Source organism: Phallusia mammillata, chromosome 1, assembly GCF_965637545.1.
Source record: "Phallusia mammillata chromosome 1, kaPhaMamm4.hap1.1, whole genome shotgun sequence".
Taxonomy (NCBI): Eukaryota; Metazoa; Chordata; class Ascidiacea; order Phlebobranchia; family Ascidiidae; genus Phallusia; species Phallusia mammillata.
The window spans coordinates 6,451,276-6,520,855 of record NC_137252.1 but is presented as its reverse complement, the minus strand read 5'-3'; the positions used below and the strand labels follow the sequence as shown (position 1 = coordinate 6,520,855).

General features: G+C 36.7%; 8 protein-coding genes and 1 long non-coding RNA gene across 12 annotated transcripts in view; 6 read left to right on the top strand and 3 right to left on the bottom strand.

The window, feature by feature from the left end:
* The window catches only part of LOC145222026 (glutathione S-transferase 1-like), a 1,162-nt gene extending 1,092 nt beyond the window's left edge, over nucleotides 1-70 (top strand). The window contains exon 4 of the mRNA XM_080088080.1: nucleotides 1-70. This exon is cut by the window's left edge and continues 115 nt beyond it. Within this exon, the coding sequence (XP_079944206.1) occupies nucleotides 1-70 (70 nt within the window).
* A 12,289-nt stretch (nucleotides 71-12,359) lies between these two features.
* Nucleotides 12,360-14,340, top strand: LOC145232180 (glutathione S-transferase 1-like). Its single transcript, XM_080096719.1, has 4 exons — nucleotides 12,360-12,643; nucleotides 13,020-13,161; nucleotides 13,706-13,841; nucleotides 13,987-14,340. The coding sequence occupies exons 1-4, from the start codon at nucleotides 12,444-12,446 to the stop codon at nucleotides 14,172-14,174; spliced, it is 666 nt and encodes a 221-aa protein (XP_079952845.1). The 5' UTR covers nucleotides 12,360-12,443; the 3' UTR covers nucleotides 14,175-14,340.
* A 2,937-nt stretch (nucleotides 14,341-17,277) lies between these two features.
* LOC145221865 (glutathione S-transferase D4-like) lies at nucleotides 17,278-19,299 on the top strand. The gene is made up of 5 exons (XM_080088061.1): nucleotides 17,278-17,317; nucleotides 18,315-18,447; nucleotides 18,554-18,695; nucleotides 18,903-19,038; nucleotides 19,112-19,299. Exons 1-5 carry the CDS (start codon nucleotides 17,278-17,280, stop codon nucleotides 19,297-19,299), a joined length of 639 nt encoding a protein of 212 aa, XP_079944187.1.
* A 4,107-nt stretch (nucleotides 19,300-23,406) lies between these two features.
* On the top strand, nucleotides 23,407-24,449 carry LOC145228541 (glutathione S-transferase D7-like). Its single transcript, XM_080093620.1, has 4 exons — nucleotides 23,407-23,606; nucleotides 23,725-23,866; nucleotides 23,978-24,113; nucleotides 24,230-24,449. Exons 1-4 carry the CDS (start codon nucleotides 23,407-23,409, stop codon nucleotides 24,430-24,432), a joined length of 681 nt encoding a protein of 226 aa, XP_079949746.1. The 3' UTR covers nucleotides 24,433-24,449.
* A 383-nt stretch (nucleotides 24,450-24,832) lies between these two features.
* LOC145228531 (BTB/POZ domain-containing protein 7-like) lies at nucleotides 24,833-38,722 on the top strand. Its single transcript, XM_080093609.1, has 16 exons — nucleotides 24,833-25,166; nucleotides 25,699-25,828; nucleotides 26,059-26,229; nucleotides 27,021-27,272; nucleotides 27,621-27,727; nucleotides 28,414-28,539; nucleotides 29,137-29,221; nucleotides 29,787-29,906; nucleotides 30,309-30,453; nucleotides 31,858-31,991; nucleotides 32,333-32,483; nucleotides 33,200-33,390; nucleotides 34,395-34,574; nucleotides 35,329-35,581; nucleotides 36,506-36,689; nucleotides 37,124-38,722. The coding sequence occupies exons 1-16, from the start codon at nucleotides 25,060-25,062 to the stop codon at nucleotides 38,028-38,030; spliced, it is 3,243 nt and encodes a 1,080-aa protein (XP_079949735.1). The 5' UTR covers nucleotides 24,833-25,059; the 3' UTR covers nucleotides 38,031-38,722.
* A 5,797-nt stretch (nucleotides 38,723-44,519) lies between these two features.
* On the top strand, nucleotides 44,520-47,988 carry LOC145217792 (uncharacterized). Its single transcript, XM_080085136.1, has 7 exons — nucleotides 44,520-44,671; nucleotides 44,855-44,927; nucleotides 45,752-45,961; nucleotides 46,227-46,373; nucleotides 46,631-46,774; nucleotides 47,185-47,361; nucleotides 47,759-47,988. The coding sequence occupies exons 2-7, from the start codon at nucleotides 44,870-44,872 to the stop codon at nucleotides 47,839-47,841; spliced, it is 819 nt and encodes a 272-aa protein (XP_079941262.1). The 5' UTR covers nucleotides 44,520-44,671; nucleotides 44,855-44,869; the 3' UTR covers nucleotides 47,842-47,988.
* A 30-nt stretch (nucleotides 47,989-48,018) lies between these two features.
* LOC145217786 (arrestin domain-containing protein 1-like) lies at nucleotides 48,019-52,487 on the bottom strand. The gene is made up of 9 exons (XM_080085131.1): nucleotides 52,307-52,487; nucleotides 51,977-52,093; nucleotides 51,600-51,695; nucleotides 51,053-51,180; nucleotides 50,580-50,756; nucleotides 50,161-50,251; nucleotides 49,722-49,822; nucleotides 49,258-49,351; nucleotides 48,019-48,569 (listed from the first exon to the last, which is right to left on the bottom strand). The coding sequence occupies exons 1-9, from the start codon at nucleotides 52,416-52,418 to the stop codon at nucleotides 48,394-48,396; spliced, it is 1,092 nt and encodes a 363-aa protein (XP_079941257.1). The 5' UTR covers nucleotides 52,419-52,487; the 3' UTR covers nucleotides 48,019-48,393.
* A 3,426-nt stretch (nucleotides 52,488-55,913) lies between these two features.
* LOC145217806 (uncharacterized) lies at nucleotides 55,914-57,478 on the bottom strand. The gene is made up of 3 exons (XR_013857503.1): nucleotides 56,549-57,478; nucleotides 56,293-56,340; nucleotides 55,914-56,217 (listed from the first exon to the last, which is right to left on the bottom strand). It is a non-coding gene; the product is annotated as an uncharacterized LOC145217806 (long non-coding RNA).
* A 2,977-nt stretch (nucleotides 57,479-60,455) lies between these two features.
* On the bottom strand, nucleotides 60,456-68,051 carry LOC145217762 (uncharacterized). Of its 4 annotated transcripts, XR_013857485.1 has the most exons (15): nucleotides 67,884-68,051; nucleotides 66,972-67,076; nucleotides 66,385-66,438; nucleotides 66,110-66,145; nucleotides 65,916-66,020; nucleotides 65,485-65,526; nucleotides 65,281-65,364; nucleotides 65,108-65,191; nucleotides 64,329-64,406; nucleotides 63,631-63,711; nucleotides 63,457-63,564; nucleotides 62,523-63,244; nucleotides 62,242-62,467; nucleotides 61,660-62,129; nucleotides 60,456-61,581 (listed from the first exon to the last, which is right to left on the bottom strand). XR_013857485.1 is itself a non-coding variant. In XM_080085107.1 (14 exons), the coding sequence occupies exons 1-13, from the start codon at nucleotides 67,981-67,983 to the stop codon at nucleotides 62,255-62,257; spliced, it is 1,812 nt and encodes a 603-aa protein (XP_079941233.1). In that variant the 5' UTR covers nucleotides 67,984-68,051; the 3' UTR covers nucleotides 60,456-62,129; nucleotides 62,242-62,254. The 4 variants fall into 4 exon arrangements, 3 of the variants coding, with proteins under 3 accessions (XP_079941233.1, XP_079941242.1, XP_079941250.1); XM_080085107.1 differs by having other exon boundaries at nucleotides 60,456-62,129; XM_080085116.1 differs by having other exon boundaries at nucleotides 60,456-62,129; nucleotides 63,457-63,549.
* Nucleotides 68,052-69,580: the final 1,529 nt, after the last annotated feature.

The following is a 69,580-nucleotide window of genomic DNA, read 5'->3' as shown; positions in this document are numbered from 1 at the left end:
TGAATGCAACGAGATAGGGATCAAAATTTCACGCGACATCTTTATGGAGAAAATGAAACAACATCAATAACCCATTTGCGTTGTGTAATAGCATGATGTCACCACAAATGTAATATCAACATTGCAGCACATACTAATATGAAATATTAATACTATTCTGTCGTTTGTTAATACTATTTCTGTTTTATCCATGATTGTTGGTATGGCAGATATTAGGTTTCTGAATGTATTTGTCTCCAAACAGTCTAATTCAGTACCAACATAATAGTTCTTAAATGCCAGCCGCCATTAAAATATCTGCACTAACAGAACGAATTTAAGTCTTGTAATTTGTACTTGGCCAAGTGTGAATCCACTCCTACGCTTATGGATCTGTGTGTGCTAATTTCAGCTTAAATGAAAGCTAAACTATTTTAGCAGAATAAATGTCTACAACCATTTACTGACCATTATCTAGTTTTAATGTTATGAGCTACGATATAAAACACACATCAATAATGGCAGCTTATCCGATTACATAGTTAGACAACAATACTAAAAATTAACAACATATCATCGATCAGTGGTTCTCAACTCGCTTCAGGCCATGGGCCACCGCCTCAGCAAAAATAATATCGTGGACCATTTTTTTTGAGAAAGATCGAAGTACGCATACAAAACTACTATTTGGGCTTTAAACCTAATTCTTTTAAACCGATTTTCGAGAAGTGAGATACAATTATTAACAGGTAACATGTTGATGCTCTTTCGACGTATAATAAGCAATCATCTTTAATTTGTCACCAAACTTCGAGGACGTCCTGTGGACCACCCAAAAAGTCATCATGGACCACTGGTGATCAATGGAACACCAGAACCACTGTTATAGATAATACAAATCCAGGGCTTCAACAACAAAGGCTTAGCAAGAGTTAGTGCTTGTACAACCAATCCTAACCCTAAACATAAAACATCTGTCACGATGCACCTAAGGCTTATGCATCTCCCTGGCTTGAGGCCAAGGTTTTTTAACTCGGAATAAAATAACGAGATTTACGAGAAAACATACATCAAACATTATTTTTGAAATGCATCGTTTAAGTCTGTTTAACAACGGCAAGCCTAATCGTTTAAGTCGCAATCCGAAAAAAATGAGCCTTGTACAAACAAATAGGGCATCCTGCGCTTTGTTGGCAAAGCATTCACTGTGCATTTGGAACTTGATCCCGTTTAAATGAAAACGGGAATCAGTCTGAGTCTGTCTTGAAATCACACCATGTTTGGAATATGCTTAATACCCATTACCAAAGCATTTCAGGCAATCAGTTTACTTTTTTGGCCTTTTCAACCTAAGCGGTTTTCCGGTTGAATGCTTTGGTAATGTTATACATACATCAGCACAGCATCAGTATATTGCTTGCCATTGTTTGTTGGTCAAGTGTAGTGCTGTGTCAATAGCAAAGCACAACCTACAACTAATGCAAACTTACGAAATCGTTCTTGACTAATCTATATTTGAACAAGAGTCTGCAGAATCAGACTTTTTGTTTGACTTAATGTAATATAAAGTAGCCTCATTGGATTTATACAAGACTGCCTGGGCAACATAGATCAAAAAGGATGTGATATTTCAACCTGCTGGGGTGACAAGGTTGGCTGATCAAGCAAGCTTCAGTTGGTTTGTGTTTATAAAGTATTTCTGAAATAGTCAGGTGTTGATAACGCTTTCAAAGTTGCTAATGACTTTAAGTTTACCACTTTATTTTGACACTGTAACCTTAAACGTCATGTCTGTTAACTATTTGTCACTTCACAGATAAGAATATTATTGAAACAAAAAAGACAATAATCTATTAACGTTTAAGCACCTAATTTCATATTTCAACACAGAACAGAAAAGCGTTTTTGCACTAAACTTTTGTTGACGTTCCGCTTTAACGAGCACCAAGTATTTGGCAACTAAATCACTGACTTCACTTCTGCTTGCAGCTTATAAGTCGTGATGAGTAGTTTTGTAGTAGGAAGCAAATCGTGTCTCAGTCGAGTGGAAATTCACGTTGCAGTTATGATCAGTTTCGGTAATGAGATGATGTCCAACAAATAGTCACTGTAAGAGTGTTTTATGTTTAGCCAGACGCAAAACCAGTAATGCTGTGTTTCCGAAAAAACATAGGGCAGCCTATATGGCGTCGTCTAATTCTGGCGCAACTACAGCCAAGTTCTTATGGCATACAGATGAAATAAAAGCATTAAAGCTTGTAACGACTAAGGGTAACATGTCTGATCAGCGGTAAGTAGGAACAGCTTTGCAAACGTGTTCCGTGGGCACAATAATTTTCTTGCTCGCCCATAACTTCTGCACTTTTTACGCCAAGGTAGGCACAGGAAAGCAGTTGGTAAACTGTGCGTGTTAGCAATTTAAACTCTAACTATTTGCTCTAGGGTTGCTAAATTTTAGTTTGATTTAAATTATGCAAAAATTCAAACTATAACTGTTGATGTGGTGCCAATTATAAAACATTTCTTCCAATACTCAAATTAACTTTCTCACTTGGTAAACAAATTCCGTCACGCACTACTGATTTGCAACAAACTTTGTCACGTGGTTGATCTTGTCTTAACAAACACTATGAAAATGTAGGAATAAACAAGTAAAAACACTAAAATCCGAAACTCTATGCACACTTTGAAACATCAGTTGTGTTAATAATAACCTTTACCAGATCTTTAGAATCCCGTTTGCCACAAATTGTAAGGTAAAATGCCGATAAAGTTTTACCACAGTGTTGGAAGTCCACCCAGTCGAGCTGTTCACATGACATTAAAAGCTCTCGACGTGGAATTTGACCTTGAAAACGTCGACCTTCTAGCTTTAGATCAAAAGAAACCAGAATACATGAAACTGAACCCTTGTGGCCTTGTCCCCGTAATCGTTGATGACGATTTCGTTCTGTCTGAAAGGTATGACGTCACCTTGTTTTTAATGTCACCATTTGTTCAAGAATGGTTGCACTCGTCTTTTATGCTAAATCTATAACAGAACTTATAGTCAGTGGTGGGATTAAGCCGGTTCGCACCGGTTCTATAGAACCGTCTCACGAAATATTATGCGATCAGCGAACCGGTTAGCATTACTATTTACTGTTTATGACTTTTTGTAACAGAACTGGCTAAAAAGTATGACTTTCGTGATTAAACCGGTTGACAAAAAGTTTGAATCCCACCACTGCTTATAGCCATGGCACGAAATGTTTTTACTGTTTAACAAAGCCATGTTAACCGTATAAAATGACATACAACTTTATGTGGTTTGCATCAATGAGATAAAAGTATTGTTTGGGTAGTAAATTCCCCTGCTTTTAGTGACCGCTTCTCACTTAAAAATCTTTGTGTTTCAGCCGAGCAATTACAGCATATCTGTGCAACAAATACGCATCAGGTGACGAGAAATCGTTGTATCCTTCGGCACTAAAAGAAAGAGCGATCGTCGACATGTTGTTATCCAAAGCTGATTGGGTCTACAACATTGTTTATCATTACTTGGTAAAAATGACATTTTCATGGCATGTTGCTTCATTGGCCTGTTCTGTTTTTTTCTTCCCACAATCTGATTTTGGCCCACTTTGTCATGCAAGTAGTACAGTAGTCTGTCGTTAATTTGCCTGCTTACTGAGCTCTTATTCAAACCAACTTTCTAGAGCAGGGTGACTAAAAATATGTTCGAAATGTTAATTTACATTTAGTGGCGTAGTTGCTTGTGAAAATGTATTTTGAAAAATATTCTAATCCATACCGAAACCTTACATTTTATGAAACATTCGGTACAGCAATTATTTTGAAACTATATACCGAACCTCCTGTTTGTTGCTTTATGTCCCCAAAAGGTCCATGTACCCCTGGTTAGAAAACTCGTTTTTAGTGTGTCATTTATAAGAAATTTGGAGTTTAACCAGTTTTAGTGGGACATTTATAAGAAAATTGGAGTGTAGAGATTTCCACATACGAACTTTGGTAGTGTGAGCTAATTTTGCTAATGTGATGAATGAATTTTATCAATGTAACATGAATTATCGTTTTTGTAATTACAGAATTTGCATGATGTTACCTTTCACGGCTCCAACATGCGCAAGGACGAATTACCTAAAGTCGAGCAGGCGCTTCAAGTTATGAATGGATTTTTTGAGAAAGGGGATTTTATGGCGGGAAATTACCTCACAATTGCTGGTAATTTAAATAAAACTACTGATGCTTCCAAAATTAATCACCTTTTTGTTTCAGACTTTTTCGGCATAAATGGGGTTCTCTGTTTGGACCTGTGCGATTTTTCTCGGTACGGAGAATATCCTGGTTTAAACGCGTGGATCAAGCGAATGAAAAGTCTTCCCTACTTCGCCGAATGCAACGAGTTTGCATTAAAAATTTCTCGCGACATCTTTATGGAGAAAATGAAACAACATCAATAACTGATTTGCGTGGTGAAAACTCGTGATGTCGCCACGGATATTATATTCAAAATTGCAACACAAACTGATGTGAAACATACTATTCTGTCGTTTGTGTGTCTGTTTTATCCAAGCATTGCTGTAGACTTGGCAGATTCAAGGCTTGCGAACGTATTTGTTTACTGAACAACCTAATTCAATACTAACACAATAGTTCTTTAATGTCAACCGCCATTAAAATATCTGCACTTACGGAAAGAAAATTGATCAAAATTAAACAACGTTTCGAAGAATATTTATAAAACTGCTTATTTGAACTCATACATTGCAACGTTTCTAGTTAGCCCATCAACCTAGACTATATCTATATGTATAATTACAGACTATCCGATTACACACATAGTTAGACAACAATCCTAAATAGTAACAACACATTATAGATAATACAAATCCTGGGCTTTAACAAAGGCATAACAAGATGTTAATCTTAATACAACCAATCCACACCCTAAATAAAAAATGGTGTATGTGTCTTACCGGGTTGCGCCCTAAGTTTCTTTTATGGACTTAAAATAGAATACTTGCGAAAAAAAGTTACGAGATTTCGACAAAAACTACATCAATCATTATTTTTGAATGCCATCGTTTAAGTTTGTTTCACAAAGGCAAGCCTAAATGTTTAGGTCGCAATCTGAACTGTGGGCAAAAGAACAGGGCATCCTGTGTTTTGTTGGCAAACTATTCAGTGTGCATTTTGAAACTTGATCCCTTTACAAAGAAAACGAAAATCAGTCTGACATACCCATCATTAAACATTTAAGGTATTCAGATTCCTTTTTAGCCTTGCTAAACTTAACCGCTGGATGCTTTGCAAATGTTATACGTCAGCACAGTTTATAGCTTGACACGTTTTATTGGTCAAGTGCAGTACTGTGTCAATAGCAAAGTACAACCTACAACTGCTGATGCAAACTTACGAAATCGTTTTTGACTAATCTATATTTGAACAAGAGTCTGCAGAATCAGACTTTTGATTTATACAAGACAGTCTGGGCAATACAGACTATAGAGGACGTGTTATTTCAACTTGCTGGTGCGACAAGGTTGGCTGAGCAAGCTTGATTGCGTTTATGCAGTACTAATAGTCGGGTATTAATAACTATGCTTTCAAGTTTACGTTCGGTTGCCTATGACTTCAAGTTTAAGATTTTATTTCAGCAGACATTGCAACCTTTCACGTCATGTCTGTTAACTATATGTCACATTGCATATAAGAATATTATTGTTCTACATTGGTATTTTTTAGTGATTTTCAAGTTAAATAAGACAAAAATGTTAAATGTAAACTAAAGTTGGTCCGTCTGGTCTCAAGAATTACACTTATTTTTCTTTCTATGTGAGTGCGTGATGCCAAATTTAAATGGCGTGGCTACTGCACCTAATTTGCATTTGTTGAACTGTTTTGTTCCAATCAAGTGTTCCTTTCTTTAATCTTGGTATGTTTTGCCGTTTGATCGAAACTCATTTTGCAAATTCTGCAACCGTGTTTTTTATAATACCAAAACTTGCAAATAAACATACCATGTAATAACAATTAGAATGTTGTCACTTAAATGTTTTGCTTTCAAACTAAATTGTTCAGACTGACTACAAAAAACAATACATAACTATAATGTTATTAGCAGTGATATTTTTCCAATTTTGAATAATTTACACAAACACAAAAAGTACAGGTCCTTTGAATATGACGATCAAATTATATTATCACGAATTAAGTCCTCCCAGTTGCAGCGTTTTGATGGTCCTCAAAGCGCTTGATCTCAAATGTGATGTTGAGGTTGTGAATTTGCTTGCCGGAGAACAGTTCTCCCCAAAGTATTTAGAGATTCATCCTCGAGGAAAGGTTCCAGCTTTAACCGACGGAGATTTTACTCTAATTGAAAGGTATGTCCTGTAGTGACAAGTTTTAATGGAAAAAATGCCACACGTCACTGGGTTGCCATCGCATTCCGTTTGACAGGAAAAGCAAATTTTTGATTTATTTTGAACATTGTCGTTAGCACCGATGCCGACAAAGTGAGTTTTGACATATTAAGTTCTCTTATTGAATGAAATAGCACTTTAAGTTATGAATGGAATTGTTTTAAGTTTGCGTTTTATGCCGGGAAAATAGCTTACACTCTCTAGTAGTTTAAATAAAAGTTTCCGATGCATTCAAAAGTAGTTAACTTTTATACAGTGTTTTTCGGCATAAATGGAGGCCTTTTATTCAAATCAAAACGCCACTAAGATAATTTGTTTAATACAAAATACTACATGATTTCAGTCGTGCCATTGCTGCCTATCTGTGCAACAAATACGGTAAAGTCGATGAAACATTGTATCCCAGTGACCCTGAAAAACGTGCAAAGGTTGACATGATGCTATATGTTGGGGAATGGGTGTACGAGGAAATTACAACATACCTGGCAAGCAAACATACCCCTAACGTTTGTTTACTTCCGGAAATGTGTGATCATGCACTTCGACATGCAATTTTTTTTTTTCTTTGTTTGAACTTTAAGCTTTACAAACAAGGCCTAATTTCTACGTTAGTTGTGAGTTATGTCATTTGTTGACAAGTAATTTCCAAGCTATTTTTGATTATTTTAGTTAAAATATTAAAATACAAGTTTATGCCAACATCAATTAAGTCTTTAACTTATGCTTGGTCATGTGTCAATTTACTCTTACAAGTCATTGTCAAGCCATTTTTGATTATTTTACTTCACAGTAAATAGTTGCTTACAATGAATGATGAGTCCGTGTAGGCTCATTCAAAGAAACTTGTATCGTCGAAAGCCGGAGCTAAACGTTTATTTTACAAAGTTTGATCAAGTTAAACCCTTGAAAATCATAACTTGGCCTCATGGTCACTTACGATCCAAAGAATTGTGGCATTATTGAGGGTGCATGAATTTCATATCTAACTGCGCCACCATATCGGGGCAAGTTATACTAGACGAGTAAAATCCAATACCACAAGCATAACTGGTCTTGGAACAGATGTAACTGAGTTTATATTTTTACATGCAGAATGTTCGCAATGTTGTGTTGGAGGGCGAAAATATTCGGGACCAATATCTTCCGAAGGTGCACGAAGCTCTAAAACAGCTTGAAAACTATTTGAATAAAGAGAAGTTTATGGCCGGTCCTAATATCACTATAGCTGGTAAGTGAAAAAAAGGTTGAACTTTGTATAAATTAAATTATTTTTGTTCTCATTAAAATAATGATGGTTTGTCCCAAGATTTATTTACTTTTGCAGATTTTTTTGGTGCCAATTCCGTTTCGTTTCTTGACGTTATTGGTTTTAAAGATTATGGGACATATCCTAAAGTTGTCGAGTGGGTGAAGGAAATTGAAAAACTGCCATATTTCAAAGAATGTAACGAATCTGGCATGGTTAACATGAAAGAAATATTTCATGATAAACTTCAAAAATATGCATAAGTGACGAATAGTTTTGAACTATTGCTACAAACCTTTGTATAACATGTTGTCCACAAAAGTAAAAACAAAATAAAAATACGATTGGTCGTAAAACTAGGTAGGAAAAGTATTTTCCTGGTAACGAAAACTAACTTGAATATCTTGGAATATATATATATATTGCCTAATAGCATTTTCAGATCCTATAAAACCACAGGACAAAACATCAGTATAAAGAAATAAAAGTAAACAAACACAACAAACAAAGTGAGACGGAAACACTCAATAAAAAAGGCGATAAGCCGCTATACGCTCCAGCGCCAAATGCGATCCAAATGTAGTTCGTAAGAATGTTGCCATGCGTGATTGGTTTTTTTGAAGACCATTTTGGCCTGCGGCAATCTTTACACAGCATACATATGGCATGTGCGTCGCCATATGTATGCTTTGTAACTGTGCTTAGTGCCCAAAGCTTTGGCGTGCGCGCCTGACGAATATAAGACGTGACTCGATGTTGTGTTGCTTGTCAAGCGTTGCTTGTTAAACCAGTTTAAAAGCAGTAGTGCTAACCATATCTCTAAAGTTGTTGTTTTTATCACTGTTTTTGTCTAACTTTGTTTGTTGTGTTTTTTACTTGTGCACTTGTAAAAACTTGATTTACAAATTTTACTTCAATATTGAATTTTGTCACGAACTTGTTTCACGCGCATTGGATCTAATTAGAAACTGTTAGTTTGTTCGTGATCTGCTTTTAACAATGTGCAAAGATTGTGCCATTTAACACCATATCTGGTCTTGCACAGTTGATTATTTGTAACACCACGAATAAATGTAACTATCAGGAAAGCGCAGAATGGGTTTAAGATTGAAACTGTGCAAAGTCAGGCCTGAATTCGTTTATAAAGTTACAAACCAGAATAATGTAAAGTCAACTACTTAAAACAAGTTCATTTTGCTCGGTGAACGGAAACATAGCTACACAATGGCGCTAAAAGCAAGCACAAAGCCGGAAATAGCTAGCGGAAACAATTGGGCAAGAATGTTCAACGTACAGCGGCTGTACTGTTGTCATAGCTTTGCTATTACACTTGTTGTAAAAAATTTAAGCAACAGTTTATCATTCGGAAACTATGTGTATACACGCATTTCAGTTAAGCTTAAATTGTTAGATACAAAACATTTTTTGTTAGCCCGGAGTGCATTTATTTGCAGCTTAAATTTTAGAATCATTATAGCTGACTCGAACGCAGCAAAAATCCCAGATATGGCGATGAAACTTTATCACAGCGACATAAGTCCGCCAAGTCGCAGTGTTTTGATGGTCGTAAAAGCGCTTGATCTTCAATGTGATGTAGAGGTTTTAAACTTGCTTGCCGGAGAACAGTTGTCCCAAAAGTATTTAGAGATTCACCCAAGAGGAAAAGTTCCAGCATTAGTTGACGGAGACTTTATTCTAACTGAGAGGTAACGAGTCTTCTAAGTTATGTCCTGTACTGACCTTGCTTCTATAAAAGCATTAAGTCCTAATATAACAGGAACATAATAACCGTAAAATTCGTTTTGCTTGTAAAAATGAACAGCGTATGTTTGCAGCCGTACCATTGCTGCTTATCTGTGCAACAAGTACGGTAAAGTCGAGGAAACATTGTACCCCAGTGATCCGGAGAAACGTGCAAGGGTTGATATGATGCTTTATGTTGAAGAATTGATTTCCCTAGAGATTGCAGAGTACCTTGTAAGCAAACCAGGCGAAATTGCAGACTAGCACTGTAACATGTTTTCGTCGCATCTTACTTTTACTTTAATTGAATAACTATGCAATGTCAGTTAATGTTACAAGTTTCTTTGATGAGATGACTTGAATAGACACAGTTTCTCTAAAGACTTTACTTGCTGTGTCTCGGACATCGTTAAGTACACATGTTTTGTTGATTTTACAAACTGGCAGTTACTTATAGTAATCACGCTAAACAAATGTCTAATTTTGCGATTAAGGCTGGTTAGTCAATTTTTTTTTACAAATCGTTCGTTGTTCAATAAAGTTTTATTTTTTGTTAACTTAAGTCAAGTAAAGACCCACAAATTCGTAAGTCAACTTTGCTCGAATTTAGTCATCACAATATTACTCGGTTGCTATCAAACGTTTGTCAAAAGGTCTTTAGGTTTTAAATTGATTTTCTATCGGAAAAAACGTATTTGGTACGGTATGGAAAATATACACATAAGAACTAACAAACAACTTTGATATTTGCACTCTTTGCACATGTATTTTACAGGCTTGATTAAATATCTTGTATTATTTGCTTGCAGAATGTAAGCAATATTTTGGTCAACGGTTGACAAACCCGCAGCGAAAATCTTCCCAAGGTGCACGAGGCTTTAAAACAGCTTGAAAACTATCTGAAAAAAGACAAGTTTATGGCTGGTCCCAATATCACCATTGCTGGTGTGCGAACAAATACAATAATTACAGTCTTGTGTTAAAATTTTGTAGCCTTTTTATAGCGTTTCACCCAAAACATCATATTTTTCAGATTTTTTTGGAGTAACTTTATTTCAATATCTTGACATTATTGATTCTGGCATCATTGGGGGGAAATACCCTATGGTGGTCGCTTGGATGAAGGAAATGAAAAATCTGCCATGTTTTGTGGAATTAAATACGTCTGAGATGGAAAACTATGGAAAATACTTTTCAAGAAAAACTTCTACAAAATGCCCATGGATAAATGGTTTAAAAATCGATTTTGGCAATACACCATTGCAGCGTGGTAAACGATATGGTATCGGTAAAAAGCTATACAAATATACAAACTGCAATGTATCACATTTTTTTTTCTCGGATTCAGTAAATTTGACGATATTGTGAAAAGCCCTGAGCCTCAGGGCCTGAGGAGCTCAAAATAAAGAAACTCCCATGAGCCAGTGTGCCTGATGTGTCCAACCTCAGGGAAGCCTTAGGATTATTGTGTTGTGAATTGTGACGCGCTTCATTGAATCAAAATGATACAATGCATAAGCTCCTGTAAACTGATGTTTCATGATAAAAAGGTAGTCTTTAAAAGGAATATGATTATAAAATGTAGAAACAAAAAAAACGCAACAATTTTTAATGAGTTGATATTAAATGTTTCGAACAATATACGTTCAAATACGCAAAATGTGGCGCAATTAGTATTTAAATGTTGAACACAGTGCTTCTTACGGGAAAGACTAATCAAAGAGAAAGTTAGTGTAACCGATTTATTAACCCCACTGCGTAACTAACTGCAGTCCGCAAGAACTGTGATGCCATATAACGTCTTGCATAGTTAAGCATTAGTTACCGAACAAGTAAATGTGTAAGAAAGTGCAGACTCAATATGAGATTAAAAAACGTTACAAAGCTCATAATTAAGTGGTGTTATGTAGTTGTTGCATTATGAGCCATGTCTGTGACTTAAGTTCTGATGGTTTGGCATCACTTGTTATGAGGCTGGATAAATTGCCACTGTCTGGATATTGCTAGACGCAATTAATCATAAGCATAACTCGACACACCTCGAACATTTGCAAAGTAACGAATAGTGTTTAAAAGCATTGCCATCAACCTTTGTGTAATATGTTGTCCGTAACAAATATCAGTAGTGAACCGGCAGATACACAAACAATCGAATAAATCAAGCTAGTACTTTTAAATGGGTTGCGCAATTTTAATTTGTATTTGGACAAGATAAGTTTCTAAAAACGAACGATAGAAAAAAATATCGAATGAAAAACGACTGGTCAAAAGAAAGTTGATTCACAAATTTAATTGAAAAATCGAATTTTCCCATGCTGGTCACGAACTCTGTTCACGCCCGGTAGACTTAACTTATAGTTTGTACGTGATTTGATTTTATCATTTCGTTGCAAACATGTTTTGACATCATGTCCGGTCTTGCACAGTTGATCATTTATCACACCACGCATAACTGTGATAAAAAAGCGCAGATTGGATTTCAAGTTAAATTGAGTCATGTTTTGGTTGCAAAGATTGCAAGTCATTTGCTATTTAAATATGGGTTATGTCGATGATTTTTATCCTTACCTTAACTGATTTTAAACCCTGATGGAAACGCCCCGTATAAGCAGTCGAAACGTCGGATTTTTTGTTTATAGTTGCCGGTTAAACAAAGAAGCAAGTTTATGAAGTATTCACTTAACCAGTTCGTCAAGATACTTACACGAATAATGCAATGTAAACTACATGAAACTAGTTAAGTTTATTTTTCTTAGTGCACGAAATCATAGCTACATATAAGTGCGCCCGGGGCAAGCACGAAGCCGGAAATAGTTATAGGCGTCTCCGAAACGTTATATTGCACTTACGAGCAGCGTAACACGCAGCAGCTGTACAGCGGCTACATGACTAAGCAATACTGCTCGGTGTAAGAATGTTAAGCATATGTGGCTGTTATTGACCAACCCCGATTTGTTGGAAAATAAACTTATTAATGTTAGCCATATTTCTTTGCAGATTAGATTTTAGACATCATTATAACTGACTTGAACAAACCAAAATCCAGAGCTATGCCGATGAAAGTTTATTACAGCGAAACAAGTCCGCTAAGTCTTGGCGTTTTGATGGTCTTAAAAAGGCTTGATATCAAATGTGATTTGGAAAGTGTGAATTTGTTTGCCGGTGAGCAGCGTTCTCCGAAATATTTAGAGATTAACCCTCGAGGAAAGGTTCCAGCTTTAATCGACGGAGATTTTACTCTAAGTGAGAGGTAACAAGTGGTACTGTATTGCTTGTATTGACATTGGTTCTACGCTTTCGACATAATGGGGTCTTAATATAGCTGTTACAAAGTTGTAAGCCGGGCCGAGTTCAGGCTTAGTTTTTTTAATATTTTAATTTTTTTTAATGAAAACAACCTGTATGGCTAGTGCAGTGGTCCTCAACCTTTCGTGGACCGTGGACCCCTAAAAGTAACTTTTGGGCTTCATGCCCCCCTCAAGTAACCCTGCAGGACCTTTGGCCCCCCTAAAAATGTAAATGGCAATATCGTGATGAAATCCGCTGGGACCGCTTACAACTCTGAGCTGTAATATACTACCGTACAATTACAAGTATTTGATAAAAGTAACAGCGTATGTTTGCAGTCGTGCCATTGCTGCTTATCTGTGCAACAAGTACGGTGCCGCTGAGGAAACATTGTATCCCAAAGATCCGGAGAAACGTGCAAAGGTTGATATGATGCTGTACGTTGGAGAATGGATTCACTTAGAGATTGAAGACTATCTTGTAAGCAAATCTAATTGAACACCTGCCTAAAGCAGTGTAACTATACCAACATGCGAATGACTTTTTTAGCTATATTTCGTAGGCTCTTAATTATATGATATGCAAACAATTAATTAAGTAACAAGCCATTCGCGCAGCAGACCAAGGCACGTTTAATAATATAGCGTACAATGTCCGCATGTTCTAATGATAATTTTTAACAGTTACTTACACAAAACAGACAAAATAAATTTACTTCAATAGGTGAATAATGTCGTTTCATCAAATTTGTTTGGATTTTTTTTAACTCAAGTCAAGCACAGTTAAACTTAAAACCGGGATTTAACTGCTGAAGTGGTTAAATTGAGCAATCACAGCACTACAAATTTGTCATCTTCCTTGTTCAAGAACGTCTTTGAATTAAATAAAGTTAAATTTGTTTGGGGAAATAAAATGTAGCGATAAAACGTATAACTAAGACAAAAACAATTTAAAAAAGCGACACCAACTAATAGGCTAATAAACGACATGAAAATTTGCGCAATAACTTTATTATTACGCGCAGAATGTCACCAACGTTTTTACTAAAGATGAAAAAACCCGTGACGAAAATCTTCCAAAGTTGCACGAAGCTTTTAAACAGCTAGAAAACTATTTGGAAAAGGACAAGTTTATGACTGGTCCTAATATCACTATTGCTGGTATGTGAATGAATATTAACATTACTGAGAACAAATTGCGAGCAGTTAAAATGAATTAATGATTAAATTTGAATAACATTGTGCTTACAGTTCGATGTCGTGTTTTGTGGCGAAGTTTCTTTCCAAATAACATCACTTTTTGCAGATTTTTTCGGTTTAAATTCAATTTTGTATCTTGGCCTAAATGAATTTGACGATTATGGGAAATATCCCAAAATGGTCGAGTGGATGAAGGAAATGAAAAAGCTGAAATGTTATGCGGAAGTGAACAGAGCTGGGATGGAAAACTTTGGAACACTGTTTCGAGGAAAACTTCTACAAAACGCCAAGTGATAAATGGTTTTGAAACGGATTTTGGCAACAAATCAGTTTATCACGGTAAACGGTTGTAAATAAAACCAAACATTTAAACACTGCAATATATCACAAGCAAACAAATACCTCAGATGGTCTGTTTGAATGGGTTTTGTCGTATAATTAATAAACGTTAAACGAAATACTTGAGTGGTGTCATACTTGGAAGTTCGAGATTAAACGCGCTGTGGCATAACAAGTATTAAATTATGCTTAAAAACTTTTCTGAAATGTGAGGCTAAGAGTTCCTTTTGACCCGTAAACACATTTTAAATTCACATATGAATGCATTGCTTTTTACAGCTGTCAATGTGGCTTTTGTAACTGGGTTACTCAGGTACAATTGAAGTACCATGCAAAAAGTCGAGTGTCGCGAGACTCATACAGAATAGGAATATTGCAAACTTGTCGAAATATTCGGTTTTGCATTTGCAGTGTAAGAACAAACTGTTTGCAATAACAAATCCGTTTTTTTTTCACTCGAAGTGCTCTAATGCAATGAACTGTAGAGTGGCGACTAATTGACAGATAAGTGAAGAGTATAAACACGACCTTAGGCATCTCGTCGTGACTTTCCCCAATTAAAAATGTTGAGTTTTATAATACGATGTTTCGTGTAGGCGTATGCATGCCTGATTTAAAACAGCAATCAGTTTGAAACTGTCTCGTATAGCAGTTCGGCAACCGCCGGGGCGCGGCCCGGTACCGGCCCGCGACAAATTCGTTACCGGGCCCTATACCTTTTCACGTTAAATGCTTGAAACGTTTTGCCCGTATCCCGGAGATGATAAACTAATTTATTTGTAATGTTTGTAATATTTTAGCCGGTCCGCGATAAAATTGCAGTTTCGAAAACGGTCCGCAGTAGAAAAAAGGTTGCCGACCCTTGTCGTATAGGTCCTATACTATATAGGACATCGAAATGTCAGCAAATTATAATAAAAACTGCTGGAAGTGCTACAAATTTGTTAAAGCATTCAGTTGGCTTGTAATTCAGTCCTAACACTTGGTAGCTGCATTATTGGACGTCATGTACATCTTTTACAACATTGTCAACACTGATTTCAGCTTGGAAATAAACATTTCCCGAACTTGTGTCATGTACATTTTGTTAAATTGATTGTTTGTTATTTGAATCAAACAACTGCACAAAAAATGTTTAGCATTCTTATCAGGATCAAAATCAACTTTGCAGGTGTAGTCATTTCCATGTGGCATAGGTGGCAAGTCAAATTCCATGTATGGACATAAATAATATGAAAACATACAAAATGTCCTGATATTCCCAAAAACTAGATGTACAGTTCAACACTTTTGCCAATTCTACCTTTCAGTCTCTTGATTGGCAGTATATAAGCGGTCAGTTTCACACGCACTTTATTAAAATGAAGAGAGATTGAAAATGATTTTCAACTAACTTACAAAATTATCCACCTTAGCACAACTTAATAAACTCAAAAAATACTGCTGCCACGATCAGGGTTGACAGGTAGTGACGATTGGATTCGGACAATATTTGTCTGAAAATCGGACATTTTAGGACAAAAAAACGAGAGCGTATAATTGCAAACAAGGCATCAATATCGAGGTGCCAACAGCCATTTTTGTGCGCTTGCGTTTCCTACACTCATAAGCGCGGTAGAGCTACTAACACCATAACGAGAATCCGAACATCGCTTTCACAAGGGGGCGTAAAGAGCTGGATTTTTATTTAGCGGCTATAAATGGGTTGGGTTGGGAAATAATTACATAACATTTTTGCATTAGTAACTAATTTTTTGGGTTAGTTTTGTTGAATTTTAAGTGCTAATACCTTACCCCGACCCTAATAGCCCTAACCGTGAACATTTTTTGAGATACAACCAACCACATTTGGGTGTGTGATTCTCGTTATGGTGTTAGTAGCTCTACCGTGATATGAAGCAGCAACTTGACGAAACATTTTTTAACGTTGCTAAAACCAATGATAAACGCTACAGCAACGTGTTTGCAATTGCCGACCTTTGGAAGTTTGTCATGTTTTACGTCAACCCCTTTGCATTTTTCTAAAACTCGCGCTTATGGGTAGAGCTACTAACACCATAACGAGAATCACACACCCAAATGTGGTTGGTTGTATCTCAAAAAATGTTCACGGTTAGGGCTATTAGGGTCGGGGTAAGGTATTATCACTTAAAATTCAATAAAACTAACCCAAAAAAATAGTTACTAATGCAAAAATTTTATGTAATTATTTCCCAACCCAACCCATTTATAGCCGCTAAATAAAAATCCAGCTCTTTACGCCCCCTTGTGAAAGCGATGTTCGGATTCTCGTTATGGTGTTAGTAGCTCTACCTCATATCACCAGAGATAACCGTTTATTACAACACATTTGCATTGTACACAACAATGGCCAGACATTCACTGGTAGGCAATTATGTGTTTAACGTCATAAACAAGTCACTAACCAAAACAAGTTGCAGTTTTAAGCCACGTTTTGTCGTTAAAAAGGTTTGCAACCATCAAAAAATAGGATTTTCGGACATATAGCAAAATTCGGACATATTAGGACAAAAAACTAAATGTCCTAATGATTTTTAGGCGTCGGACACAGCGTGTGAAATTAGGCCAATTTATCGTTTTTTGTCCGAATTTTAGGCCACCTGGCAACGATAACTAGACTGCACGTGCTGAAACAACGGAAACTGTGAAAGTTGGCTGCATGGATATTGGCAGTTATGTCGTCACAATGAAAGTATGACGTAATGGTTACAACGGGGGAAAAGTTTTTTTTTGTTTTATTGGGAAGCGTTACTGTCTCTGTCTGTTGACACATGATGGTTATAGTTAAATCCCTTAAAAAATGAGTATTATCGCATATTTGCAAAAAGTTTTAGAAATAGTACAACAAACAATAACACAATCTCTTACTCGAGTTATTATACTGCTTGTCGAGAAAAAAAAATGTACATTGAAGGCCTAGGTGCTGCAAAGTGCAAACATAGTTTTGTTAGTGCAACATTGCTAGAAGGGAACCATTGATGGTTTCCAGTATTGTAGTTTTTGTAATATAGTCAATGTTTTGTTGAATGGCGAGAAGATGCGCAATGAAAACATACCAGAAGTTCACGAAGCTTTATGTGAGCTTCTAAGAAACATGACGTACATTGCCGGTCCCCATATCATAATGCTTCTTAAAGCAGAGACTCGTCAAAAAGGAAGGAATTAAGTGTAATTGATATAACTTAATAACCCTACTACATTACTGAATGCAGTACACAACTATTACGTCATTTAACGTCTTGCACAATTATTGAAAAGTTGCAAGTCGGGCCGGTGTTCGGACTTAAAACGGGCTCATCCTTTGTTGCAGGGCTTTCGTGGATAGGCCTGTCAATCATAATTTCGGGCCTAAACGGGCTTCTCAAAAACGTTTCGGGTTCGGACCAGGCTTCGGGCTTATAGTTTTGGGTTCGGGCCGAGTTCGGTCTCAGATTTTGGGCCCGCTTGCAACTCTGACTTGACAAGTCAACAGAGTAAAAAAGGGTAGAATTAATAACAGATTGAAAACGCTGCAACTTGAGTTGTGTCGTGTCATTGTGACATTGGAAATGTACGAACATGATTTTATAAGTGCTGATACATTCTGATTTCTTATGTCACGTTTTCACAAACTTTAAGTTGGCAAAGAACTTCCTATTTGCTCGTGACTTGAATTCATCATGTGATTGCAGCACGCAATGTCATGGCAGGTCTTGCACTTGCAGTGGATCATTATAAACAGGACGAAAATGTCATGTTCAAGTGAAAGTTAAGTACGTTTTAAGTGTAGAGGAGTGAAGAAAAAACAATTTGTAGGTTTTCGCTTATATTGTTACAAGAAGGGCGGTAGTAAATAAATGCAATGTGGCTTAACTGTATTTAAGAGTGGCTGTTGATGTTACTATACTAAACAGCAACTACTGTGTTGTGTTAACAAGAATGCTACTCGAAAATATTTAATGTATTTTTGCAGAGTACTTTTCGGAATACAATTTACAAAAAAAGCTAAAACAGCAGGGACACAGATATGCCGATTAAACTATACCACAGCGAATTGAGTGTGCCAAGTCGAAGTGTTATGATGGTTTTTTAAAGCACCTAATCTTCAATGCGATGTGGAGACGGTGGATTTGGTTGCCGGTGAGCAATTCTCGCCAAAATATTTAGAGATTCACCCACAAGGAAAGGTTCCAGCGTTAACCGATAGAGATTTCACTCTTATTGAGAGGTAACAGATTGTTTACCAAAGTGCTATAGATCTATCTGAATCTTAAAAATCTTAAGTCTTAAAAGACTTATTTTTTACCAGTATAACACAACAAGTGTGTTTGTAGCCGTGTCATTGCTGCCTACCTGTGCAACAAATACGGTGCCGCTGAGGAAACATTGTACCCCAGTGACCCGGAGAAACGTGCAAAAGTTGATATGATGCTGTATGTTGGAGAATGGATTTTGATCGAGATTGGCTCGTATCTGGTGAGTAAAAAGTTTCCATCTCAAAACCTGTCTGCCTAAATATTGCTTTTCTGTTAAAAAAATATTTTTGTCAGGGTTGCTACAGTGCAATTGCGTCATCCTCTTTTCATAGAATTGATTCCATATGTTCCAGGACAGAAACGTTTGAATAAGAATAATTCGTCGATATATTTCAGGTTCGATCAAAGTTTTTAATTTTGGTTGCAGAATTTTCGCAATGTTATTTTCGATGGCGAAAAGACCAGAAAAGAGAATCTTCCGAAGGTTTATGAAGTTTTAAAACAACTTGACAATTATCTGCAAAATACAATATTTGTAGCTGGACCCAATATCACTATTGCTGGTACGTATAAAAATGCGAACGCTTTCTAACAGGAAAAATATATTTAATTTACCAATTCTTGCCATATTTGCAGATTTCTTTGCCATAAGTTCACTTCTGTGTCTTGATATCGTTGACTTTGACGAATATGGAAAATTTCCTAAGGTGTTTGAGTGGATAAAGCAAATGAAACAATTTCCCTATTTCAAAGAATGTCACAATTCTGGGTTGTTCAAACAGAAGAAAATATATCAAGACGCACTTCGAAAAACGTCAAAATGACGGCGGGTTTTTACTAGAGATGTACCGAATATTCGGTTTGCCGAATTTATTCGGCCGAATCGGCCGTTTTTTTAAAGATTCGGTTTCGGCCGAATATTTTGTTGCGATTCGGTCGAAACCAAATCTTTTACGAACACACATTTATAGCGTTAAACATGACTTTTCTGCTTTGTACCAACGAAAATCGCGTTAATTATCATATGTTTTACCACATTATCGTTTTTCCCACTCCAGACGAAAAATCCGTAATTCATTGGCAGGTTGGCAATCATGCTTGAAGCAATGTTAAAACCCACAGAACTAAAATAAGTACGAAACACAACCATTCTGCACTAATTGTCTGGTACATAAACTTATGTTTTCATGTCAAACGCGTTGAATGCGACTTCGCGTGACGTCATAAAAGATTCGGTTGATTCGGCCGAATTTATTCGGCAAAACTGCCGAATATTCGGTTTCGGCCGAATCGAAATTTCGCCGATTCGGTACATCACTAGTTTTTACAGAAAATGTTTTTGAATATCAATTGTAGAAAACGCAAGAAACCACCCTAAGAAACATTCAAATAAAATATCAACACACCAGAAACACCTGTGTAATGTTGTGTTTGAATGTGGTTCGTATAATTATTACATTGAGAATGAACTCGCTACAAGAAAATCGATTTGATAAGAATTGCATTGATTCAGTATTAGTTTTATCAAAAGTTTGACAACAATAAAGTTGGTCCATACCTACTTTCAAACAAAAAGTTTATTTTGCTTGATTTGTAAATTCCACATTTTTATTTGCATTGTTGTTTAACTTCTTCAATCATTAGTTGCTCGATTAAATATTTCACTCTTATTTAACATGTGATTTGCAAACCGATACGTTTTGTTTTAAGTCGACAGCTTCTTTCCGCAGCTTGTTCCGTGAAACGTAGGCGGACGCATTAATCGACATAATTAATTTGGTCCAGACGAGTATAAGAAAACGTTTTCGAATAGTCGTGTACATGTAGCTAGATGTGTAAATAAAACTAACTGTTTTTCTCGTGACCTTGTCTCATTATGTCGCTGTTGCACGCTATGGAGGTAACCTTTTGACATCGTGTCAAGGCTTGACTATGTTACTTTGCAAAATGTATTTGAAGATTTAGGTTCCTTATCATCAAATTGAAAAAAGTACAATAGTGTAATAACTCATTGTCCTTATTATCACATCGGGTCATCTAAAAGCGAATAACAATTTATCATTTAAACTTATAGTCGATGAGTTTAAAGCAGGGGTTCCCAACCTGTGGTACGCGTACCACTAGTGGTACGCGAAGGGTTTTCAGGTGGTACGCGAGTAGCTTCTGTTTTGTTCACAAAAACCTCAATTTGCAACTTTATATTTTGTTTGTCTGGTTTTGTTTACAAAAAAAAACAGTCCCCAGGCCTATTGTCATTGTTACGTAACTATTCCTGTTGTTTCGTATCATTACGATCTTCAAAATACAGGTCATGTCAATTCTCAACAAAAAGCATAGTTGCTACTTGCTATGAAAAGCCGAACAACGCTGCGGCACAGTGGGCGTTAATTATGTCAAATGATTGCTCTTGAGATATATCTACTGTTTTGGTGCTTAAGATAGCGTTGAATGAAATATGATTCAAACAAATTAGTTGTTCTGCAAGAAGTGGTACCATAGAGCACTGTAGAGCACATTAGTGCTCTATGGTGGTACGCGTGGCAGTGCAGAGCGTCCAGGTGGTACGGGATCGTAAAAAGGTTGGGAACCCCTGGTTTAAAGGGTAAATTTGATTTGAAGGCAGGTTATTCCTGTGAAGAATAACAACTAAAATACTGCAACCTTATTTTTTGGAAGTGTGTTTTGTACTGCCCCAACAATGCATAGTCGGTTAACACGTATAAAAGTGATCTTTATAATTTTATATTATATAGTAAATACATAATCACATCAATAAAAATCAGCATTTAACAGTATATATATTTACCAATATATTACAGGGTGTTTGTAGATTGGCTTTAACTTACACCAACTTTTAAATCCTCCAGCATTAACTGACGGGGACTTAACTCTAACAGAAAGGTAAACTGTTTGTTTTCCAGCTCCAACTTTCTGTATTAATTTTCTGCATTGACCTAACGGTGGGGCATCAGAATGTTTCCAAAAAGTTGTACAATAATGATGCAACATAAATGTAAACTGAATGCATCTACATTATTAGTTCAGACATTAACAAGTGTTTCCAGTCCCGCAATTGCTGCTTATTTGTGCAATAAATTCGGTGCCCCTGAGAAAACATTGTATCCCAGAGACCTGGAGAAACGTGCATTGGTCGATGTGATGCTGTATTGTGGGAGAATGAGCTCATGAAGAAATTTGCTTGTATAGGGTGTAAGGAAGTTTAATTTACTAGAAAGCCACTAGACTAGGAAGATACAGATATATTATTAATTAGATGTTTTCGAAGAAACGGTATAAGTTTCCAAATTTCGCACCGAATATAACACAATGTGCGAATACGCCGCATAAGGCGAGAGTCAGAGAAAGAAGGCAATCTGTCCGGTTCGCAGTAGAATGAAAGCACACGATAACGGTAGTGAGAGAGGTCGCTACAATATCGTGAACAATAGCGAGAAGATCTGTGACGAAAATCGTCCGTAGGCGCAAGCTTTAAAACAGCTTGAAAATTAAAGTTCTTGGCTGGTTCCAGTATCAGTATTGCCCGGTACGTGGAATATCATTTAAAGCTCACTTAAACGTTTTCTCTCTCAAAGAAGGAATGACAGCATTGTAGACATTGACGTTTTATTTATTTATTACACGACAGATTTTTTCGGCGTGAATTTAGTTTTGTTTCTTGAAGTCAATGACTTTAGAGATTATGGAAAATATCCAAAGGTGATCGAGTGGATAAAAGAAGTGAAAAAACTACCATACTTCAATGAATGCAACCAATTGGCCTGGCTGACATAAAAAAATGATTCAAAATAAACTTGAGAAAATGGCAAAGTGAGAAGGGCATGGGTGGTGTAAATTCATTGACGTATTGTTGTAAAATACTTGCGCCGTTGTATGTGTTATGATTCAGAAAATGTGTATAACTATTCAAATCAAAAAAATCAGAAAGACAGAAACAGTTTTGTTGGCTTTGTTCTTTTCATTTTAAATTTTTTAACTAAATGCTTATAAATATAGAGGTACAACAAGTTTGATAATAACAAGAAAAAATGCTTTGTGTGATTTAGAGGTGAAGAAAAAAAATTAAGTGAAGTTACACATTTTTATTTGCATTATTGTTTCAACTTCAATCATTTGTTTGCTTGATTTTACTCTAATTTGATCTGTGATGTGCAAAACAATGTGTTTTGTTTTAAAGTCGACAGCTTTTTTCCGCAGATTGTTCTGTAAAACGTGGGTAAATGCCTTTACGGAATAGGCTAGGCTAACGGTATTAGAACGCACTTTCGTAGGGCAGTGTATACATGTATAGCCTAGAATGCATGAAATGCATGTGTAAATATATAAATGTTACCTCATTTTTTCACGAACTGTATTCACGAATGTCGGAATAGCAACTTTCCAGTTTGTTCGTGACTTCGTTTAATCGTGTCGTTGCTGCACGCTACAGGGTGATGATGACCTTTAACACCATGTCAAGTCTTGCATAGTTGAACATTTGTCACTTTGCAAATACACATGAGATATAGGCCTAGGTTTCTCATCGAAATAAATGTAGTAATCTTAATTATAACCCTCATTATCAGGCCAAGTTTTTTACAAAGAGATAACGTACTAATTCGGTATTTAAACTTTGAGTCGATGAGTTGGAATTAAGCTTAAATTAGGTTTTAAGATAGCTTACGCGTGTAGAAGATATGCAGAATAACAAATGAGTGTACTCGTTGGAAGCCATTATATCATGAGTAATTGGTTAACATTGAAGCGTGATTTTTATAATTTTTGCATTAAATTTTTATTTAAACAAAATACGGCCAATAAATTTAGCATTTAAATCAGTATCTATGAAAAACAGTTTCTGATATTAACTGTATATTATATTACAGGGTGTTTATAGATCAGATAACTCACACGACCTTACTAAATCCTCCAAAATGACACTTACGCTATATTTTCACGAAATAAGTCCGCCAAGTCGGAGTGTTTTGATGATTATAAAAGCCCTTAATATCCAATGCGATGTGAAGGTTGTGGATTTGCTGACAGGGGAGCAATTTTCACCAGAATATCTTGAGATTCACCCAAGAGGAAAAGTCCCAGCATTAACTGACGGAGATTTTACTCTGATAGAAAGGTATAAACTGTTTGTTTTCTAGCTTTTTGTTAATGTCTTTCATTGGCCCAACATTGGGCTTGGGGTGTTTTAAAAAAGTTGTAAAATACAAAACATAAACATCACCATGTGTTTGCAGCCGTGCCATTGCTGCTTATTTGTGCAACAAATACGGTGGAGTCGAGGAAACATTGTACCCCAGGGACCCGGAGAAACGTGCAAATGTTGATATGATGTTGTATTTTGGAGGATGGGTTTACAACGAGATTTTTGCGTATTTGGTGCGGAAGTCTAAATCGATTATTAATGTTGCTACTTTAGAATTGCAACCTTACATACACAGATATGATTACTTTTTTTGAAGAAACTCTTGAAGTTTTTATTTTTTGCAGAATGTCCGTAATATATTGTTCTATGACGAGAAGATCTGTGACGAAAACCTTCCGAAGGTGCATGAGGCATTAAAACAGCTGGAAAATTATCTCGAAAAGAACAAGTTTATGGCTGGCACCAGTATCAGTATCGCTGGTATGTAAAAAAAGAATATTAGTTATTTAACCTCACTTAATATTTTCTCCAATGAATGAAATGATAGCGTTTAAACTTGAAAGAGACTGACAGATTTTTTATTAATTGCATGACAGATTTTTTCGGCGTGAATGCAGTTTTATTTCTTGAAGTCAGTGACTTCGAAGACTATGGAAAATACCCAAAGGTGGTCGAGTGGATAAAAGAAGTGAAAAAACTACCATACTTCAATGAATGCAACCAATCTGGCCTGGCTCACATGAAAAAACTGATTAAAAACAAACTTGAGAAAAAATATATTAAAGTGTTTTTGCAATAAACTTGTGTCATGATAAATATTTGATTGGAAAAATGTAAGAACGATTAAACGCAAGACAAATTGACAAGACAGGAGAAAGTGGAGCAAATGACAAAACACAAAGATCAATGCTTGAGCTATTAAGTGACGAAAGCAATTTACCGGACGTGCCCTATATAATGCTTAGCTTTGTTGTAATTAAAAAATGTAACAGAAGTTAAACTAGATTAAAAAGACACTTAGAACGACGATGTACGGTATTTTATACTTTAGTTTTTACCAGTTACCGTAACAATTTAATATTTTAATTTTACCTACCCATCATCCACCATAACTTCGTCACGCACCACTGGATATTAGATTGACTCCATTTTGCTTTCGGAGGTGTCAAATGTCAATTGTTAGAAGTTACAGTTTTTAATAGTTTTCCATTGTTGTTGTATAATAGAAACTTCATATTGTTTACAAAAAGATCGTGGGTCTAGTTTTATGTTTGTATTTTTGTTGTACAAAGATAAATATAGGCGACAAGCTGGTGAACTTCGTGTGTTGTGATGTCGATAACAATGGACACTTGGAATTTTTTGCTTTTGCCTAAAAGAATTGCATTTTGAGTTGAATTTCAAGTGAGTTTGGCATTTACATGCAATGACTGGAACTCCGAAGAAATCTTCCACCACACATCATGACAGAAAATCCAAATCGGGATTATCAACTTTGAAGAAAAAGTTAAATATTCCAAAAATTTATAAAAGGTACGGTTCTAGTTATAAATTTAATGATATTTTGAAAAACTGTGTTCATGAGTTTGTTACCCTCACATCTAAAAATTACATGTCTGTTAGAGTGTATAAAGTGCAATCCCTACTCAATGAAGTCAGTCTTTGTATGGAGATACAGTTGCATACAATCAGCAGCATGTAAACTCTAAGTTAGATGACTTTTTAAAGTTTAGATTTGATAAGTACGAGTTTTCTTCTGGTAAATGTATTTTTTAGTGCTAAAAACTGCAAAGGGATATGTGACAACTGATATGCATAGCATCAGGTTTTCAATGCTCTTACAATAATGATTAGGCCAACTCTAATTAAAGTAAAGAGCATTGTTTAAACCACAATATATTACTTTGTTACAGTTTTACTGGCCAATTCTTTCTGCCACCTTTTAACACCATCCCCATGTGTGAATTGCCTGGTTTTAGAACAGTTGAGGTCTTTAGATCTATAGGATTGCAGTTAAAGTAACAAATATGGGTTAATTTTGTATTCAATTTGTGTATACTTGCAGATTGGCATCCAAACTTTCAGTCCATGGTCGCCAAATTCGTATGCTTACAAGCAGCTGGAATTCTAATGATCTAAAATCACTGATTTGTGAATATGAGTTAACTGCCACTTTAAAGGAACTTTCAGACGCGGTATGTTTTGAAATATAATTTTATGCTGGTACAGTTGGCCAATGTTGTACCAAAAAATTATGTTTGGTTAATACTGCAAAACAGAAATGTTGACATCATCAAAAAATAAAATAAATCTTTATACCTTTGTGATTTGTTTATCTGTCTTTAAACCTTTTATTCTGATTGTAAATCAAAACTGATTTTGTCATTACTTCTTCTCCATAATCATACTTTGATTTTTAATTTAGGCTGACCTTGCCCGACCTCCAGCTGCGAAAGCTGCTGTAGATTTGGAAAATTTGTGCAAAACTGAATTCCTATGTAATCTTAAGCTTCAAGCTAAATGTACCTCACCTGTATTGGTGCATGCTTCTTTATTTGCCAAGAGGACTGGCATTTGTTTAGCATCTGTACAGAAGGTATATTATATAAGTTACATGTGTAAACTTGGGTTTAAACAATGATATGGTACATAATATATGACAAAAACTGTTGTGAATAGTGTTTTTGTGTTGTTTTGTTATCAATAATTATGTCAATTATTCAGGTCATCTTAAGTACCTTATCTGCAATTGTGATTGTATTCAGATATTATGTTTATTCCAAGCCATGGATATGGTTTTAAACAATAACTAATGATACATACATATAACAATAATGTTTGCTTTCAAATGAAACATAGGTTTCAGACAAAAGCATACATAAGAGAGGAAAAATATTAAAAATGATCTGGCTTTTAAATATTAGAGAAACTAACTTTCATTTTGCCATTACAACTTGTGAAGAACTAAACTTTCCATTTTTCTGTTTACTGGAACTGAATGAAAATTATATACTGGGCTGGGCAACAATTTCAGACAAATGCCATTCCAGCTCTCCATACCTTACAATTACTTCACCACACTTGAGCTATAAGCGTTGTCAGTGCCCTGTGTACTAAAGAACCCCGTTATTTGTCGAAAACCCACTTACCTCTGAGAACTTTCATAATAAAATGACATCATGTTATATGTGTATCACTAAACTTTATTTTACCTATGCATACAAACTACAAATGATAAATTGTGTTATATTTTCAACATACAACACTTATATATAACTTTATGTACCTACGTTTATATCATTTTTGTACAAACTATTGTCTTAAGTTTCATCTGTTACGTTTAGACGGAAAAAAACAAAACTATAAAAGACATGTTTTTTCATCCAGGTATCTTCTACTGAGTATTCCACTTCTGAAAAAAAAGTTGTTGTTTCTTCATTTCCATCCAAAGTTGACAGAAGAGTTAAGTTTTTCTACAGTCCGTCCACTTGCACATTGAATATTGAATCAAAGCACCAACTGCCTCCACATTATGTTACTGATTGGATTTCACATGTATATGGTCAAAAACCATGGAGCGAGATTTCAGGGATCAAAACTCTTGATCGCGTAGTTGAAAAAACAAAACACTTTCTCGAGGTATATATTTATTATCATATATTGCTACTGGTAAAAAGCTTTTGAAATAGATCTTGTGCACTAGTTTGTAAAATTTATTATATATATTTTCTATATATATGTGTGTGTTGTTTAAAAGTTATGCTTCTCAAGACTAGAAATGTTGCATCACGCTGAAATGGTTTTGGTACTAGAAAACATATATATATATATTTTTGATTTACAAACTGTATGTCCACTTTATGAGATTTTGTATGTAACATAATATTGTACAAGTGTTAAAAATAGAGAACAGGAGTCTTAGTTTGTTGCAATGCGATTTTAGTCTTTTTATGACGTTTTCTGTATATTTCATCATATTTTTTTCAGGAATTGGAAATAACCAATGTTACAAAACAGCATTATCTTAAAGAGGATGATCTCCAAACAACTTTAGGAGGAAATTCTTTATTCGCAAATTTGGATAATGGTGAACGGTATGAAACCAACTTGTATGTATAAAAGCTATTTTTTCCGATTTTTTCGTATTTCTGGTTGAATCCCCAAAACCACATACCGTATTTACTCGATTGTGAGCTCTGGCTTATATTGTTTTTTAACTGTCGTTTGTGCGGCTTATAATCGAGGGGGGCTTACTTTTTAATTTTATACCGAAATTATTTCTACACGGGTTCAAAACTTGTATGCATGTACGGATTATATGTCAATATACGTTTTGTTGGGTACAGTTATCAATGTAACTAACATATATGGGCAAATAGTTATACTACATAACAACAGAAAGATGTATTAAGAAACAATAGTATCAAAAATTCCAGCGTGCGGCTTACAATCGAGGGCGGCTTACATTATTTTTGACACCTCAACATGCGGCTTATAATCGAGGGCGGCTTATAAACGAGGGCGGCTTACAATCGAGTAAATACGGCACCCCAATACCTTACAATGTCTTTTTTCCATTACTTATGCCTAACTGGGTATATATATATGCATGTACATATTGATTTTTTGCAATCCAAATATTACCTATTGACCAAGGTATGAAACCTTATTTTAGTTACCCATTTTTAAGCTGCCAGTAAAAGCTGTTCTTATTATAGAACCTTGTGTGCCAGCTCACTGCTCAAACACACATGTTTCAAAATTAGCATTTTACTGAAAGGTGTAAAGAATCAGATGCATTCCTTGAGGATTTCTACACGGATTTAAAAGATTTGTGGTTTTCTGCAAATATAACCGGTGACGTTAAGCTGATTTTTTCACTTGCTGCCATGTCAACACGATTCCTGTAAGTATAAACCATACAACCTTGTCTTAGTTTATTGTAAAATAGCTAGTTTGAAGCAGAGTACTTGAATGTGTTTAAAGGGACAAAAATATCAGCAAAAATTACTTTTTGTACCATGCAATTCTGCAGAATTTAGAGTCTGCAATCACTGTTTTTGACCTAATTATCAAGAAAAAATTACTGTACCCATCATTACTTCATAAAAGATAACTTTCTCAGAAAACTTATTTGCTGATTTTGTATTTAATTTCTAACTGAAAAAATATTTCTTTGAGGGCATTTTCTAATAACAGCATAAACTTAATGATGGTGTACAGTTCAAACAAATGGCTTGAGAAACATTATCTAACTATATATATATATATATATATATATATATAGCTTACTTGTCAACATAATAAATTATTTATATAGTAGAGATAGTAAATTTACAACCAAATTAAAAACACAGACTTAAGCCATTGTTCTTGCACAGTGCCTCAAAAAGCTATTTTATTACTCTGTGTTTCACAATCGTTCAATTGTTACTTGTGTCTTGCTTGTGTTTCATCTGTTTGTTGTTGTAAGATTGTGATTGTAACTTATTTGTGCCCTCAGGTCAAAACCAACAGGCTTCAGCTGTCATGGGTTTGTTCTCGCTGCACGATCGACATTTTTTAAAGCTGCTCTTTCTAAGCACAGAGTGAGTTACGTTGTCATGAATTTTAGAAACTGATTTGGTGATTTGTTATCCAACTGACCACAAATTAATTCATATTAATAAATATTTATGTTGTAAAAACAGATGTCTTAAAACAGTATGCTAAACAACTTGTAAAAGGCCACGTTACTAACAGTTTGTATATGTTTTTGTAAAATATTCTTCATAAAATTTAAGCTCTAGGTTTGCTGTTTAGCCTTCTGCTCAGTAATGTTTTCATTTTCAAAAATTTTCTTGCTTGAGAAACATAAAAAGTAGAAGCAATTGAAACCACACAATTATTATGGAATACAAGGCAGTCACATCGTTCCCTGACCAATTGGTCTTGCAGCTTTGAAGCTGCAATGAAGTTTCTTAGCACTAATGCTGAACTGTTTAAATAAATTTGTGCAATATTTTAAGCACTTTGGTTTGAATCAAGTAAAACTAAAATTTCCACCTAATAATTTTGGAATATTCTGCACTATTGTACTGTACCAGATATTTGAAACATAGCCTTTCGACTTTGACCTTGTTTGCATTGTGACATCATCTGTATGTATTACAGGATGAGCTTGAGGAATTGAATGAAGTTGCTTCTCCAGGTTTTGTGAAGATCGAACTTGATTCAAAAGTTTTTTCCCCTCGATATATTCATGTTGTGACATATGCAATGTACACTGACCAAGTAAGAAAGTTTAAACTCATGCAAAAAAATAGTGAGCTAGGCTGTGATTTTTTGGTTTGCTGACCATTAAATTTTGGCTCTGTTATTGTTATACAAGGACAAGGTTAATGATTTTTGTTAAAGATGTATCGATTACTGTTATATATATACATATTTTACTGCTTGGTACATGTCAAAGACAGAAATGACCCATGAAAACCTTTCTTTATTCTTGTGCTTTTAGGTTAAATTTATGTCTATTTGTTATGTTCATTTATTCCCTGTTTTGTCTCAATTATAAACAGTTATGCCTATTCTTTTACAAATTGCTAATGTATTGTACAGTAGTGTTGGTGTCTTATGCTTGAACTAGAACTGTCACTTTGACCTACTTGATATAATAAAGTTGTCTGCACTTTCCAGGTTGATTTGCAACGGATTATCAAAGACTTTGCTTCTCCCCTTGTGCACAATCGAACACAAATCGAATCAGTATCAGAAGACGTAAAGGATTTAACAGAACTTTTGTATCTTGGAAGATTTTTAGGTTTTCCTATGTTAATTCAAGGTAAATAGTTACACTGTTTAAATACCTTTCCATTTTTGTCAGGATTTTTGACTACTGAAGGTAATGACATATGTATATCAGGAAGCAATACACAAAGTGTTGTTTTCTTGTTGTTTAAACTGAGATGTTTCACCTTTTTGTGTCATACTCCTACAGTCATATTCAACTCTCACAGAGGCCTATGCAAATTCAACAAGCAACCAAAACTAAACTGACTACACTGTGTTAGATATATATTTTTTTAATTTGTTAGTTGTCACTTATTTTCCTTTTCATTGATCTAAGCACCGCTTTTTGCTGTAACGTATAAGTCAGTAAGCTTTGAGCTTGTTATTATGGTTCCTCAGATAAACTTGTATTTATTTATTGGTCCTGAGGCCAGCAATGCCACATGCTCCAGTAAACTAAAGTGTGCCATGCCACAAAAGGCTTCACTAAAATTCAAGCCCCAGTCCTCTAAATATTCCATGCAACAAGGCACAGGTTAGTAGTGATGGGACGAGTACTCGGTATCGATGGTATCGATCGATTTCAGTGGTATAGATACTCGTACTCGGTATCGAAATATTTTGTCTCAGTTTTCGATACCGACGTGCGAGTACCGAAGGCCGATGTACACCATAAGAATACGGGCAACTTTATGCCAATATTTGCTTCGGACAGCACAAAATAGGAAAAAAGTTCCTCCAGTTTACGTATATCTTTTTCACTATCACGTGGGAATAACATTTTTTGGCATGTGTGTGTGCACACCTGTACCCCGACCATGGCAGATAAATTAGCCAGTGATGTACAACTACAACACTACACTTAAGTACTCGGTAATCGTACTCGGTACTCAGTATCGAAGGTATATACAGGTGGTACTCGTACTCGGTATCGGTACTCGCTTCAAAACCTCGTATCGTCCCATCACTACAGGTTAGAACAGTCTAATTTGCAATAGAAATTTGAAACTCCCTGAAAGGTGCAACCACTTTGTGTCACACGCTTGTGGGTTCTTTTGAGTACCATGCATGTTTCATTGAGTAATAAACTTAAGAGACATTCCTTTAACCCAGTGGAACCTAATGGATGGAACTAAATTTAGGTCCCATCTCCCAAATCAACTTATTCAGCAAACTTACAATAAAACAAACAGCTCTGCTGCGAACTCACTGTAAAAATTATGGACCCAGGCATTGTCTACCCACTAAGAATAAACATGCAATAAATGACTGAATTGATATATCCGTTGTGAATTAATTGGCTATGATTAGAAATTGGCATTTACACGTAAGCGCTTACAAAATTGAACTCTGTGTTTTTCAAGTTGTGTTGTTTATGCTTTGTTTGGCTTATTTGAGGTTAAAACTTTATTCAGTTTGCTACTTATGTGTTTTTCTAACTTTTATTTTGTTACAGGTTGTGAAAATGCATTGGTCGAAATGTTGAGTGTTTCAAATGTGACGAGCATTCTTCGTTGGTCGTCACAACCTCATGGATCTAAGTGGCTTCGTCGCCAAACTATTCGATATATACGTGACAATTTTCTTCAGGTACAACCACAAGTCACATAAAATTACTTTCCTTTATTGTTGTTTGTGTGTATTTTGTTTAGTATTATTTAAAGCTGTCATTTTGCGCCTTAAAATTACTTGGCTATATTGATTACAGATATGATAATATCTAGAGCTAACTGTGTTTTAAATGTGGAGTATTGTACAAATTTTAAGGTGTTTTTGAACATAATTTGTCCCAATATTTTTTCTCTCAAAAATTTAATTTAGCTAAATTTGTGTTTTTGTGGTTTTTAGCATCTTAAAGTTATTGGCATGGAGTTTCTGTAATAAAAAATGGCCATGACTACCCTTAAAATTATTGTGTCTTCCCTGTACAGCTTTCATCATCTGGTGTGTCAAACTCAATGACATGTAGCGAAATGTCTGAGATCATTCGATCAGATTTTGTCAACTCTCCTGAACTGGATGTTCTTCGTTGTGTGTTGAAATGGGGTGAAAGTGAATTATTTCGCCGAATTGAACTCAGAGGTAAATGCTTGCTAATTTAATAGTTCATATCTTAGATGTGTTTAATTTCCAGTTCTGACAGATTGTGGCTAAAGTAGGGTTTGCTACCTACAACTCTGCAAAATTTCCACCTCACACTTCAGTGGAAAACAAGCTTTTGATAAAATCAACTAGTGACTTAACAAAATTAGGATTCTAGTATTTTTGCTATGCTCTGTAGCCCGTTTAAAAACTGCTCTATGGCCCACTGGTTAAGAAACATGGTCCCAACCATACGGGTTTTAGTGTGCTGGTTAAAAAGAGGTGTTAAATTAAAAAGCCAGTGTGTGCAATTGTTTCAATGTTTGAAAAGTTAGTTGATTTAATGGATTGTAAAAATGCTTAGTCTCATTGCTTAGTAATGGAAACACAACTGACAAAGGTTATCATACTAACACAACATTGGTCCAACCACTTGACTGCTTGTGTTAGCTGGTTAAGAGGCTGATATGACATTTATTTATTTATGTGCATTTAAAGCAGCATTAGACTACTTCTAAAAATGAAACAATGTATCAGCAAAAACGCATAGCTAATAGATGAAGATAAGTAAAGGCAAAATCGCTTTAAGCTGCGCTGCAGAAAATTTGTACAAAATACTTTATTTGTGTGCTTGAAAATGTTATTCAATACACACTGGTTTTATTGTTAAGTTTATATTTCAGAAATCGAAAAATTTTCAAATTACACTTTGACAGAACCCAACCTGGTACGCAGTCACGTGATCTTAAGTCAGGCGAGTCGGAGTTTTCGAACATCTGCGTCACAATCGCTGTCGACGAGACGCCGCGAAGTTTTGCTTGCAAGCAACACCGAAGAGCTTCACGACTGCACTGCCAGTTTGCTGACTCATGTTCGAATACGTCATATTTTGCCAGCTAATCACGAGGTTGGTCCACGGTCCCAGAAAATCTACAAATACCATACCTAACGGCAGGCTTACGTTCAGCTAAATTTCGATAGGTGGCGCAAAAAGCACAAATACCTATTCGAAATGGTATTTCCAAAAATGCTGACGGTTGAGGCTATAAACAGGGTTGCCATGCCGTCCTTTTTTCTAAGATTTGTCTTTATTTTGAAAGGCTTTGTCTTAGAAAAATATATTGTCATTATTTCTAAGAGATGTCCTTATTTTTAACTTGAATCTTTACTTTGTTTATTTTCAACAATATCAAATTAAACCCCTGTTACAAGTAAAAAGAAACCTAGACCTGAACTGTCGTGAGATGTAGAAGTATTTTCTATGGATAAAGAGTGGCTAGAAAAGATTTTTTGTGGCCAAAAAAGGTAATGAGATGTGTCATGGCTCGTATAAATGCAAAGATCTGTTCAAAACGTTTGTTTCGTTTGGTATAAAAAATTCATTTTTCGGTTGTTCCTATTTTATAAGGGTTTGGGTAATGTTTAGTCATTAAAAAAATCGATAAAATTAACATTAAAACTTATTTCATTATTTGAAATTTTCAAAATCTTAGTTTCAAACTAAGCCTACCCCTCTTTGGCTGCTAAATAAGTAACTCTGCTCTTTGCGCCACCTATCAAAATTTAGCTAAATGTGGGTCTTCCGTGAGTTGTTGCGTTGGTAGGTAAAACTACTAACACAAGAGTCACGACACAGGCCTACTAATTTCCGGTAGGTGGCGCAGCGGAGCATAGACGTTTGCAATGGCAATAATCGCTGACTTTGCAAATTGTTGACTCAGCAATTATTGTCATTGCAAACGCCTATGATCCCATGCGCCACCCATCGGAAATTAGTAGGCTTGTGTCATGAGTTCTTGTGTAAGTAGCTCTACCCACAAATCTATTTTAAATTGCGCCACCTAATGCATGTACAAGCACAGAAAATTGTTTTGAAAAATACATTTTAAGTGTAACTGTTTGTCGTTTTAGGTACTTACGTCTGCAATTAAACGGGGAGTCATCAGTTGCCCCCCTGAACACTTGTTGGAATGGCACCACCATGCGGGAGTTTCGTCGCACAATGAAAACACTTTCTTTTGGTTGCGCGAGAAAGCAGGACTCGGATTTTCACCACCAAGACTCTTTCTTCCTCATGTGGACGAAGCAAAGGTGGGTAATTGGCCACTAAGTGGAAATATACAGTACGTTGAGTATGCGCTACTGATCGTTGTGTTGTACTTCGTTCTTACGATTACATCCTTAGCGTCCAAAAAGAAATTGAGTAATACAGTACACCTCGGGTAAACCGGACTCGGTTAATCTAATTTCGTCAAAACCCTAGGTTCAAATGGTTTGTAATGTGGTAAGGTTTTAACTAATCGACATCACTTCAGATCTACGCCTAAACCGGACAAATTTGTGGGTCCAAACGGGTCCGGATTAACCGTGGTTTACTTGCGGATTTCTCAATGAACCGAAAGTGAACTTTATAATGAACCTGAAACTTGTACTATTGTCTATTCAAATTAGAGTAATAAATAAGTGATCGATTCGACATGAACACCAGACTGACAATAATGCTTTTTGACTTTCGCGCCTTTGTTGCCTATTTTTCTATATTAATTAGTATGTAAACAAATTTAAGGAAAATCAAGGCAGCCTGACACCAACAGTCACCACAGGGCACATAGTTTTTGTTCGTATTTTTGTTTCCCTGTCTGGCTGTTTGTTTCAAGCGTTTGGTCAAAAAAGAGTGCTTTAGACTTATTCAAATTTACACGCATGTTAGTTAGTTATCCAAAGTTGACCTTCCCAAAGTTTGACCGCGAATGACCTGGCGGTTCAATCAAAAAACGTGAAATTTGAAAACGGCATGACTACTAAAGTACATGATCCAGGAGTTTCATTAAAAATGTAAACGCAGGCAATACTTGAAGAGCGATTGAGCGGAGAATCGACGGGCAATGTGAATTTACGTTCCGTCCGAAAAACACAAAACAATCAGATGTCATCCGTTTCGGGTTCGGGAGCTGTCCCTGATGCCTTGTACATGGTCGGGCAGCTGCGACACAGCGGTAGTTCTCACACAGCTTCGTGCGACAAGTGCAGACTGCCCCGAATCGGTGTGACTTCCCTGGCAACCAGCAGATTGAAATACATTGATGGAAGTTACCCCGGTAAGTGTCTGAGGACTTGATCAGAAAAATTATTTACCATGGGTCGACAGCAGCGCCCCCAAGCGAGATCATTTTTTTTCTGGTGCGCATAACGATTTACGAATTTTTATTTGCAAGCACTTTTTAAAGTAATTAATAGTATTACGTTGCTTGTTTTCAGTTGGCTATGGCTAATGAGCCCTATAAAAACGACCCTATACGAATTAATCTGTTTTCTGATCACTAAACAAACAAATTTGTTTACACGCAAAGTTATTGGCAAGCCAGAAAGCCGAGCCAGAACCCTAGTACTCGGTACCGAGCATCGCTGTTTTTGATGCTCGGTGCTCGGCCGAGCGGTTGCACAAACTGACCTGAGTATTAAATTTGCAAATTCGTACTAACATACGAAATTTTTGTTTGAAAAGGTATACAAGAACAAAAATGACTGTTTATTTAAATGCGTTATGATTGCGAAAAAAAGCGTGCTCGACCGAGCACCGAGCATTGACGTAAGATGCTCGGTGCTCGACCAAACAGAACACTTTCAGTTTTGGCACATCCCTAGTGACAAGTAATAACACCTTCGCGTGTTTGGCAAATCATCCACCGCTGGGTGGCAGTACAGAGTTAAAAATCGTCGCCAAGCATCTTCCACTTTATATTACCTTATTCTAGTTAATCGTTCATCATCGTCAGTCGAACAAGGCGCATTTATTTGGTGATAAAAACAATAAATGTTTATTTTTTGGCAAATTAGAGACAATTTTTACAATTGAAGCCTAATTCAATTCTGTGCAAAGTTTAATTCTTTCCGTTTCGGCTTTCACTATATTTACGCCACCATGTTTTATTCAATATTTTGTTTCAATATTTCATATTTGTTTATGGTTCAATACCAAAGTGATCTCATTAATGCATTATAAATAACTTGTATTTACGCAGTTCCCAAGCCTTCACTCGCTGCCCAACTTCTAGCTCGCGAGCGCTCCTTGCGGCAAACATCATGGCTCAAACGAGTCCTACAGCTTTGTCACATGGCTTCTACGTCACTCCCACACTGTTGTTGTCGATCCGAGAGAAATTCTCTCGCTGAGGCCGACGGTGCTCTGTCGCTTGGGATTTTGTGGTAGGTTTAATTTAGGTAAAATTTTTGATCTTTGTTAAAACCCTTTGCTTGATTTCAAAAATGGTTAATTGACCCGCTTTAACCTAAGAACTTAACTTTTATGACTTTGAACATTTTCGTTTCTGCTTTGGTGTTCTTTGTTGTTGTAGCACTTTCCACCTGATTTTAATTAAATATTCGCATACACTCGACCAATTTACCTTTTTAAAATGTGTTTTGTCTATACTCGATATATTTTTTATAGTTTTGCAATTGGCTGAATCATTTTTTCCCCAAAGTTTAATAACACAGTAATTCTACAAAACCAAAAATTTTGTTACACCTCGAAAGCATTTCCAATTTCTTTCCGATTTTTCATCATTGATTTGAAGTACGTTTATAGAAGTTAAATTGTTTTTGTTTTTTACATAATGTCCAATATATATTGTTTCCAGCAATCTGTGTCGCGCCGAACGCTACGTGCGCCTCCTAGTGGCGAGAGAACACGGACTCCCAGACGTAGCGAGCGACCTTCTCCGGCGTCCTCATCTCTACTATGATCCGGATGACCTCGCGGAGTCTCCTCCTACTCAGCGCGACCAGAGAGTCCCGGATGTTCCTCCTCCGTCCTCAACATCCGCTCCCAGGAAGCTACAGAAGCTCTTCCAGAAGAAGAGCGCTCCACGGAAGTCCTGCGCGGTTGCGGAGGACCTCGACGTTACGCGGACGTGGGAACGGCGCCATCAAGTGTTGAGTAGCGGCAGCGAGCAATCGCTAAGCGACGGGAGTGTTGATTGGCATTTTCCCTACAATGGAGTCGATATGAAGGGGCGCAGGGGATTACCCGGGAGTTCGTTCTGGGGCAGCGATTCCTCGATTGCGTCCATTCAGAAACCCACATCGATGCCGGATGTTGCAGCATCCGCTCATTCCACAATAAGAAGTTCGCGTTTTAGTTCCTCCAGTTCGGATTCGAGTCGTAACACTGATAACCTGGAAGATCCGGTTCTTTCCAGGCACGGAAGCGTGAACAGCACTCGACGAACTTCTGCTCCTTCCTACTCCCAGTATTTAAGTCTAAGCCGAGTCAGTGGCTCTCAACTTCGGGTCTCAGGGTCACATTTTGCCGGTGACTCGTCGTTCAGTTCCCGCCGCGTGCGTTTACGGAACCCGATCCCGCAACTAGTGCTGGATGGCACAATGTGTCGTTCTTCCTCGGACAGTCCGGATATTTTTGCCGATGCCACAAACTCGCTCGAGCGTGACTTGTCCAATCAGAGCACAGTATCGGATCACGCGACAAACAGTAGTGGTGACGTCACACCCAAAAGGTTAAGCGAGAGCAAAGAAACATGTCTGTAAAGGTTAAGTTAGGTCAAAATTAACACTATGCAAGTTTGCTAGGTAGGGGTGTTTCGGGGCTTGATTAAAATTGGCTCAAATAGCAAAAAAATATTTTCAATTGCCCGGTTTTGTAACTTTCACTTTTTCTGATATTGCTTTAGTATTTGTCATTTTTGAGTAATTTTCAACTTTGAACCGAGTTGGAATTTACGTTTAGACAATTATCCTACAGTCGTGCCGAAAATATGCCTGTATAATTTTGCAGCTATTACACCTCACACGCTCAGTTTTATTTAAACTGCGAATCAATGGATTTATCACTGGATTTTGTCTCATTTCCTACACAAACCCAACCCCAGGGAAATATAATGAACCTGCCTAGTTGATGTTATTTTGGAGTTTTGGATTCTCAACCTTCTGTAGCAACAATTGATTAGCTAAATATGTTTTTTCACAGACATATTGCCCAACTTTGTACTACCCCAGCAGCTGTTTTTGATGTCATCCCGTTGTATGAAATTTCATGACAAATTTTTTTTTTACAATTTTCACAGCAAAATCACTTCCTTTACCCCACTTTTGTTTTGTAATGATGACGTTGTTTGTGACGTCATGACGATACGGTGGCGTAGCAAATTGCGTTTAAGTTTCTCTTTTATCTTTTTGCACAAAAGTCGACGCTGCAAATAAAACAAATTTCAGTTACTGAATTCTATTGTCCAATTTTTTTACCGTTACACCACCAACGTTTAAACTTCAAGTAAAAAATTCAGAACGCATTGCTATGTAAGTGAGTTTTTCAGTTGATTTCATAATGGCAAAAGAATCTCTTTTGTTTGTTTACACATTTGTCATTTTCGAAACAGATTTTTTCATATTGATAAATCGTTTGTTGTAAAAGAGTGATTATCAGTGTGCCTGGGGTCAGAAGGTCAACTCGCTAACAATTATTATGCGTATTTTTTCCCCGAAGTTTGTCCGACTCGTTTTTCTATCAAATGTTTGATGGATTTGGCTGAATTTTACACAGATGGTAGATATATTCATGTAGATGTGCATCCCACTTTGTTTTTGTTGATAACCCCAGTATTTACCCCGCTCGCCCCCTAAAATGGGTGTTTTTACCCAAAGTTTGTCCGACTCGTTTTTCAATCAAATGTTTGATGGATTTGGCTGAATTTTACACAGATGGTAGATATATTCATGTAGATGTGCATCCCACTTTGTTTTTGTTGATAACCCCAGTATTTACCCCGCTAGCCCCCTAAATTAGGTGAGTTTTCAAACAGTGTCAGAGTTGGCTAAAATTTGGATTTCTTGTATAGTATGCCATTTATAGGTGTCGATTGTTGTGTTCAACCCTGTAGTCCTAACATTTACCCCACAAGCCCCTAAAGTGTAAAACGTATTTGTATGTTACTGGGCACCACAAACGAAAGATTTCTTTGGCGCAATAGTGTTACAAGGGCAACCAGTTGTATGTTGCTCGTTGGTGGGTTGCTTGGTGGTCGTTTTTGCGCCATGGCAGTTAGGGCTTGTCAACAGCCCTATGACGTCAGAAACATTAACGCTTGTTGCTCAAAACTCCTCTAGTGGTCGAAATTTTAAACATTGGCGGATTGGGCTGAAATTTTGCAGTACAATTGATTGAGTCATTGCGGTTTTTATATATTTTTTAATTTGTGTGTCGAACCCAATTAGTTACCCTACTAGCCCCCTAAAATGTGTCAGTTTTTTAAAACGTTAAATAGGACATACTTCAAACAATATCTGGGGTGAATCTAATTTTATAGTTCATATTCTACATAACATTATTATTATTTGATCCCAGTGCCGGTCACTGTGTTTTACCTTACAACACCCGACTTTCTCATGGTTATCTCTTGAATTGCATTATTTTCAACTTTGCATGTGTGGGGACCCATGAGTTTTTGCCTGCAGAAACGACTAAGGTTATAAAAGACGGTGACTAATATGGGACCCAATACAAAATAAGCATATGAAATATATTTATGTTTTAAAATAGGTTATAGTGTATATGCAGGGGCAATATGTGCTAAGCCACCCTTCTAGTTAACTCTGAAACAGAACCTCGTCACATTAACAGGCCTTCAATTGTAAAATAAACCGTTTTTAGCCTTAATTCCGATTATTTCGTTTAATAACGTTATGTATCTACTTGACCGGGAAAGTACTTCTGGCTAAAGTTTATTGTTTTTTCGAAACAGGGCCGAATGACCGAGTGAAAACCATTCTTTCTTGGAACGTTTCAAACAAAAAAAACCAATGCATTGACCAGCTACAGTTTGTCTGACAAGTTTCCTTAAATTAATGTAGGCTATGATCCATTTTTAGTTGAGTTTGATGGCTATTTCCGTCAGGGGCAAATTACTTGGACTTTCTGATTGATTAATGATAAAAAAACGTCTCGTACGTGAAGGTCGAAAATTTCCATACACAGCAAGTCATTACTCATTGCAGATTTAAAGGACAAGACGATATTTCCCGTTTCTTATTTCCGGAAATTTGCCTCACGTTGTTTTCGGGTAATTTCGTCTGACTCATCCGATGTTTTAAGAAAAATTTTTGCAGATAATTTTGTCGATGATTTATGTTTTGAACTCCCAGCTACCTGCAATTTGCTGCACACGAATCTTGCCCTTAGGCTACAAACCTAACAAGAAAAAAAAATCATTTTGTGGCTATTCTAGGTTGTCATAAGGAGTAATTACTGTGATCTACCATTTCAGTGTCTTTAAATAGTTCTTTAATATAACGATTATAATCTAAAACAGTGGTCGGCAACCGCCGGTCCGCGAGGAGTTCGTTACCGGGCCGTATAATTTTTTAGGTTAAATGCTACAAAACATTTTACCCATATATCGGGAGGATAATAAACTAATTTTAGCGGTTTTATTGCGAAATATTTGTAGTTTTTTGAAGACCGGTCCGCGAAAAAAATTTAGTTTTAAAAACGGTCCGCAGTGCAAAAAAGGTTACCGACCCCTGATCTAAAACGTTTCTTTTTTATGCCAACTTTTTTTTAATAAAAGACGGGTGAAATGATTTTAAACAGTTTAAAAAAAACGCATTGTCTTTTATGTTAAGCTTTTAGTGTTTATATGTAGTAGGCCTATATATGTTTGTTTTTTAAAATTAAATCACTTCAGCTTGCCATGCAAGTTGTAATAACAAAAGCGATTTATGCAATTTGGAAACCAATACATTAAAGTTTAACATAAAAGACAATGTGGATTTTTGAAGTTATTTAAAATCATTTAATCCGTTTAGCCTTCAGTGCGATCCGGTTTTATGTTATTTGTGACTAAATTGGGTTTGAGTGAAATTTCGTGAAGCTTAGTCGAACGAGTATGCTTCCAATCTGAGAAACGTGAAATAGTAAACCTAAAAGTGGTTTCGTAAGGTTTGGGTTTGTTTGACCCGGTGTAAACACAAACAATATAAGCACACCTATTATTTATGTTGCACCTTCTACGAATGAATTGTTTTAAAACTCTTTGACGAGAAAAAAAAACTATATTATTAAAACTGCTAACAAACTTTATATCAATAAAACTTGAAACAAAAAAATGGTCTACCCAGTGGTCGCAAACTGGTGAGGACAAATACCCCAACCGTGATAATTTGTGTTGAAACTGTCTTGTTGCTCACCAAGAACTGTCGAGATGTTTTACGAACGCTCTCCTAAAACAAAATGAATCACGTTATCAAAACACACCACAGCATGAAAACCACTGGTTAATCCCGTTCAAATACATGGATTGATGTTAGAAACCAGACACATTGTTACGACAACCACATCATAAAGTTGCCAGCGAGTTCATGTATAGGTTAATTCATGGCGCTAGGTAATATGTTTTGGTTGCTAACGAGTCACTTGCAGTTTACCGTATGCCGGTTATTACATTTTAGCAATACCACAATAAAGAAGTATAGGTATGCTAGAAATGCGATAAGTTGACTTCAATTGACAAGTTGGAACTTTCAATCACAAACGAGCCATTAATCTTGACAACTACCCATCCCAAACACAGGCGTGACGTTGTAATACGTCATAATCACTGTTATGGTAACGTAGGGACGGATGAGATTGTATCAGGTTTCACGTCAACACGCACAGAGAACCATTGTAATTGTGTCAAAAGAGACTCGTGTTTTCGATTGTAAATTTGCCCTAGAAAGTTGTAACGTATAAAAGTGGAACAATAAATAGTCCCGTTCGTTTTACGCAATACAACGAGCAAAACAGAGACCCAAGTCAAGGCAAGTTTATTTGCATTAATTGTCACATCATCTCATTGCCGGTATTGAACAGTTACGTAAAACAGCAAGGACACCAAAAACCAAGGGTTATCGGGTCAAGCGTCCTAAAAATGTTGTCATTTATCGCAAGGAATATATAAAGCTGTTCATGCGCTTGGTTGCGACATCTTGAAATAATAACAACTGACGATAAATTTTGCTACGTGAAGTTTGGTATAGTAACACATACAAAAACGATAACCACAAAGAAATATCGCCCCAAATTAAGATTTAAAGATACAATTGAATGCACTACTTTTGCCACCTAACCTCCTTTCGGAAACACAACACAAACAAAAAATTGTGGACGAAGTCACAACTAAACATGGTCATTATTTCTATATTCACAAACATTCATGGTTTTATGTTACATCCTTCGTCAAGATCGAATTTCCCACAACACCTATAATGTACCTTAAGTGTACAAACCAGTCTTTCGACCGAAATCGCAAGGTTTCAAGGGTGTTGTATTGCCCTGAGCTGTTTACAGATGAATTAACGTTAGGCCGATTTCTGAATTTAATTAAGAGTGTTTAAGTCATGGCGAATTTAACAAACTTTCGAGCTGACTAATCTTTGACATTCAACTCGAAGCACTGTTTGTTTATGGCAACGATTTCAGCGAAATTGAATGTAACTTCTTCTTTGCAATGTATGAATCATTTTTGCATACTACGACTGTATATTTTGGTTTTGGATTTAGGTTCGTAAAAAAATGTTTTACAACTAAAGTTAAAACGTTTAGGAAAACCTTCAAAATAACGACTTTCAAGTTTTGCAAATGCCTGTTAAAAAAGACACAAACAATATGATGTGAATATTCTAGTCGTGCAGGTTTCGGCCTTGAGATTGCAATTTTAAAATATAAAACAATTTTGAAATTGTGAACTACCAAAGTATTAATTGACTCGGGGCATAACCACTTGAACATAGCTCTTTTTTTAGCAAACGAGCGTTGTTTAGCCAAGCATCGCATCAAACACATTATATATAAGCTGTTGCTGCCAGGCATGATATTAAACTTATAAAGCACTTCTGGCAATCGCATTTTATGCAGGTCGCCTTTATCAAGGTAAATATCGTATCGTATCAAACACGTTTGGAAAGTGACAAATTTGATGCTATCATTGCAAGATTTTGGAAAATTCGTTACAGAACATCACGTGCATTTCGTGCGCAACAAATTGAAATTAAATATGATTTCATTTCACATGACCCTGAATCACGACACAAACTTTCCGTGGAAAGAAAACATCCTCATTGGTCTGGAAGCTGACAGTGAACTGCCACTTATGGTCTAAAACTACACACAGATGTGTAAAATCTCAAAATGAACGTAGAAACTTATTTTCATATCATGCCCAAAGCAGGTTTCGTCCTGGTACTTTGTGGGTGGTAAAATACCCACCAAGTTGTGTATTTTAAGTGGGCCGACCATTTTCATTCCTTACTGGTGAATATTGCGTGTTGGACCTCATGTAAATGCGTAAGTTTCCCCTACAAAACCAATACAGTTTCTGTAAACAAGTTTGGAAACGTTTTTTTTTGGATGAAATCAAATAAATTTTATATTAGTTACAGAACAAATAGATTTTTATAGGATTGGGTATTTGTTCTTCATATTACTGCCAACTGGCTTTGTCTTAACTCAAACGTTTCCATACTTGTGAAATGTGTAAATCGTAGCAACAATGGTAACAGAATAGGGAATGATCCCCGGAATCAACTTATTAGTTTCTGTTAGCAGCAATTAATACTTAGGAAAAATTGGCAAAAAAACATTTGACCTTTTGTCCCCTGAAGTTGTTTGTTTAGGTTACGACGTCACCAAAACTACGCCATATTACCTGTGACGTCATGAATATTTTTTCACTAAGTTTCACGCACTGGTCAGTTTTGCACCCGAAAACTGAAACATATTGTTTACGCAAATAGTCGCAGTCCAAAAGATTTTGTTCGAGGAGAAAATTCGGAATCTAAAGTCGTGGTCGAGATCTCAATCTAGTTTCCGTCAGTTTTATCCACTCGGCTACCTATAGATTAAGAGATCGCAATCATTTAAGCCTATCCCCGAAATGCGTCTGTTCGTGTCGCCTGAGGCTAATCTTCAACCGGTGTGAATCTGGTCTTCCGCCGCAAAGTCACGTGACCGGGGTCTGGCACCTTTTTATAGCTGACTCAAAAAATCACGTTTTCTCTCGGAATAAACCTGACGCACTGGATATCGGGCGTATATATATGGTGTTCTGATCAGACACAAATATCATTCACAGCAAGGTAAGTCAAGAAATCGTACTCAAGAGACAAAATATCTGCTTAATTTGTCAGAACTAAAGGTAAGTTTCTTTTTTTCATTTGTGTTTTTTAAATTTGTTGTATTGTAATTCAAAAACTTGAACTTAAATGCGCTTTCGTCGCTTTTGCCATTTTCAACATTTCTAGCGACGTGATCATTATTCGTAACAACTTGCATTGCATATGTAATTGGTATTCGTTTGCTTATTTTATTTTTTTTGCAGATTCGCAGTCACAAGATGAAAATATTTGTGATTACGGCTTCGATTGTCCTGTGTCTTCTCTTTACCGATGCAGGTAATATATTCGTAACGTTTACTGCGCTGTTTTCCTACCGCTTCTGTTATGTTAAAAATATTTTTATTGTGTTTAACGCCCTTCTTATATCTTTACGAGTCTACCGAGGTTTGTAAAACGCTGCATAAACATCTTGTAAGTTAAAAAAAGACAATAAAAAACAACAGCTGGCAAAAGGGACATATCCAATGCATTTAAAACCTTGGCAGAAGCTTTGACGTTTTACAACTAGTCTGAAACGTCTTTTGAGTCATTGCTTACGAAAACGTCAAAACAAGGGCACAAGAAGAATAGGATAAAGCGGTACTTGTTCCCCGGCCCCTTTTAGGTTGGAAGTTTACTGCTGTTAATGATTAATTTACATGTATTTATATTTTCGTAAACGGTAATAGGCCATTTTTCTACGTTTATTTTGTTTACACCAGTGTTGAAACCAACCTTCAAAGTCACGGGGAGCCTAAATAAAAAAAGTGTTGCACAGCCCTCTAACAATTGCGTCGCGGCACATAATTTGCCAACGACTAGCTCACAACATAATAGTGCGTTGTAAGCCTACGGAGCAAATATGGCCGTACTGCTTCCTGCAAATTGTGTCAAATATAATCTGTAGTATTTGAGAAGTTGAAGAAATCACACAAAAAAGGCAATCGTTTTATCATCCAGTAGCCAGATAACATGACTGCAGCTCCAACTGACATTATTTTTTTGGTTAATCAATGATTAGGGATCACTGCGGTGCCCGGATCTGGACACAATCTGGCTCACTTGTGAAAAAGTTTGCTCATGAATGGTCACCACGCAAGATTTTTATTTAAATCTTCCAGATGCGGGAAGAGGAGGTCGCTCATCAAGGCACCGCGGAGGAAATTATGGAAGGGGACAAAGAGGTCCTCCCGACAACGAGGAGCTCCTTGAGCGTTGTATGGGCCGATGTGTGTCTTCCGACGGTTGCTATGGAGACTGGGAAGCCTTCTTCATGATGATTGGTCAGGGATGGTCCTGTTTCTCTTGTGTGAAAAACAACTGCTCAAAAGGTAAGAAAGATGTCTTTTTTTCGACTCACTTTTTTTAATTTTAAGTTTTTCATTTGCCTTGTTTGAGTTTTTTCTGTGCTACATTTCTACCCCCTAAGTTATACTTACGAACTAATGGTAGAACTTTTACAGAGAAATGTCTTTAATTTTGTATTTTTCCTTTACTTTTTCTACATAACATTATTTTTTACTCAGTTTTAGCTTTTCAGGTTGATCACGTTTTATTTCAACCTAAACCTAACCCAGACTCTTCTTCTCCATACAGATGATGGTCAATTTAATCGCACCGCTTGCTTCGGTGAAATCTGCACTCCGTGCCAACCCATGCCCGAAGAATTCTGGACCAGAGAAGCGAATTGTTTGGCTTGTGAACAAAACTGCACCGAAACGTATCCACCTACTCCAACCATAGGTCTGTATTTTTAAGGCCTAAAAATTTGTAGGCACAGATATTATAAGGTTGCGTTACACAATAATGACCTTAGTTGCTCATTTGACCCGCAATTTTATTGTTAATAGCAAGAAGTCGTAATTCAAACCCCATGACTCTCTACCGATCAGACACACTATTGTTTTGACTTCTGAGCATGGTTTCATAAAAGTTTATACCTGTTGGCTATAACTTCGAAACCTTAATATGCAGCAAATAATCAACGTATTTTCGCGCAGACCCAGTTGCTGAAGAGCTAGCAATGTACGACTGCATGAACGCCTGTGGTGACGCGTCCAACTGCAGCTCGGTAGTGACACCTAACGACTTGATCGTTAATCAAACTGAATCATGCAAGACTTGTGTGAAAGATGAATGCCGAGGTTGGTTTAGTATTTTGTAATTTCATATCTAACTTGCATGACTATAATGCACGATTGTATTGTACATGATAATAACCATGTGAAAACAGCGTTATTTTGTAACAACTTGTCAACAAAAACACAAAACTGTTTATAAGCAGTTCATAAAATAATCTGTATTTTGTTGGTGCTAACGCCAAGCCAATTTATGGCCTTATACATGATCAAGTCTAGCTCCAAAACATTTCGCACGTCAAATATTGCTACCTTATGCTTTGCTATTGCAATTGAGAATGCTTGGTGACCAGAAATGGCTGCAACCACTCATGGGTCACTTTGATTTATATATGAGTGTGCCGTGATCGCTGGTCTGCATTAACGCTTCAGGGCTGATCTCATTTATGAATATTTGTTCATCTTATGTTATTCAGAGGAAGAAGGTGACAACGAGGCAGCTGAAGCAGGGACAAGTTGCCCGATTTGTGACAAAGTTGATAAGGCCAGTTGCTACGGAGAAGCGCTTGAAGATTGTTATGACTGCGTGACCGCTACTGAAGAAACCAAACAAGGAGTTTTTGCATGCATGGATTGTCTTCAGGCCTGCACTGGTAAGGAACTGGTTAGTCTTTGAAGTTTCGGGCGATTTATACACTTTTTCATCTGTTTGGTTTGAGATTTCGTCGAGAGTTTCTTAAGCGTTTCATTTCAGGCACGAAAGTTAAAAAGGTCAATTTTTCAACCCTAGGCTACTTATATTAGATTCTCCTTTAAAAGGTTGTTAGGAAAATAAAATCTTTTACTAAATGCGTTTAACGCACTTGGTGGAAGATATAATAAAAGGAAGGCGCTCATGACAGACGCTACAGTAGGCTACAGACGCTACAGTAATCGCTGTGTTTCTCTCTTTTCGAATAATTTTTTTTTCAAATCCGTGTCTGGAGTTTCTCTGAACAAACAAAATGCAAATTGTTCATCTATTAACATAAGGCAAACTTGTTTCACCAGGTGAAGATGATGATGAGCATGATGATGATGATGGTGATGATAGTGATGATGATGATAGTGATGATGAAGATGACCATTACTAACTTATAGCTGTGGATCAATTTTCATGATCGATCACAAAATAGTTTTCAAAAACAAATTTACCCAGTTTTTCATTGTTGTTGATTTTTGTTTTAACATTGAGCTTTAAGTATGTGTACGTCGAATAAACTACTAATCATAAATGCAAACCTTGTCTGGTGTTTAAAAAAACAAGCAAACACATTCCTGCCCGTCTATTTATCACACTATTTCTGACATGTTTTAATATAGACTTTAAAATCACGCAATTCATCCAACACACAGCAAATTTTGTTTGACCAGTAAGAAAAAACAATTGTAACTGCACGACTGCATTAAAGAAACACCAAAACAAAAAACGCGAAACTATAGAGTGTAACAAAGATTACAAAAAATAAAGTGCATAAAACTGATGATTCAACCGACTGCATCTACAAAGGCTTGCAAACAAAATAAATGGGGTTTGGTATAACATGATATTGACTGTTATTAGCACGTATGACTGACTCAACAAATTTTACAGTGGTGATTGTGCAACAGAAATTGCCCCCAAAACGTGACAGTGTCTGTTGTCTTTAGTATGTTGTTGATACTTTGTTCATTTCCTCCCTAAGAGCAGAATAGGGACTCGCGCTCCAATCATAGTAAGCATAGAGAGGTGTGAAAGCAGATTCGCTCATCGCATCGCCATCGTCTTTCTCCTTCGCGTCAACCGAACCAAAGACGCTCTCCACATAAGCAGGCGGAGGATCTACAAACGTTTTTACCGAATTTTAATCTGATGTTGTGAAATAGAATAAATAATGCTTTACTGGCATATTATTATTTTCAGTAAGATGGTGTTCATTTTGCTTTTAAGGTTTTATTCCAATATCAATCACTTTAATCAAAGTAAAATTGTAAACGCGACGGAAATTTGAGCCCGATCCCGAAAGTCTAAGCCCAAAACCCGGCCCGATCCCGAATCGTTTTTGAGTTGCCTGTTTAGGCCCGAAAGTATGATTAACATGCTGAAACATCGAACCCTCAAGAACGACCAAGACAACAAACACAATGGACAATTGGTCGTAAACCTGGCGTTTTAAGGTTGTTTGACATTAGGTTTAGGTTAAGCAACTGGCCCTTTAGCTAGTTAAATTTATTCAAAAAAAAATACTGACATAGAGTGTAAAGTCTGGCCGGAATTAAGCCCGTATAAGCCCGAACTCGAACCAGGCCCAGGTATCCCGGCCCGATTTATAACTCTGAATCAAAGCAAGCAAGTTCATTAATGCGTGCAAACACGCCAGACCATTCGGCCAAGTTCCTGCCCTAAAAACTTAGTTCCTGAAGCTGGAATGACTGTGTTCTTTTACGCCCCCTATCGCGATTTAGTGTTTTTATGTGATTTAAACTCATGAGTCCTCACATTAATAGCTCTACCGTTTAAACCCACTCACAGTTCTGAGGAGAAGTGTCTTCTGGTAGCAACGGAAAAGTTCCAATCCGGATCGGCAGAGTCAAGTCAACATTCTTTTTGCACGTGACTCGAATCTTAAAATAAATAACACTTAGTTTTTTCTATTTGATTTTACATTAAGACAATAAGTCATGGCAATATGTCTAAAATCATCGACGTTGCCATCGTTTGCTTCTTGCATACTTGAACTTTTTTGACTTAATGTCTTTGATAATGTGACGTCACGCGGTTTTTAAGGCATGTAAATTCCTTTATGGCGGATTTTCTGATATTGCAAACTGATGATATACCGCTGCACCAAAATCAGCCAAAAACATTTTTATTGCAGTTTTTTTTTTTGTGATCAAAACAATATCAGAAACAGCATGGTAACATTGGATATACCTTTTTCACTTTTTGTGTAAAGTGTCTAATTAGCAACTGTCAAAAATGTCGCAATATTACCTGCAGTCTGTGTTTGAGATCAATGATGCTGCAACCAGGAAGATCGGATGGAGGAAGACTTGGGATCAAAATCTTTCCCCGCCATTCACCAGTGGCATTTTCTAAACAACATAAACCAGCGATTACTTACACAGCTCGATACTTATACTTATACCCGGGCCTTATAATGTTTGCCTTAATTGTTTAAGGGCTAATCAACTACATCAAGGAAACCATAAAATAAAACTTTTAGGAAAAGATAACATAATTTATTTACATTTAAAACTTGAGTGTTTTTATCAACATACGCTTTTCTATATTCAATTGATTCTGCTTGAGAAAATACACTTAGGCTCAATAGTGCAAAATTCATTACCGTTTAATGAGTTTTTTTTACATGTTTTTGGTTAAATTCGAAACTTGCATATCCGATGTTAAATAACCCCAAAATCCCCCGTACCTTTAATTGCGATGTGTTCTTTAATTTTAGCCGCTGACGACTTGCTGACGTACGTGAGGGTTCCCCAAGCTTTGCCATAGAACTTTGACTTCTGCAAATACGATATTGTTAGAAACGTAAGTTCAAGAGCTTAAAACATCGTTGTAACATATTATTTGCTAATACATTATGCACGGCAGCAACAGTTTATTTATCAGTTAAGACATAGATGAATAGCTCGGATCAGCCCTTAAGCGTCAATGCAGACCAGCGATCACGGCACACTCCTTCTTATCGTTATGACGTGTTTTCCCCAATTAGGGGTTTATGGTGTAATGTAAACCGGGTGAAAAAAAAAATAAAAAAAAATATCAGAAAACAAACAAACAAAAAACGGTCAAGAAGAAAGCAGCAAACTCCGTTTAACATCCGGGACTAACTTGTTCCAACTTGACCTTCACTGCAGTGACATCATACTCGCTGTCGTTTTTGAATGTGAGAAAGATGTTAATGACTTCACCAGGTACATAGCCTCCTTTGTCACAGGAAGCTTCAACCAGCAGGGGGCGCCCTCCAAAATATCCTTGCTTCTTTTCGGCGAAAATTTTCGGTATGATCTGCAAATCAATAAACTTTCATATAAGGGCAGTTAAGACTTTTAAAGCATGCGTAGCAAACAATGGTGTGTGTGAATCTACTTTGGCATAGCGCCCGCCCCGGAAAAGCTCCTCTCATTAAATCCCCGCGAAATAGATTTCTCTAGCCTTATTTATATTGTGGCAAGAAGGCATTTGATTCGGTATCCCATCTGCCACAGGACTACTGTAATTTTTAACTAGTGTGGGGAATTTTACATTTCGGCTTGTTGTTGGCTGTTTTCAAATGTCCAAAATTCAGAGTTGGTTTGCAATACCTTAGCCTGTGGGTCTTTATTGAGATCTGTCATAGGCACCACTGTAAAAAGTTCTTTAGTAGAATTGTCTAATCCACTTGGAATGTCGATTTTCGCGTAAATGGTGTAGCGCACCCAACCGACAGAACCTGAAATAGAACCCAACATAGGTTGATTACCTAACAATGTGTTTAATTCCAACATTCAATGATTGTAGTTACATATGTAAACCGATTTGTCCAAGCTCATGCTTCGTGCATTTAAAAAAAATCCTTTTTAAAAAAAACCTCAATTTGTTTATGATTGTTTGAAGTCAAATCTCAAAGATATTAACAAGTCACTCAATACTCAAATAAAAACAGCTTAGGTTTTTGTTGAGTATTAAATTATGACAGTCAAATAGTTCAGCAGATAACTATGTTCAAAAGAACTAGTTTAAAGGACTAACAATTTTCTGATTTATTAAGTATGTTAGTGCAAACAACCAGCCGCTCACTAGAAGCAAAAAAAATCAAGGCGACGGCAATTCTGCTGTAAAATACCAAACAATCATGTAGGTGATACCGACCTTCAAAAGTACAAGGTGAATTTTCGGAAAGGGCAAATGTAAAAGGAAATTCGCTTACACCCGAGGGAAGACTGTCACCATCCCAAGAACGTCCACCTAAAAACACAAATATACCGATTTTTCTTGAACAAAATTTAACAACGATTGTCCAATAAATATTAGGCTACAGTGAAATAAATCTGCAGGAACGATTTAAGCTTAGTTCATGTTTTGTTGTGTACAATTATGTTGTGCGGTAAACAATCCAAGCTCCTAAAATTATAATAAAACACTTGTGCACGTATAATCTAAATTTCGGATTAGCCAGTTATTCGAATAACAGGACTGTCTTTTTTTCAGGAAAACTTCCGCTGGAAATTCCTACCAACGAAACTTACTGCTTGGCCACACCGTGATCTGTTCGTCGGCGTAATACTCCTCCTTTTCGTAATACGTTTTCCTCCCGCCATCGTACCAAGCGTTGTGAGCTTTACCACGAAATCGAACTTCGATCGCTTGAAACGTATTTCAAAAGATGAATACATATTTAAGACGTATACCAGGTTTTTATCAATTTGTAATTAAACCAAAAATCTCAGTTCTCAGGGGAAAAATATGCACTGGCACCAAGATATTAATACAGCTTGAAGATAGACAGAGAGAAATGACACGTTTTGCGACATCAAGCAAGTTAAAGTAAATGTGTCTTGTACAGAAAGGCAGATTACCTCGAGCTTTGAATGAAGCGTCAGCTGAGACCAAAACTTTTCCTTCGACTTTTTCTCCAGGTGAAAACACTGCTGGATGTTTAGCAAACTCCACGCGAATTTTCGGACCCATTTAAATAAAAATTGGTAATGTTACGAACAATACGTCGGAAGCTGTCGAAAGATGGAAAATATGAGTTGAATTTTATTTCGGAAAATTGAAACTACTAAACTTAGCATTCAAACCAAGTTTTTTTGTGTTTTCTCTCATAGCAAATACATAAACATACCTGTCTCCAAACACTAATTCACCCACGCGAAAATGTATTTACTTGCAGCCTGCTTTGAGAGGCATATAACCATTGTCAGTCTTAATGCTTTATGAAATATTTAATTTTCTGCAATTTGATTGTGACGACACAACCACATGTTTAGCCGGTTTCCAACAAGTCCATAGAAATCATTTCCATGACACTTTTTTATAACGTCCTGTTTTATTTCACGTGAGACTTTTTGACAAACGTTGTTGCAGCGCAAATTAACCGGATACCGCGATTTAAACAACAAACTTTTAGTACACATAAAAACAAATTAGTTCATCTGTTGATCCAGAGCTGCAGTGTCACCAACTAAAAACTTGAACAACATCCTTCATTTTTTCTGACAGGTACAAATCCAGCAAATGTCAAGGATACTAAACTAGCAGAACGTTTACAAGATAGCAGCTCTGCACACTGCCATGATATGTTTGGTGTTGAAATCCTGACAGGAGCACCAAACTAAATTTACTGTTGGCAAAAAACAGTTGTCAGGTCAGGTATACAACATCACTTGACAATGTATAGGTTCTCCTTTATTGTTTTTTGCTTGATAATTTTTTAGATTTTTCAATCATTTTAAGCCCACAGTCCAGACATTACATCCAGCAGCAAGTGTAAACCACAGATGAACAACATTTAGATACATAACTTTTTACTAAACAAATGAAATGTTACAAGTTTTCCAATGAAAGTTACATTACTGAGGTAAGTGTTATGTCTATGCTGTGACATAATGTTTAAAGTTGTGGTGTTTAAAATACTTAAATCACATTAGTTTAAACTTTAAATAGTCACAATTAGGTTTATTTGGGAAATGACAGTTTTCGAAAACAATAATCTGAGATTAGTTGGCAAGTTTCAATGAATATATTAAGTCTCAGGTAATGCTTATGATTGTTGACAATTTATGCAGCCAACAGTAGTAAATATGTTCACCATCCTAAACTAAACTATGTTTTGTTGCTATGTTATACAAACTTCACAATGTGTCATTTGTGTACATGTCTTTTACTCCTGAAGGCTTACCAATCAACAACAAATAAGACTACATATTCTGCCTGGCATATCACGTTACAATCACAATTTGTTCCTATGAACAACAAACTTACATTTAACTAACCTACTGTTTGTTTTAATTAAAAATAGCCTTAAAAGTGTTGGCCAATGAAACAGTTAGCAACCAACCAAATAAGGTTTAATTATTTATACAGGTTTCTGTTATTTTTTTTATATAACTTGACTTGCAAAAAATAATTGATTGAAATGAATGAAGTTTCCAGGTTCAAAACTTAACATGCACTTTTTATTCTTTTAGGCACAATATTGTTCAATAAAGTCAAGTGGATTGTAAATTAGTCATTTCCATTACAAAGTTATCTATGAAAAACTATGAGTCCCCACAATATGGTTGAGAATGCGACAAATGTTTCTCTCACAATCTTCAAGTTTAATGTGATGTTTTTGACATTGCTGGACCAAAAAGTATAAAATTGCAGCAATAAGTTTGACACCTCAAACATATGACCTCCAGGTTTGTAACTATGTGTGTAAAGTTTGCATTACTTAAGAGCTACTTATTGATTAAGGTGTATTTAATAATTATTTGTGTTAAAAACTACTTTATTGATGGCTGACAATCTACTTCTACACTTGAATTCTTACCTGTGAAAAAAGCAAATAAGTAAATGAGCAACTTTACAAACACACATTTAAAAAGTGTCTGTTATCAATGTAACTTGCACATTTCGAAGCTGAAAAGTAACTTTTTGAAACAAACTTGGTTGATTGCTGGAAGAAACAGAACACCTAACATTTGTATATTATGAAAAAGAAAGAACAATATCTCTCACTGGAAGATACATGCCTAATTTAAGAATTTGTGTCAGTTCGAAGTAACCTTTATTTTACAAAATGAGTGTCTCTTGTTCTGGCAAGATTATCCAAACATCTGAAACTGAATATAAGACAGACTAACATGCCTGGCGTACTGCCAATAAGAGTTTGGTAAGTTGTAACTTGTAACATAAAGGCCAGAGCCCTGACCCTGTCCTGAGTTTTCTACATCCAAACAGAATTACTTAATCGGGCTAAAACACCGTTTACTTCCTAGTCAAGAAACTAACATGTACCACTGCATTGAAACTAGAGCGTAACACGAACACTAGTGTAACTGAAAGTCAGGCTGAAACGTTTTTACGTTTGGGTGTACGTTCGTGCACATTCTACGGTATTTACTTCACCAATTATTCATGCGGAACCAATACCGCTAATCACGTGACGTGCAGTGCAACTGCGGTCACGTGATTCGCTCCCACATGTAATGAATTGGTCGATTTATCAGCCGAAAATGATGACAAACCTAATGCTGTAAAAAAAGTTTGTTAAGCAGTGTTTAATTATTACATAGTGCTTTTAGCCGATTGTTTTGTCAAATTCCTGTACGGGTTACGTTTACAACCATTTTTTCCTGAGCTGTGTAATATGTTGTGTTCCAAACCTTACAGGAAAGTTATCATTGTAGACCAACGCGTTTATTATTACATTGTGTTAGTAAAATACCATTCAGTGTACTAGCCCAAATGCAAGTGGGTCGTGAGGGTCAGATTACAATTTTCGTGTGATTAATATATTGTGTACATTGTCGCCTATGAATACCATATAAAAAGCGCAATGGAAGAATAATCCCCCATGCCACTACCAACTAATTCCAAATACTTTCACGTTTACTGGTGCCGTAAACAGTCGGCAACAATGGGGCAGTTAAGGGATCGAAATTTCCGCATGGTGTCGCCACGCAACAGTTATAGTTGTCATAACGGCACAAATTGAAAGGCCTAAATGGGCAGGAACTTGGCCGAACGGTCTGGCGCGCCTGACCCACATACAGACATAAAAAACCCTGATCGGGATTCATCCCCGGGAGAGTCCTGGGTTCAAAACCCGGGAAAAAAAAAATTTCGCATTACTCCGTCATAGTTTTACCACTAAACATTGTTATTTGCCAACTTAAATCAACTAAAAATGGATTATTCTAAATGGAAATCTGAGTTAAATAAAAGATGTCCCAAAACAACTGGCAAGAAGGAGGATTTAATTTTAAGATGCGTTGTATTTCTGTGTTTTTTTGCAATAGCTTCTTGTTTTTTCTCTGCATAACTACTTGTACACAGACTTCAGGCTCATGATAGGAATGACAACTTCACTTGTGCTGTGAGCTTGATGGAGAATGTAGGTAGCAGCTCTGAGTTACAGTGGCACAAAGTAGAGTTTACTCAAATAATCAGCTAGGATCAAATACCACACACAACTGAGGAACAAGTGAAAGTTTATTTTCATTTCAAGTCCACATGTGACAAAATTTCCAACAGTGATGTGAAGGCTATTGTGAAAGGACGCCTAGTCTGAAATGTTTATCTGAGTTTTATTTAAGTGGCATTGTACATGCTTCACTGAAAAAAATGTTTCATATAATGTCAAAATAAAACTTAAAAACAGTGGAGAAATTGTAAATTCAGAATGTGAGTGTGCAGCAGGAAGAGGACCTGTTGCTACATGCAAACATCTAGCAGCCACAGCTCATGGTTTCCAAATTTCACATCACAGAAGAGCTATCTGTTAAGAAAAGTTATACAGATCAGCTGCAAACGTTTCACCACCCTGCAACACAATTGAAAAGTAATCACTCACTTTATTTATTACATGTACTGTATGGTGGTGACTTGTAAACCTTGTTTTCTACAAATTAAAACATTGAATGAAACACAACTGAACAAAGTAAGTGCAAGGAATGCTAACCAATGAAAGTTTCGCATAACAGCACCAAAATTTAGGGATATTATTTTGGCAACTGAAAGAAGAAATATGCAAAACTATGTGACTCTAAGTTTGTACTGTCCACAGGAGCAATATGTCATGGCAAAATGTATGAAAAAAGGGCACTTACTTTGTTCAGCAAAACAAAAAATATCCACATGAGTGCGGCAGGTCTGTTTATTGACAACCAACAGCCATACTTTGCTGCAACACCAGATGCAAAGCAAGAGAAAACTGGTTTGGTTAAGATTAAATGTCCATCTAGGGAAAGATTGCAATTATTACCGAAGGTGCTAACTTCCCATATCTGAATTTGTGAGTGACAGCCTTCAATTAAAAAAATCATAAATACTACTTTCAGATTCAGGGACAAATGGGCATTGCTAATAAGCAGTACTGCTACTTTGTGGTGTATGAATTCGAAGATTTTTAAGTTTTCAGATTCAAGGACATTTGGGCATTGCTAATAAGCAGTACTGCTACTTTATGGTGTATACATTTCAAGATGTATTTGTGCAGAAAAATTGCGAATCGGTCATTGGTTTAAGTATTTATATACTAAATGTTTAGTTGATAACATAAGAATACATTATCATGTACTTTTTGGAAAACAACACACATTGTCCCGGACAGAACTGCCATACCCTAACTGACATACACAAAAAAATGTAGCACTTATCTCTAACAATACATTGCCTAACATTTGTCCCCATAAAACAAACAAAACTAAGTTTATTTGACAGATGCAGCATAATGAGGCATGGATTGCTTTAATATATTGTATATTTTAGCTATATATTATTTTATATTAAGAGTCCTATGACTCTCTTAACATTGATCCTTTCTGATGCAGTATGCCTATCCTTTAGTTACTACTGAAATATTTTCAAGCTGGCTTTTTCCTTCTAGCATTGTTAGGGATGTTAACAAATATATCAAAGGATGTAAACAAATATTGCACTCTGATTCCTCTATCTGCCATAATGCTGTCTACGGGTTAAGAAAACTCTGAGACATTTTAGTATAGTACAGAATCTTCTATTACTAGCCTATTGTGGTGTACCGTGTATTACAGAACAAATAAGCGCAAATATCATACGAGTTACTGTGATTGCATGAACGTTGTATTTCGTCATCGTCACCTTATCAGTGCTCGACCTTGATTGTCATTTGTCGCTATTTAACACCTTTTACCATCTGTACAGTTACGTCATCGTCACCTTTCTCACTATATATATTCACGTGTGTTGTAACGATACCAAGAGGAGAATCAGTGACAAGCTTTCTCTCACATGAGAGACTACCTCTCTCTCTCTGGCTCTAACAATATCGACGATGCTACTAGCTTACTCAATAAACCAACTTTAACGTTCAACGCCGTCCAATATATCGGACTAAGCTCAGACAAGCAGTAGCTCAGATAGTCAAGGAATTAAGGGTGCATAACATCTACAGCCAAAGATACTTCTGTAGTGAAAGTACGACGTCATCAGGACCAAATAAAGCCCCTACATAATTTGGTGACCCCGACGTGATCTTGACGGACCCTGTACTCAACTACGAAGCTCTGAGCTGTCCGCCTACAGTTCCTTGGCCGTTTCGAATCAACATCTTTTAAGACGATTTTGCCAGTTGGTTTCTCACTCGACCGTCTGCAATCAAGTGGATATGTCTACCAGTCAACATACCGAGGACAATACTGACTCGTTGACACCTAACGGAGGAACAACCGAGATGTCGCAATACCTTCTGATACTTCAACGAACCAATCAGCGATGTGATCTGAAGTACAAAGACCTACATGACGAAGGCGAACAAGAAAAAAGAAGACCGACGACAAAGCAAAGTAGACCACAACGTTGATGACGATGTTGTTTGTTAAAAACACTAAAAGTTAAGTTTCATTATTGATGCATGTTTTATTACTAAGCTACGCCTAACTTTGTGTTATGTTAGAAAACTCCTTTATAACTACGTCAAAACGCCTAACCGTGTGTTATGTCCAAACGTCTAATGACTTAGTATTGTTATACGACCTTCCCTATAATGACTACCATAGGTTGGTACTGTACAAAATTAATTTTAGACTTGACATGGCAATGTAATTCTATACGATAAACGAATTTTATTTAGCTAAACGTGCTAAGGAAAAATGCAGAGGGAATGCTTCGTATTAACGGTAAATTTGGTGTTTAAGCTAAACGCATAGGGCACTGCTTATACAAAGCGCCATAGTCGCGCCACCGTACACTGAGCGCCAATGCTAGCTCATTTTGAGCACATTTCACTACGAGCACGCTCTCGTAGGCAGTAATGCTGTTAGTCGCCAGGCATTGCTTTACTTTATACCATCCGACAAAGCGACACATTTCTTAAGACTGCAGATTGCACCGCACTGTCAGTCAACACATGTTGGAGGCACTGCCCCAGAATTTGACATGTGCATTTTCACTTTGCCCGCACCAAACCGTGTACGCTAGCCAACCCTGCCAAGTACTATGTTTTGTTAAGTTTCTTACACATTCGAATTTCTAACACAAGCCAGATGTCAAAACTAATTTTATTTGTATACACCTCTACCTGCATGCCACCACACGAAAGACTCGCTCTCCGGAAAAGCACTTTTCGGCGGGGTGGCCTGTGTGGTGTACCGTGTATTACAGAACAAATAAGCGCAAATATCATACGAGTTACTGTGATTGCATGAACGTTGTATTTCGTCATCGTCACCTTATCAGTGCTCGACCTTGATTGTCATTTGTCGCTATTTAACACCTTTTACCATCTGTACAGTTACGTCATCGTCACCTTTCTCACTATATATATTCACGTGTGTTGTAACGATACCAAGAGGAGAATCAGTGACAAGCTTTCTCTCACATGAGAGACTACCTCTCTCTCTCTGGCTCTAACAATATCGACGATGCTACTAGCTTACTCAATAAGCCAACTTTAACGTTCAACGCCGTCCAATATATCGGACTAAGCTCAGACAAGCAGTAGCTCAGATAGTCAAGGAATTAAGGGTGCATAACATCTACAGCCAAAGATACTTCTGTAGTGAAAGTACGACGTCATCAGGACCAAATAAAGCCCCTACACTATCACTTGTACATCCTCCATGAAAATTACTTCCAAAAGTCACTAGCCCTTTTGGTAAAATTCCAACCAGAATCCTTATGGTATTTTTACATGTTGAAAATGTGGAATTTTGAGCTTTAACATTTGTTGGTTTTTTTAATTTTTGTGGCATCTAAAATAACTCTGGTAGCAGGAAACTGCTGTTTAAATTTGGCGATCATTGATTGATCAACAACTTCTCGTGCTGGCCATGTATTTCTTTCATCTGATAGAATAAATAAATTATCGGTTTCCACAACTTTTCAGTTTAAGGGTCACAACGCTTGATAGTCACCTTCCTTTTCTCATGCAGTTGACTGTTAAGTGGAAATTTATGGCCACCTTTACTTTCCAGGCAAATTGACACACAATAGTATTGTGACATTGTATCAGCAATATGATTAATTTCTTAAATTTTTCTTTCAAACGTTCGATTTTATCAGACAACAGTAGCCCCGCAATACAAATCCGTCGCAAACTATAACTGTTGCGTGGCGACATCGTGTGGCCATTTAATATTTTAATTAACTGCCCCATTAAACAGCATGTGACAGAGAAGCATCACAAATAAGAAAATAACACAACAGTGTAAAAATATTTTGCATCGTTTAGTGCAAAACATTTCTACTGTTCCAAAACTGGTAGTAGTAATTTAACCACGACGTTTTGGCACGCTTGGGGTCACCAAATGTGGTAGAGCTACTAACACTGAGCTTGGGCTGGCCCCCGCCCTGAGAACTTCTGGTAGGTGGCGCAAAAGAACATAGGCGTTTATGGTGCTGACTCAGCAATTATTCTTACCATATACCCAAATTGCTGTAACAGCACCATAAACGCCTATGCTCTTTTGCGCCACCTACCAGAAGTTCTCAGGGCGGGGGCCAGCCCAAGCTCAGTGTTAGTAGCTCTACCACCAAATGTAGCGAGGCGTTTATTCGAGGTTTGGCCGAATGGTCTTGCGCGCCTGACGCATATACAGACTTAAAAAATCCTGATCGGGAATCGTCCCCGGGAGTGTCCTGGGTTGGAACCCCGTGAAAAAAATCTTAATAGAATAACGCAAAGTATGTTTACGTCGCATAAGACGAGAGTCAAAGAAAGAAGGCAATCTGTCCGTTTCGCTGTAGTATGCAAGCATACGATAGTCGTAAATGAGAGAGGCCGCTACAATCCGTTAGTTAACAGCATCCTCAATAGTTTAAGTCCACTACTTAGTTAAAATAAAAATGCACATAGGCCTACGTATTTTTCAAAAAGAACTGCGTTTTTCATGAAGAACTGAAAAAATGCCAACAGAGTAAATACCATTGCAATTATGTTTTCTGTTAGCCGAACAAAGTATTGTCTGTAAAACTTGTTAGGCACAGACTAAAAATTCGAACAAAAAATGTTTTGATAGATTTAATGTGATTAAATTATAGCTGGTTTTGTCATAAAGCGATATCACACACAATACTATGCTACACGCGTTTTCAAAGATCCACTAAAAACCGAACAAAAATGTTAATTTGCAATCGACTTGATAAGCTAGCAGCCATGTGACAGCACTTTAACATACAAGACAAGCATTTAAGCAGCAAAACGGTCTGTTAAATGGTAAATACAAAAAAATGCCGACTTTTAGTGCAACCAAAATCGTACGCACGAGCCATGGTCAAATACATATTTTATGGTTGGTATCGAACGAAATAAAATTAAATATTGCACTTGGGGGTGAAAATCATTGTTTAAAGAAACACCAGACAGATTTCTACAAATGTAGGGAAATTGTGTACACAACAAACAAAAGTTAGTTGTTGGAACTTTTACCCCGTTTTCCGTCCAAACTTTGACCTCCGCTCGCGTTTGAAATTTCGACTCGTTGTGTGTTTGCATTTCCTTGCTGCTCAGACCCCACACCAGCTGTACACATAGGCAATACAATTTTCTGTCTGATGTCATCATTCATGACACAGTAGAGCAGGAAGACGACGATTCCCTGCGATCCGTTTACCAAGATGTGCATGTACATGATCACATCTTTTGAAAAATCATTTCCGATTCCTGCAAAAGCAATAGTTCTCATTGTAGCACACCATAACTTACAAATACTCATAGAAGTTTACACACAATACAGTTCACCTGTGAAGAAAGCCAAAACCCAAGTTCCACCGAGCATGAGGAACAGTAAAAAAAACGACTTTGCTCTCTCAACGCGTCTCTTATCCCTGGATCTTCTCCTCTGTTACGTATCTTCTTCGAGTGCAACATCACGTGTGTCGTCTTCAGAATAACTACGAAGTTAATGAAGAGGACGAGAGCAATAGGAGCGACCACCGTTGCGTAGAAGATCGAAGTACCAGGGACCAACCAGCATCTATCATACTTGAGAATCGAATTAAATTCATTACATTGCTCGTAAAAAGGTTGGGGCTCCATGTAGATACCGTGGGAAAACCCTGTAGCAATGGACATTCCCACTATAAAAGCAGGAAGAATCCAACCGACCATCCTAAAGATTATCAGTCGTTTTGAAGGATCCTGTGTTCGAAACAGCACTGGAAACGACGTCCCTATAAAGAGACGAATTCCTTCTACGAGAAACCACATTCCTGAAACAAACATTAAATGACACTGTCACTCCATAGCTATTTATGTCCTCGCGACACATAAAGCTCCATTGAGAATGGTTTGCGCTAGTTAAGTTCCAATTTTTTTGCTCACCTGAACACAACAATCAATACTGATTGGTTGCAGTCACAAGCACGCAGGTGTTGTCATTCAAGACCGCAAGATCATTTAACATGTTGATAACATGGAAAAGTAGAAGAGCTAGTGACAAGCTGATTTGAACCGGAACCCGATCTCCGCTGTGTTTCGACTTGTAGAGGATTACTACGGTGGCGACCAGAAATATGATTGAAACTGATTCTGTGGTGAATGATATGGCCTGAAAATAAATGTTTTTTTATCGTCTATTGTAAACTAATCCAATGATTGATTACTTTGCCTCCCTTTGGAATGGCGGTGGATTGAACTGCCAATAGAATGGTGAAGAGGGTAAGATGGTTGCATTTACAAGTGACGTTTCCTGTTGCGTCATCACTGATCGTGACGCAACCACGATTCGAGTACTTCTTTTCAACCTCATCAAAGAAGAGACAGATTGGTCCAATTTTGTTGATCATCAGGTTTGCCTTGTGTTTATTTTTCGCGACAATCTCTTTGCAGAAAAACTCTCTTGGCACTGGAGGCCCAGTGAAAGTTATATTTCCCTGAAGTTGATCGTGTGCACGAAAAGCACGTGGTTGTTTGTTGTGTGAGCGCAGGAAGCTGTCCGCGTCCCAACCAACTATGACGATGTATGTTGTGTTCAATGTAGCTATGTACCGCGTTTTGACACGAGAACCAAATTCGACTGGCTCAATCTGTGCAGTTCCTGTTGTGTTCATCTTAAAGACAAACACTGCAACCACAAGTCGTCTAACCCCACTTGTTTGAAACGTGAAGTAGAGTTGAGTGGACCCAAGCACAAGACTGGATCTGTATTCACTCTGATTCTGTTCTACAATTCTGATGTACAATTGGGCGTTCCCGTAATCTTCGGTGATATTTTGCCCCTTGGTTATATTGCTTGCCACGTTTTGCAGCAAATATTCGATTGATTTCAAGTCTGCTGGACTTGCTGGTTTCAGGTTTTCGACCTTCCGCTTTAGTTGAGGAAGATCTTTGAAAAGTGATGTTAAATTATTGGTAAGAAGCTAAATGCAAAAACGTTATTTTAATATGTACGTTTTTTCAGTATTAGGGTGTGGTAGAAAAGTGGGATATAGCGATGTGGTTTAGAGTTCGGAATTTTTTAAATATATTGGGGAGAATATTTCAGGGTGTTTTTGCATTTCATTTTTAAGTGTAGCAGCCAAATTTTAGAAATCTTACATTTTGGTAAAGGGAGGTTGTCCGAAGTTGATTCTTGTGCTGTTGTCGTTGGTCTTGTAATCATAGTTTTACCTGTTGATACTGTTGTTCTCTCTGAAATTATTATCACTGTTTGGAATTATAATGTGGTAGTTTTGTGTTATGTTTCTGTTAAAAATTGTGATGTAGTTTTACTTGTGCGTATTGTTGTTGTCACTGGAACTGTTGTTGCTGTCCCGTTCATGGTTGTTGTTTGCCTACTGGTTTCTGTTGTATTTACAAAAGTGGTAAGTGTTAAAATAAGGTTAACATTAGCAATAAACGGTAGACATTTAAGGAATAAAACACATGGTAATGCAGATTAAGGTGTGAAACTAAAAATTGCACATTGGACTGTCATATTGTGTTAAAATATCAGCTATTGCTGCCAGGCATAATATCAAGTTTGCAGAGCTTTTCTGACAAATGTAATTTTATTGCGACGTTTCGACGTCCTATACGTGTCGTCTTCATTGGGGTAAATAACACTGAATGCGACTAGGACAGTGCACGATAAACAAAGAAAAAAGGATGGAACCCAAGCACATGACAACGCAACGAAAACACCGCGCAATAACGAATGCATGGTACGGGCACCTGCTTACAGATTAGAGGCCCAATCATTCGTTATCGCGCGCTGTTTTCGTTGCGTTGTGACCTGCTTCCTTTCCATTCTTTTTTCCCTTTGTTTGTCGTGCGCTGTACTAGTCGCATTCGGTGTTATTTACCCTGATGAAGACGACCTGTACAGGACGTCGAAACGTCGGAAAAAATTACATTTGTCAGGAGAGCTTTACACACTTGATATTGTGTTAATGCTGCGATCATTTTCATGGTAGTGATTGTAGTTAAACCTGACGGTAGTGTTGTTGTCACAGGAATTGTGGTTATTGTCGAATTTGATGGTATCTTGTGTATGGTTCCTGTTGTATCTGTAAAAGTGGGAAATAATGTTTAAAAAATAACTAAACACCATACATCAGCATCAAATCATGAAAACAAAACTAACAGCAATAATGGGAAAGTTTAAGACATGTTGTTGGGCAAGGTATGTGAATAAATAAATTACAATCAATGGACGAAAACTTTCAGATTTTTGTCAACCCTAAAATGTCGAAAATCAAATAGCCTCAAAACCGAAAGCAAATTTAGAGTAATTATCATATGCAGCACGATAATTAGAGTTTTTGCCACTTTGTAAAAGCTAATTTATTTTGTAACAAACTCGTTGCTGAGAATGGTTGGCATCTCACAAGTGCACTTTGCCTTTGTGTTGGCTTTCCAAATGTGGTTACTTTCATAGGCTCCGTACGTATCGACAGGAGATGCGCACTTGTCATTCGTAAATCTACCTCAAATTTAAAATAACCTATTTGGTTGAAAAACCTGATGAAAATGTATCATGCCTTTTATGGAGTAGGAATAGTCATCGAAAAGTCATATTCACCTAAACAGGCGAATTTAAAGAAATCTGCCACATTTATGTATCTTTAGTTTTTTCATAACCTCTGTCGTTTATTGCATTCCAAACTCTCCAAATAGCACACGTAAGAAACTCGTGATGGATGCGTGCATACGTAGGACTTTTTAACGGCACCTATGGTTCCTTTTGATATTGTAATGGCAGTTTTACCTGATACTACACTTGTTGTCACTGGAATTGTTGTTGGAGTCTGTATTTCCATTGCTGTTTTTTTTCTTTGGTTTTCGGTTGTATCTGCAAAAGTTGTAAATGTAAAAATAATGTTTGAAAAAAACGTGAATTAATTTAAACACATCAGTATAAAAAATCCAAACAAAACTTACTGCAATAGTGGGAAAGGTTAAGACATTGTGTTGGTGCATAGTTTAGGTATATTGCTGCTGGATACAATAAATGAGCAGGAACACCTACGTATTTTATAAGGTTAAGTAGGACATTTGTTATTCGATATATGTACTTATTTACTTTCCTTTTAAGAAGAAACGATAGTTGGGTAATTCTGCTGGTAATTTGTCACATAAACTTACATGCTTCATAGTGTTTGATAGAAATCTCGACTTCTTGTTGAACTGTGAAAGATTTATTATAACATACAACTTCTATGTACTTTATGTTTTCAATAAGAATTATCCACATTTTATTTTGAATATTTTATTTTAAAGAATTATTCAAGTTATTAAATGCACGCACGATTTTATGCGTACCTAAGGATTAATATCACATTTCATATTCCATCACAAAATTGCTGCCAATTGCTACACTGCAATTAATACAGTTAAAACCTCTTGTAGTGAAACATACCCGGTATGGTCAATTCCAATGTGCATTGGATAGATTTGTGCTAGGTTAAAAATATGCAACTGGCAAAATACCTTTAATATTCGAATCTAGTAACCCAATAATTATAATTAGGAGCGCTTTTACCTCATTAGAAAAACTACTGGAACATTTAGCATACTTGTTGGAGTCTGATTAATGAATTGCATTTTCACTTCCACTTTGCCTCCATAACCTGAAGAAAGTATTCCTGACATACAACAATTCGCCCCGACACACCCGGATTCTATGACAAAACAAGGTTTGTTTTTCACCGGAAGATGGTTTAGAATCCCATCAACTAAATTTGTGTTGCTGTGAAAAATCACTGCCTACCTGATGTGTTGAGACGTATAATTATGTCGCCATTCCCTGCAATGAAAGCATCATGTTTTTGACAATGTTTTCTATTAAGAACGACAATAAACCCATAGTTTGCACATCGAAATCTTATTCAAGCGATGCATTTAACTATTTCTACTTGCAGCTTCTAACTCCTACCCATTCTAACCACCTACGTTTTGAAGTCTTTCAAGTGCACAAAAATCAATAGCGGGCGAACATTTTAGCACGTTCTTTAGGCAAATTTATAAGGAACGTATTTTACTTACACATGCCTCCAATCCCAACGATGACCGGTAGTGTTTCCTGGTATGGAGCAAACACTGGAAAAAAAATAATTTATTTATTTATGTTTAGGAAGTAAGAGAACCAGCAATTCTCAACCTGATCACGGAATTTTTTACATTGGCATATGCATCATCGGCTAAAACTTAAAATTACTGCTACAATTATTCTGCCTTAATGCTGGGGACTTCTTGCTTTATTAATTATTGTCAAAATGCATATGGTTAACACCACGCAGTTATTTTCTCTTGAATAGGCAAAGGTGAGTCGTAATGAAAAAAATGATGTAATAAAACTTGTATTTGCAAATCATGAAGTCATGACTTTAAAATTGTGTAAGTTCTCCTACTAACAAAAACAATTCTACGATTTGCGCTAAAACTCGTTCAATATTTTACCAACAAGCAATTCAGACTACATTTAATTTATACAATGTGCTATTTACAAATAATCGTAATACGACACGTTTGTAATATGGGTCGCCCTTTAAATTTTTCTGGCCTCGGCAGAAACGAATTGTAAACAAGTCTTGGAAGTTATACGATAGAAAACCCGAAAAAATGAATCTTACCCAGTATGTTTGTTTCATAGAAAATAGACATAAAAAGCTCACCACATTTGCTGCCGTTTGCAAAATACTGACAATGAAACACTGTGCAATTTAAGGGACCAAGACCTAGAAAACAAAATTTCATCAAAAACTAATTAACTTAATGCTGAATAGGACAAATAATGTGGACAATTGCTGCAATCTTCCCATTTCGTTTCAAATTTGAAACATCTAAAACAGTGTTTCTCAACCTGGGGGTCGCGACCCCCCAAGGGGTCGCCAAGCACTTTTGAGGGGGTCGCGGAGACGCAACCGAACACGGAATTATTTTATCTGTATCAAAAAAACTTTCCCTGTGACTTTTGTTTAGCATATAGTAACTCACACGACCGTTTGATTTAGAGCTGGCGCAACAATATTTGCGATTGTATACTTCTATAATTGCGGGTTTTGGTTTTTCTTAACATAAAAAAAAACACGAAATAGTGAAATAGTTAGTGAAAAATAGGCGTTTTCCGGAATACAGCAAAACGCCGAACTATTGCAGCCACGTTAGATTGCAAATGGGTGATGAACACAATCAACACATGCTGGTAGTTAAACTTCCTGTGTGTGTGCGTGTGTAAAGGGGTCGCGTGGTGTTAGAAAATCTCTAAAGGGGGTCGCATAGTAAAAAAGGTTGAGAACCACTGATCTAAAACATCTAAAAGCATTGGGCAAAAAGCATTTAGACGTTTCAGTCTCCGGTGATCTTGTAAACTTGCTTATTTCGCCCAAACAGGAATTTTATTTTATTAGAAGAAGAGCATTTGTAGTTAAAGAAAATAACTATTTCATGAGGCAATTTTGAGTTGAACCAAAAAACAAACCGCAAGCAATTCAGAGGTTGCACATTTAAATAACTCAACTGATATCAAGGTATACTTAACTCACTGCAATATTCTGTTGGATATTGTTGGTAAGTATCATGAAGCAGCAAGACAACGAACAACAGAAGTTCAACCAGACGAGCTTTCTTACGAGTCAGCTCCATATCTTACTTGAATCTGATTCGCCCAAGTGAACTTATAGTTCTTTTCAACTAACACCAATGTAGTCATGCAATTAGTGCCTTAAATATCTCACCTTCTTTCAGATTTTCCCTGCCACTTTCTTCTGAGTTTGCATTAACCCCGCTTTTCGATTTAAACTTTCATCTCCTTCCGCGTTTGTTTCACATCCGCCTACGCACGAGAACATCTATAAGCTTGTAAAGTACTTCCTGGAAATGTCATAATCTATGACGCAGTACGGCAGGAAGACGACAACGTTCTATAACCTTTAAGATGAAGCTGTACATGAACTCCATGTTTGAAATATTGTTTCTGTTTTCTGCATAACATCGACTAAACAAACTGTAACTTGAAACCCGCACGACGTCCAATTAAAACTGAAAACAGTTTACACAGACAATATATCACTTGTGAATAAAGCCGAAACTGAAGTTTGCCAAGCACGAGGAAGAGACAGATGCAGACTTCGATGCACTGAAGCAGGGTTGGAATCTACTAAGTACTGCCGGCCGCATAAATTGCTCAACATTTCAGGCCGGCGAAATATTTTTCTATTTTTAAATTCCGTTTTGAAAAGGCCCAAAGCACATAAGTGCTTTCATATTTAATAAGCGGTTTTATATTTCAACGTTTTTGATGCTACAGCTATATGTTTTCCACAAAACAAGGCATCTGGTTTTTCACTTATTTCGACAAATAAGAAGAGTTTGTCCATTCTTTCTGACACATTCTAGCTTTATCAATAATCAATTTAATTATTCTTCTTTTTTCTAAGAGTAAATTTTAACTGACAATATAATAATGCAACAATTTGTACAGTAAGGTAATAGCTCCAAAATCAATTCAAAACTAACATCACCTGTCAAATGATTTGTTACTGCAACCAGAGGCAAAGAATGGCTGTTACGTCATTGAATTGAATGGGGATATGGAGGCCACAATAAATAAACAAGCGGGCCGCAGGTTCCCCACCCGTGCACTAAAGACTACGCTAGATCGATGTAGCGGATGCCTACCAGAATCTATCATACGATATAGTGGGAATAAATTCGCTATATTGCTCATTTCAGTGATTGATGCTTCATGTAGCTACTGAGGGGAACACCACAATCAAGGATATCCTGACTATGAAATTGGAAACAACCCAACCCACCAGCGTAAAGATCTTGGAACATTTTAACGAATCCTCTGTTGGGTACTCCAATAAAATGCCTTTGTCAGAAAAACATGAAATCCTTTCACAAAAGAATCACATTCCAAAAAGCAAACATTGCGATAAATGATGCAGCATATAACTGTTACGTCACGGTATGATCGGATTCTGAGTGCAGTTTACACGGCGCCTTTGGCAAAAATTTGACGCTGCAAATGTTCAAAGTGATTGCTAACCAAGACACAGCAGATTTACACAAGTTCACTGCTTTAAGACGACAAGGTAATGGGATACGTTGATAACGTGAAAAATCGAAAGAGTCAGTGACTAGCCGGAATTCAATCTCGGCTGTGTTTCGACTTGTACACAATTACTACGGTGGCGACGAGAAACATGAAGACAGCTGATTCTGTGGTGTAATATGC

Bases quoted from the DNA above. Each gene is read 5' to 3' on its own strand.
- LOC145228541 (XM_080093620.1), top strand. From the start codon at position 23,407: ATGACACTTACGCTATATTTTCACGAAATAAGTCCGCCAAGTCGGAGT. The intron at 23,867-23,977 runs GTGCGGAAGTCT...TATTTTTTGCAG, and splicing joins ACGAGATTTTTGCGTATTTG to AATGTCCGTAATATATTGTT. The intron at 24,114-24,229 runs GTATGTAAAAAA...ATTGCATGACAG, and splicing joins CACCAGTATCAGTATCGCTG to ATTTTTTCGGCGTGAATGCA.
- LOC145217792 (XM_080085136.1), top strand. From the start codon at position 44,870: ATGAAAATATTTGTGATTACGGCTTCGATTGTCCTGTGTCTTCTCTTT. The intron at 44,928-45,751 runs GTAATATATTCG...TAAATCTTCCAG, and splicing joins TCTTCTCTTTACCGATGCAG to ATGCGGGAAGAGGAGGTCGC. The intron at 45,962-46,226 runs GTAAGAAAGATG...TTCTCCATACAG, and splicing joins GAAAAACAACTGCTCAAAAG to ATGATGGTCAATTTAATCGC.
- LOC145217786 (XM_080085131.1), bottom strand. From the start codon at position 52,418: ATGGGTCCGAAAATTCGCGTGGAGTTTGCTAAACATCCAGCAGTGTTT. The intron at 51,181-51,599 runs GTCGGTATCACC...GTTCTATTTCAG, and splicing joins TTCACCTTGTACTTTTGAAG to GTTCTGTCGGTTGGGTGCGC. The intron at 49,823-50,160 runs GTACGGGGGATT...TATGTTGTTTAG, and splicing joins AGAACACATCGCAATTAAAG to AAAATGCCACTGGTGAATGG.
- LOC145217762 (XM_080085107.1), bottom strand. From the start codon at position 67,983: ATGGAGCTGACTCGTAAGAAAGCTCGTCTGGTTGAACTTCTGTTGTTC. The intron at 66,146-66,384 runs GTAAGTAAAATA...CTTTCATTGCAG, and splicing joins CGTTGGGATTGGAGGCATGT to GGAATGGCGACATAATTATA. The intron at 65,365-65,484 runs GTAAGTTTATGT...TAAAATACGTAG, and splicing joins TATCAAACACTATGAAGCAT to GTGTTCCTGCTCATTTATTG.
- LOC145232180 (XM_080096719.1), top strand. From the start codon at position 12,444: ATGCCGATGAAAGTTTATTACAGCGAAACAAGTCCGCTAAGTCTTGGC. The intron at 12,644-13,019 runs GTAACAAGTGGT...GTATGTTTGCAG, and splicing joins GATTTTACTCTAAGTGAGAG to TCGTGCCATTGCTGCTTATC. The intron at 13,842-13,986 runs GTATGTGAATGA...CACTTTTTGCAG, and splicing joins TCCTAATATCACTATTGCTG to ATTTTTTCGGTTTAAATTCA.
- LOC145228531 (XM_080093609.1), top strand. From the start codon at position 25,060: ATGACTGGAACTCCGAAGAAATCTTCCACCACACATCATGACAGAAAA. The intron at 29,907-30,308 runs GTAAGAAAGTTT...TGCACTTTCCAG, and splicing joins ATGCAATGTACACTGACCAA to GTTGATTTGCAACGGATTAT. The intron at 35,582-36,505 runs GTAAGTGTCTGA...GTATTTACGCAG, and splicing joins CATTGATGGAAGTTACCCCG to TTCCCAAGCCTTCACTCGCT.
- LOC145221865 (XM_080088061.1), top strand. From the start codon at position 17,278: ATGCGCAATGAAAACATACCAGAAGTTCACGAAGCTTTAT. The intron at 17,318-18,314 runs GTGAGCTTCTAA...GGTTTTTTAAAG, and splicing joins AGAAGTTCACGAAGCTTTAT to CACCTAATCTTCAATGCGAT. The intron at 18,696-18,902 runs GTGAGTAAAAAG...TTTTGGTTGCAG, and splicing joins TCGAGATTGGCTCGTATCTG to AATTTTCGCAATGTTATTTT.